This window comes from Malus domestica, chromosome 12 (genome assembly GCF_042453785.1).
Source record: "Malus domestica chromosome 12, GDT2T_hap1".
NCBI classification, from domain to species: Eukaryota; Viridiplantae; Streptophyta; class Magnoliopsida; order Rosales; family Rosaceae; genus Malus; species Malus domestica.
Window position 1 is genome coordinate 15,331,645 of NC_091672.1, and position 72,089 is coordinate 15,403,733.

At 38.3% G+C, this 72,089-nt stretch overlaps 4 protein-coding genes, 1 long non-coding RNA gene and 1 pseudogene across 5 annotated transcripts; 3 read left to right on the top strand and 3 right to left on the bottom strand.

Moving 5' to 3' along the window:
- Positions 1 to 2,695: 2,695 nt before the first annotated feature.
- LOC103423322 (splicing factor Cactin-like) lies at positions 2,696 to 10,453 on the bottom strand (annotated as a pseudogene).
- Positions 10,454 to 10,958: 505 nt separating this feature from the next.
- Positions 10,959 to 15,245, bottom strand: LOC103423310 (polyadenylate-binding protein 7). The gene is made up of 10 exons (XM_008361380.3): positions 14,773 to 15,245; positions 14,253 to 14,371; positions 13,948 to 14,141; positions 13,598 to 13,857; positions 13,393 to 13,499; positions 12,949 to 13,138; positions 12,343 to 12,638; positions 12,129 to 12,269; positions 11,654 to 11,851; positions 10,959 to 11,457 (listed from the first exon to the last, which is right to left on the bottom strand). Exons 1-10 carry the CDS (start codon positions 15,002 to 15,004, stop codon positions 11,260 to 11,262), a joined length of 1,935 nt encoding a protein of 644 aa, XP_008359602.2. The 5' UTR covers positions 15,005 to 15,245; the 3' UTR covers positions 10,959 to 11,259.
- A 1,913-nt stretch (positions 15,246 to 17,158) lies between these two features.
- Positions 17,159 to 22,223, bottom strand: LOC103423309 (aspartic proteinase 36). Its single transcript, XM_008361379.4, has 10 exons — positions 21,758 to 22,223; positions 21,212 to 21,341; positions 20,854 to 21,104; positions 20,137 to 20,364; positions 19,415 to 19,577; positions 18,848 to 18,921; positions 18,605 to 18,701; positions 18,431 to 18,494; positions 17,928 to 17,999; positions 17,159 to 17,839 (listed from the first exon to the last, which is right to left on the bottom strand). Exons 1-10 carry the CDS (start codon positions 21,997 to 21,999, stop codon positions 17,688 to 17,690), a joined length of 1,473 nt encoding a protein of 490 aa, XP_008359601.2. The 5' UTR covers positions 22,000 to 22,223; the 3' UTR covers positions 17,159 to 17,687.
- Positions 22,224 to 40,531: 18,308 nt separating this feature from the next.
- LOC103449968 (DEAD-box ATP-dependent RNA helicase 38) lies at positions 40,532 to 44,747 on the top strand. The gene is made up of 8 exons (XM_008389289.4): positions 40,532 to 41,147; positions 41,326 to 41,619; positions 41,797 to 42,024; positions 42,368 to 42,433; positions 42,901 to 43,305; positions 43,402 to 43,531; positions 44,099 to 44,184; positions 44,426 to 44,747. Exons 1-8 carry the CDS (start codon positions 40,869 to 40,871, stop codon positions 44,480 to 44,482), a joined length of 1,545 nt encoding a protein of 514 aa, XP_008387511.1. The 5' UTR covers positions 40,532 to 40,868; the 3' UTR covers positions 44,483 to 44,747.
- An 11,655-nt stretch (positions 44,748 to 56,402) lies between these two features.
- LOC103449967 (uncharacterized) lies at positions 56,403 to 57,581 on the top strand. Its single transcript, XR_011573645.1, has 2 exons — positions 56,403 to 56,622; positions 57,050 to 57,581. It is a non-coding gene; the product is annotated as an uncharacterized lncRNA (long non-coding RNA).
- Positions 57,582 to 60,795: 3,214 nt separating this feature from the next.
- On the top strand, positions 60,796 to 61,641 carry LOC139189832 (uncharacterized). Its single transcript, XM_070809066.1, has 2 exons — positions 60,796 to 61,191; positions 61,300 to 61,641. The coding sequence occupies exons 1-2, from the start codon at positions 60,796 to 60,798 to the stop codon at positions 61,639 to 61,641; spliced, it is 738 nt and encodes a 245-aa protein (XP_070665167.1).
- Positions 61,642 to 72,089: the final 10,448 nt, after the last annotated feature.

Here is a 72,089-nt window from a genome sequence, read left to right on the forward strand (position 1 = left end):
GAGTAATTAAAGTTGTGGAGTTGGGGTTAATGCAGAACATCATTAAAATGCAGATTGTTAAGTGCTCTTGCTTATTCTAAATCCACCAAACTTAAGTGGAATAGTCACTTGAAAAAAGATTAATTTGAGATTGAAAAATAGGGAAAGATTGTATGAGAGGCTAAATAAATCAAACGAAAACAACAGACAAGATTAAATAGCAGTTTGTGAACGGGTAAAAAAATATTTGTTTATTATTTTCCTTATTTGAACTCAAAATATCTTGCACCAAGGTAATTAAAATAGAAACTAAGCATGCTTAAGACGGATTAATAGTGTTGGCAAGGCAATATTAAAAGGAAACGTTATACTCATGGATGCAATAATAATGTTACAAAAAAATAATGTGATTTCCAATGAGTTTTAACTAGTCAAAAGGGGTCAAGAGTGGGCATGGTTATAAAGATAAAAAGCCACTTTTTAATTGGGATTAGTCAAAAGCACAATCCCATTACATTGGCTTTTATTATAATGCTAAGTAGATTAAATTTGCAAATTAAATAAAGTGTCATCAATAAAAAAATAAACATGTTAATCAACACTTCAGTAATAATCCAATTATCAATATCTATATCATTTAGTTTATAAAATTTGATCTACAAATCTAGTCTGCCTAGTATTATAATAGGGTTGACTACATTTTATACCTTTTAAGTTTTTGGTGATCTTCAAAATGGACCATAAGATTTCAACTTTCCAATATTGCATTGAAATTGTAACAATTTACACCTCTTGTCTCATTGAGCTTCTACATCATCTATTAAATTGATAAGTTTTTTGGTTAATGTGGTGCAAATGAGGTTTACATGATAACCCATATAAGAGTATTAAGCTAAACCGACCATCAGTTTCAACGAATTATCATACATCAATCATACTAATGATACAAATTAATACAATTTCAATAATTGGGATGTAATATGAGAAAGTTGAAACTTCCTATCCTATTTTAAAAATAGTTTCAAATTTAAAAGGTATAAAATGTACTCTAACCCTATGTAATATGAAACACTATTGTTCTCATTTATGCAATGTGATTATTATAGTTCTGGGGATGACATTGAACTAAAATCAATTGTTTTTGTTTTGTTTGCGTAAATATAAAAATCAATACTAAAAAGCACTAAACCGAAGTAGCAGCGCATAATGGGCCATTTGGACATCTCTTTGATGATACACGCCAAATTTTACAGAGCTTCACAAAGTGGAAAATCTCTTTTGGATCACAAGATGCGAATAAGGTGGCTCATCATCTAACCACATTAAGTTTAACTCTTGATCACCCAGTTTTATGGTACGAGAAACTTTCTGATTTAATTTATGATCTTTTGTTGGAGGATAGTATTAGTAGTTAAGTTGTTAGTGCAGGACAATCTTTTACTCTTCAATCGGGCTGATCTCTGACAAAATTTGTATCGCGATCCATTATTAGCATCCTATTTTTCATTTGTACGTATTTCTTTATTCAATGAATATCGTACTTGACCTAATAAAAGAAAAACCACTAACACGAGTACTATTAACAATTTTAGTTTTATGGATTGACAGAGTGAGTGAGATACCATAACAACCCACAACTTCTACAGAAAGAAACGAAACGGCACGCGTGATGCGATTGCCATTTTATGCTCGCATAACCTTTTTTTGCAGTGGAAGGATAAATTGGTAATTAAAAACAACCGCAATAACTTGAGTGGAAGGTGAAAAACAAACACTTCCTTAGCACAAAGGATCATGGATCAGTGGGATAATTTCAGTCCCAATAAAAAACAAACTGGAATCTATGAACTAGCCTTCTCACCACGCTTTCACACGCCTATCAAGGCGTCGGCTTTATTGTTGATCTCTAATCGAACACTAAGCCAAAATTCTTTCTCCCTCACCATCGTTTGTATAAAATAGAACATGGTGTAGACAGACTTCCAGTTCTAAAAATTGCCGTCTAGGGCTTGACTAGGCACTAGGTAACTAGCCACCCTCCCGATTAGTTCCTTGACGTTTGAAAATTAAGAATGTGCAGCTAGACTCGCTTAGGCATCTATCTAAACCACCTAAGCGCCGACCTAAACCCGTCTAAGCACACACCTAAATTGTGACTCTCATTTAAATAGAAAATCGATAACTCTCATTTTGCTTTTTATTTCCTCAATAAAATGTAAAAAACTTGTTAAATACTTGGACAAACACTCATTATATATTTGTGTGTGTGTGTGTTTTTTGTGTTTTTTTATTTTTTTTTTTTTAACAAACAATATTATATACGTTAAGGGGGAGGAGGTGAGCTTAACCTCACAATGGGCTAGCAATAATGTGGTTCAAATTTCTATTTGGCTAGAATTGAACTTAAGACCTTTCACTTACAAGTAAAAATGAATATCACTAGACAGTAATACTAAGTGGTAATTGTGTGTGTCTTTAAGTATAAATAGACAATTATTATACAATATATAATAAATTACTTAAATCCGCCTAAGTCCCACCTAGCCGCCTGGGCAGAGGCTTAACCGCCTAGGCATTAAGCCTCGGCCCACTGCCGGAGTACCGTCCTCCAGAACCTTGCTTCCATGCCGTAGTAAAATGCATTACAGCATGGCTTATTCTCAACTTGGGTTAAACGAGCCGTTGCCCGCATATTGGACATGCACATATGGCAGTATTGAGACAAGAAGCCATTTAAACTCAAAATCTTGTATTACATAGGAAGAAAATTAATCAAGATTAGCTTGTACAAACTCGATGAAACTGTGTCACTTGCATATATGTCAGCTTCAGAAGGAAAAGTAGCAAAACTACCAGCATATCATCTACGATAGCGGAGTCGTTTCAAGTTGAAGTACACGTGCAAAATTCCACGTTCAAACGTGCATTTTAACCCCCTTTTTGTGCGAGTATTCCCATTCTTTGTTTACTATCCAGAACGCCTGCAATGCAAGTAGATGAATGATAAGTAATTTCGTCCTCAACAGGATCATAACCGACAAAGTTCAATTACCAGATCAAGAAAACTTACCATGTCCTCCTGGGGTGGCCCTGCATGGAACCTTGTAATGCATATCTCACTGCTGTCGCCATCCTTCTCTATCATATAATGTGGGGCCTTCGTCTTGTCAACAAGGTCCGGATAGAAGATGTTCAACTTGTATCCTTGCACAATCTTCGGAGGAGGGTTATCATGATCATAGTGAGTCTGATTGTACTTGTTCCATTCATATCCGATGTAAACACGGTTGAAATATTTCGGCTTTCTAGGTCGGTACTTGTCATGCCACCAGTATACCTGCATCCACATTTATTTCATCAAATTCTGCAGAAGACGTGGTAGATACGCCCAACTACAGTTTCATTTTTCCTTGAGTATAACTGAGGGGAAAAAATAAAGTGCAAAAGAAGATAATGGACAAGATGAAGTACCTGTGAGTCAAGGTTCACTTCAGAACCCATGCCAAAAACTGCATCTCCTTCAACCACGTCTCCCATGGACATGGCTACACGCTTCCCTTCCTGTTAAATAGCAAAAGACTCATGCGGTTACACCAATGCACTTGTGCAAAGAAATCTTACCAGTATTAGAAACTGAATATTACCAGTATAGCCTTGTCCTCTTCAGGGTTGATTACTTCCTCATTTTCATCTACATGCAACAGCTCTGGTGAAAACAACCCGGCCTCTTCCTCAGCCACATGAATCTCCTCCTCCATGGAAAATGTTTGAGCATCTATATACAAAAATGTATTAGCAAACATTTTGGTAATAAAATCATAAACCCACAGGTCAAAAGTGCGCATACCTTTGACACCAGGCTCACTCTTCCCCTTTTCGGTTTGTGAATCGTGAACCTCATCCAAGTTCTTTTCACCACCCTCCCGTTTCACAAGCCGTTGCAAATGCTTGTGCAACATTTTAGCATGGATTTCTTTCAAACAAGCCTGTATTGGAAGGAATTAAATAATGAGTCCAAACACTGTAGCTGAGATAAAATGCGAAGACATTAAAGAATGTAAGGATAAAGTACCTTGGCCTTGAATATATGGAGGCGTGTGAGAACAGCCTCCCAATACTCAACAACCTTGGCTGTTCCAGAACACATTTCTGACTCGATTTTGGACTGTAATTCCTCTAATTCCCAGAAAGTCTTTCCTTCCAAGAGGTTCTTGACATCTGCTTCAACGCTAGTATGCAAGCCTCTTTGTTCCGCAAGCAACTCAGAAGGAGGTTCCTCTCCACGAACCTTAGCTCGATCTATTGCATCTTTTTTACGACCTTCCGCTAGCTCCCAATCATAAACCACTAAAAGTGCCTGTCAAACTGTATATTAGGAATTTAGGATACAATCCCAAAACAAATCTAGCTTTTAACATATAATTATTTAGGCAATATCCAGATTTAATTACTAAATTTTAAGGCAATTAAATGAGGTCCAAGTAATAACTATTGTTTGCAGCTGGCAAAGTTGCAACCTCGCATAGATTTGATTCTCTGATTAGCGCGTAGAGTACAGCTCACTCACTCTAGACAACTCAAAGGACAAAATAAATTTTGAATAAAAAGAAAAATAACCAAATAAAGGAGCATCATTACTGCTATATTTGTTTTGTTTTTTTTATTGCAAAGATGATGTATTAAACATCAAAATAAGGTACATAGGATAGCACAAATTATCCAAACCCAAACGTGAATATCAGGAACTATAGTTGCGTTTTATAAAAGACACGCGGTAAGATACAAAACTGCCAAAAGAGAGATACAACAGACTAGGCAATGTACATTATTGATGTGGGCCTCGGTTAAAAACCTTCCCGAAGAAAACCATGTGGGACAAAACTTCGGGATAGGGAAAAAAGAGAGCTGCACATGCCAGAAATATGAGACCACTTGGAAATTATCTCCCAAAAATGTCTATCTAATACAACCCCATCGATAATACAAAAATATTGAAGTAATCAAACCATATAATAAAACAGGAGACACTAACTAATTAGCATGACTTGATTAATTTGAAGCACTCGTATCTGGGGGTAACGTATCCGTGAGAAACATTGTAAGAGGTAGAATGGCACTAAAAGGAAAAGAAAGAAAATAATACCTCCCAGTACTTCACATGTGTTTCTGTTGCCCTGTCCAAATCAAGATGCATTTTGATGTCATCTCGAAGCTCTTCCATTTCCTTTACAGTCAATCCCTGCATTGTACATGTCAAATGCCAGAGTGAATTATGATTCCTAAAACAGTTCAATCTATGTCATTATTATGTTTATTAACGAAACAATACCAAATTATGACATTGAAACATAAGACACACTGGACATTAAATAGAGATAAACATTTGACTTGAAACGGAAACATTAATGCTTATTTCATGTATTCAACTTTATAACATCTGTTTCGAGATGGAGAACCGAAAGTAATAATTTCCTAGATATTGAAAAGATAAAATAAAAATTGATGTTTCAGGCTGATATTGCAAGAACTAAGATTCTTGCTACTTGAGAGATCTAATTAAGAACCAAGTTGATCAACAAGAACAGAAATCACGCCCTTCCAGATAACCCCCCCACACAAGCGCGCGCACACATCTAAAGGCCCTGGAAGGAAACATTCATTGACTCTCTTTCAATCTCCACTCATTGCACAGAACAGGTGCCTAGCAATTTCCATACAAAATAGAAATGAGAAGGAAATAAATTGCCATGAAGAATAAATAAATTTTTGTGAAAGCATGCACAAGTCTCTCAGAAATATTTACCATGAAAACCATAAATGGCTCATCTATCTCAATCTCAAAGTCATCTGAGCCACTGAGATGTTTAGACAGTACATCAATTGGCTTAATACGCCCTTCTCGCAATCTGATCTCTGACCTGACCTTGCATTGATGGAAGTGGAACTGTACTTAGAACATGTAGATTATCAAATTGGCAGGTAAAAGAAAATCTCAACACATTCACATAAGCTAGAGCATTGGAAAAGAAAAATGCAGATTCAACGCGAAAATTGGCAAGAATAGGAATTTATTGATTGAATTTGGCACCACACCTCTTCTTCTTTTTTCTCCCAATCTTGGAACTCAGCCCGAGCACATTCTCTGGCTAGCAGTGCCTGCAGAAAGAAATCAACTTTACTTAACCGAAAAGCAATGTTAGACCAATTAGGAAAAGAAGAAACTATAAAAGTAAAAGTATCATTTCCAATGGGAAAATGCATTCAGAGTATCACTGCCAAGGGGTGTATTTGGAAGTGCTTTTACAATAACTGAAAGCGCTTTTGGAACCAATCCTTAGTAAAAATCCAAGTGAATCCTGGAAAAGCACTTCAAGTGCTTCTTCCAAAATGCACTTCAAGTGCTTTTGGAACCCAAAAACACTTTCACCAAAAGCACTTTAATTTTGAAAGCACTTCCAAACATGCCCAAGATCTTCAATGAAAAAATATAATCCATACCAGGCAATAAACTTACCATTTCCTCCTCATGTTGTGCTTTCTCAAGTGCCCTTTCTTCCCTTCTTTTCTTGACCTTTTCAATCTCCGCCTGAAGGATGAATTTGTATTAAAAACATTAAAATTATAAAGATACAAACTGAACAACTATAAATTACGGAAGCCAAAAATCCCATGTTTTAATCATAGAATCCATTTAGTTTGCAACCACAGGCCGCAAAATGGCACTGAAAAGGATTGGTCTTCTGATATATTAAATAGTTGTAACAAAGCCTAAGTGATATGTTTATTAATTATAGCAAAGCCAAAGTCTTCATTAAAATTATAAGCTATCCTGTTCCTATTTTATCTTACTATTTAACTTACTTCTGCAGCACGTCCCTCATGAAAAAACTTTTCAGCACATGGGTTACTGGATAATGGGATGGTTTCTACACTCTTGTTGTTCTTCATACTAGCTAAGCACGTGCTCCACTAAAAAGTAATTTAGCAGGAGGGTAACTGGATGTAAATGGTTTCCTAGAGTCTTGTTCTTGTTCTTGTTTCTGCTGTCAATGAAGTAGATATGCAGCTACAATGAAACAGAACCTGGTTCGTCCTAACCAAGGCATGGGATTAATCTCTTTGGAATACAATACATAATACATAAACATGAAAGGTTGATACATATATGTTTAAGAATTGAACTGTTGTTTAAAGAGATATATCTAATACCAACCCCCTCTAACAGTCAGGTAAAAATTAATACAGGATGAGTATAACATTGGTGACATGGTATCAAACAACCAGAGGTGCGGATAAGGCTTGTGTGTAGCATAAGGGTTGGCTTTTAGTCCTTTCCCAAAAGAAGTAGACCTTATGGTATGTACCCTTCTTAGCCATTGGTGCATTAAGGTTTAGTTCGCCGACAATGATAGAGTTTCTGTAAAGGGTATTGAATAAAAGCAGAAATTCGGTAAGGTAGTAAACTTGCTCAGTGCCTCATAATATAAGAGAACTTGCCACATGTCTAACTCTCGTTTCCATATTAAATGAGCCATTCACATACATGCAGTACACAGTTACCTAAGAGAAAGAGTAACCTTGAGAAAAGGAAAGAGCCTCACTGCAGGGCTTGTTCCCTTTGTAATCCTAGCAATTTCAAATGCCTCTCTTGCCTCGTAATTATCCTAAAAGGTTTATTGAGATATCAAAATGCTTATGCCCTAGTAAATTCTTTTCTATCTGCATCCAATCCGTAGTGAGTAGGGGTGTGCACTTGGAACCGAAAACCAAAACCGAAACACGCACGAAACTGGACCGCACCAAACAGTTTGATTTTTGCAGTTTTGAAACTGAACTGCAAGCTAAAAAACGGTTTGGTTTTGGTTCTTAACATCTGGAACCAAACCGAAACCACACCACACCTGATAATATAAAAATATATTTAATTTAATAGCCAATTAGATGTTGGGGTGAAATTGAACTTGTATTGCACTCAAAGACACTTCAATTTCCTTGTAATCTTACATTTCTTAGGTATCAAGTAGCATAATATATTAGACTAGGCTTTTTAAAGTTTATAACAACAAATGTACTATATATTGTTTTATGTTTTTGCATTGTGTAAAGTTGGCCAACTTGAATTTAAGCATCACCTCTCTTAGTCTTAATCCACCACCAACAACAAGCTCCAAGGCAACATGCTTCTATTTCTCAAGCTTCTAGTTCACAAGGTTCAATGGTGTATCCATCGGTTTCACTTTCACAGGGTCCAATGAATTCCCAAGTACCGCTTTCTCAAGCTCAAAGGCCTCCTAAACCTTTGCATAGTAAGTGTCCAAAAGGAAAGGGATCGGGACAAGGTTAAACGATTCAAAGTAGTGACTTGAAACACTAAATTTTTTTGTTGAATTGCGTGATCAATTTATTTTTTTTGGGGTTGTACTAATGCCAAAAGGCATTTTGACGTTGAACTTTGTTTGAACTTTAATTTTAGTATGGTAAACTTAACTTTTTCAATTGGATTGTACTAAAGTAATGTCATAAGGTATTTTGATGTTGAACTTTGTTTCAATTTGAATTTAGTATGGTGATCATCCCGAATTTTTGTTCAATTGTGTTGCACTAATGGCATAAAGCATTTAGTTTGCATATGACTCGGTTTTGAACTTTTGAGTTCGTTTGAATGTTTGTATTAATGCCAATTTTTCAACGGGCCTACAATTGAGGCACAAACCGAAACCAAAACTGTTTGAAACTGAACCGAACCAAAATCAAACTGTTTGGTTCCATTTTGGTTCTTACCCCAAAACCACACCAAACCAAACTGAAATAAATTTTGGTTTCGGTTTTATCCTAAAACTGCATAACCGCATGCATAAGCTCACAGTAACCCGTCAATTTGTGATACAACTTGGAATTTTCCTTGGAAGGTATCGGGAAGGAATTGGAATGTAATAATAACTAATTACATAGACCCATTTGTACAGAAACAGGAAAAAGGTTCTCAGTCAGTATTAGACTTCGTACAATGCCAACAAACTTCGGCAGCTAAGCTTGTCATTCCATGTAATCCATCTTATAGTGCTCCAACAACTAATGCTGATTCCAGTAAGTTATGAGATAAAATCGAATTTTTAGGTCATGAATTTCAATCAAATTCTCCAGGGACCTTCCAACAACAGAATAAAATTATTTCCACATCATATGAAATTCTATTCTGAGCATAGTCTCTAACTTATGCATCTGACATTTTAACTGAGTGCAAATTAAAAGTCCAAAACCTATAAACCCTTATTTAAGACTAATACTGCCATAACCACAAGGAATAGAACACAACAATTAACCATAAGCTTTCTATAACCTATTGCTTCACAATGCCAACTAACTTGCAACAGCCAGTCCAAATGTGATCTATAACCAATATAACCAGCGAATAGAGTCTAAATTCCAAAAATTTAATGAACACTTACATCTCATTGAGAGCCCTAGTGGATTGCATACCTTCTTCTGTGCCTTCCTGGCCAAGTAATCCGCGATTTGCTCCTCCGTAACATTCTTCGACGACCTCTTCGTCTTGCGGTCACGGTCCTCGCTCTCATCGCTGTCGTACGACCCGTCGTCGGAGTCCTTACGGGGGCTGCTTTTTCTGCGGTTGCTTCGTTCCCTGCGCTTCCTGGAGCTCCTCGCCGGAGAGGAGTCGCGGATATCGGAATCATCAGACTCGGTATACGATGCGGAATCGGAGTCGTCGGATCTTCTTTTGCAGCGACTCTTGGAGGGCGACGACGGCGGCGCCTCCTTACTGCTGCCACTGCGTCCCTAAGGGTGCGTTTGGTACGTGGGACGGGACGGGACGGAACGGGACGAGGCGTTGGCGTTCCGTCCCGCGTTTGGTGCGCCAAAAATGGGTGGAACGGGCTGTTCCACGGGACAGATTTTGGGTGTTTTTGCGTTCCACCTCCCCCCGGAACGGGTTTGTTCCACGTCTGTGGAACACAATGTTTTACCATTTTAAGACAAATATACCCCATGTCTTTTTCAAAAATTACACCTTCGTTCCGTCCCGTCCCGTCCCGTCTGCGTACCAAACGCACCCTAAGATCCCATGTTTCGCGGTAATAAATTTCCAGAGGTTTATTTGGGTTTGTATCGAAACAAATGGATATACAAATTAAAATTGGACAATGTCGGGTCATATTTCGGAGGCCCAAAAACCGGCCCATATTTATTATCATATGCCTATAAACATAAAAAAAAGCGGGAAAGCTGTGACACGTGTGACAAGTTGCCTCTTTTATTTCAAAGGTCTTGCCGCTTAAATTTTAATTTTTTTTATACGTTAAGAATTAGGTTACGGCACGACACGAAGTGGTTTGGTTCGATTTATATCTTTAAAACGTACACTTAAACAAACATCTATAGTTCCAACATCTATAGTTGGAGTTGATACACAATTAGACGAGACTGTCTTAAATTCCAATGAAATGTGATCCATGAGTTTTGTTACACAAAAGATCTTAGGAAATTGCTTGAAATTACCATTTTATTAATCTTGAGACTAAAATAGGATTTTCTAAATATGCACAGAACATACACACGACATGTACAACAATATGATAAAAATAGAATTTTTCTAAAACTTAAAATGACCAAATTGTCCTCTTATATAAATAAGTTATTGCGAAAACCTAGTCAACATAACCTCTCTCGCGACCCCTGCTCGATGAATGGCCCTAAACTGCCCAAGCATCGCTCTTTTCGATTGGTCTCTCTCTTTCATCTCTTTCTCTTTCTCTCTCTAACTTGATCATCGTCTTCATTTTTGGTTCTAATTCTAATTAATTGTTTTTTGAGTTGGAACCAAACCAATCCATTAGTAACCAGTTTGGTTCTATTGTTTCGTCTCCCTTGACCATCAATGTATCAAAGAGAAGTACGGCTGTGAAAATCCTTCGGGCTCTATCTTTCGTCAATTGATGAGATTATCATGCAACAGAAAATTCAAATCAAAACAGATAATTATGTTTGCCAAAATATTAAAAGCACTTGAATCCAAAACCGCAAAATATTAAGTTCTGAAACTTCATCAAATCTATCATTCCTACTACGATACCAGAGTAATCTATAGCAAGGAAACGCTTAACGTTCTATGAAGGAAGAAAAATACTCCGCTGTGCGAACAAAAGACCAGTAAAAGCAAACACCGTGACGGGCCAAAGACGGAGAAGGTGCCAATCTGGTATAAAAAATTCTCTCTCCCGGAGCTTGAGCTACGGAAAAGCCTCTCACCATCGCCTATTTTCAATTGACTGCAACCTCAGCAGATAGATAACTCGGATGATTGTTATCTTTGTTAGGTACTTTGGTCTTCGACATCCTGAGCACCTGAACTGCTTCTTCCACTTTCGCAGTCAAGGAGTCCGGTGACTCCAATAAATTCAGCAGCTCTGAGTTGTCCATTTCAAGTAGCATCCCAGTTATCTTTGAAGCTAGGTCGGCCTGCACGTAAAAGTGTTGAGTAAATGTTAGTCTCGGTCCTCAAGCAGCCATTGCGTTTGGTTGATGGTGTATTTGGAAATTTTAAAAGGTCATTAAAACAGCATCAAGAAGATTGGAATTTCTGAGGGAGCATTAATACTGCTAGAGATGACAACTATAGAAACTTCTAAACGGGTCAATGTGGCAAAAGCGTCACCTTTTGTTTATGGACAAGTGGATAGAGCTGCTCGCCAAGTATCTGTTTCTGCTGCTCGGGAGAAGCGGCAGCAAGCATGCTACTCAGCATCTCCGGTTGAACGACAACTCCAACAGAATTGGAGGCAGCAGACGAGACTCCTCCTTTATTCATTTCTCGTTGACGCCCATTAGGAACAGACTTAGCCTGCCCTGTCCGCTGCAATGAAAGGCAAGCACGGATTAGAACTTCACGAGTAACAGATGGACACATCAGGCATACTTGAAAGCCGGGGAAACAAATATTCATCTCGGTCCTAAGGACTACTAAACTTTTTGGTTTTTTACTCATTATTATTTTCGAAGAAACCAAACAAGAATAAAAGCAGATCTGGTTTTATAGGTTCGTTAAGTGCTGAAAGGTGTAAATTCTGCAGTTATAGACAAGGCCGACACACACACGAGTAACAAAAGCTTGTTAGGAAAAGAAAACAAACCTGCTGATTGTTTGAATCTTTTGCAGAGTGTAGCAACGGATTGGGCTGTTGTAAATGTGGCATATATGCGCCTCCCTGAGGAATCATATGCCCGTTCATTCTTCCCCTATTTTGCCTATGTTGTCGTGGAGCATTAGGAATCTGCAGATGCGATTTTTAAGTTAGCATAAGCATAATTGCTATGACAACTAGGCATAGGAAAAATGGTACTCACCACAGGACCCAGTGGTGGTTGATAGGCTGGTCCAGATGTAGGTACAAAGCCATTGGGTCTCCATCCTGGCCACAATCCCAAAGGTTGATACATCAATCCCGCTCGAGGAGGCACTTGTGGAGCAACCCCAGAGGGAGCTTGATAGTAGATAGGAGGGTATCCACCAGGGATCACAGTTGGTGAAGGACCTGCAAATCCTGCCAAACGCTGTGCATACTGAAGCTGCAGCTGCGCTTGTCTCTCCTCTTTCCGTTGGGCAATAGCCACATACAATGGCTTCCGATGAAACATATATCCTGTGAAATAACAATGGCAACACGATTAGCAGTGTGAAGAAAACATGACATACAAGGGCATTAGGTAATCCGAGGTTAAAATACTTACCGTGAAACAAAAACCATAAATTGAAACACAAACTTATTTATAAGTCTATGCATAAAAATTATAGCGCAGCAGATATTATAAGATTAAAGAAGAAGAACTTAGAACGTGTGTGTTCGATTGTCATAAAACGTTGTAAAGATAACCACCAAATATTGAAACTGAGGAATGTTACCATATAAATCTAAGGTTAAAAGCAACAGATCCGTGCAATCAACTTATTACCATGAAAAGTATTCACAGCTTTATTGCCCTCCTCAGGGGTAGAGAAGCAGATAAAACCAAACCCCTTGCTTATTCCCTTGTCGTCTCGCATAATTTTTGCAGAAGTAATCGTACCACATTGACTAAAGTGTTCTGCCAGCTCTTCTTCACTGACATCGTCGTCAATGTTCTTCACATACACATTTGATCCCTACATATAAAACAAAGAAACACAAAGATGAGATGCTACTATAACCCTGTTTGATTCGCGGAAATGAATTGGTGGGAAATCAATCCCCATGTCATTTCCCAAGAGATGGGAAGTGGAATGGGATTTAGGGTTTAGGGTCCTAAACCCTAAACCGAATATGCCCACTATTCATTTCCCATGTTTACAATGCCCTTTTCTTGTAAACCTAATGGAGGCAAGAAATCTTTGGGAAAGAAAAGAGAAATCCAAACTACCTTGAATTTTAACATTTGCTCTTTTCGTTTTTCCTCAAACTGCCAACGCAAAAGATGCTCGCGCTCTGCCTTTTTCTGAGCCCTTGCAACATATAGAACCTTGGAGCCTACTCAAAATAAACCGCCGGACCAAATATTAAAGGTCCGTATAAACAAATCCATATTTCCAACCAAATTAATGCCATAAAAAAGATGCGTAATTTACCAAGTTGTGATCCATTCATTCCTTCCATTGCTCGTCTAGCATCATCTGGGTTCTCAAAGTTCACAAAACCGAAACCTCTAGAGTTCCCATGGTCGTCCTTTGCAATCGCAAAGCTAACAATTTTCCCAAACTCAGAGAACTTCTCCTCCACAAGCTCTTCCTTGAGAGTTGGATCCAAATTCTTCATATACAAATTTGTATATTTAATATCAGGATTGGGCAAAACTCGATCGCTCTTTCTAACAAATTTCGCAACATACCTGTTACATGAGTTGTAATTATTGTATGATTAATACCCAGAAGACATCTTTCAACAGAACAGGAAACAATAAATAAAAAACTGCACATACAGCTGCTTGTTTTTGACAGTTGTGCCATTTAGCGCCTCAATAGCGGCAATCGCAGAATCCTCAGACTCGAACTGAACAAAGCCATAGCCTTTACTCTTCCCGTCATCAAACATGGCCACTTTGCAAGACAAAGTACGTCCGAACTTCTTAAACATTTCTTCAAGCTCTACACTATTAATTGATTCGCTCAAGTTCTGCAACAGAAAACCAAAATATTTTTACCATAAATATTCACATCAGAGAAAAACTACACATAATATGGAAGTATGCTCTCCATGACTTAGGGTTAAAGCAACATGACATACCTTGACAAACACGTTCCCAATTCCACTTCTTCTTGCATCGGGATCACGATGAGACCACATGACCCTTATCACTCTTCCATTAAGAATTGAATGGTTCATCACTTCAAGAGCTCGAATTGCTATTAGAGAAAAACCAAACGCGATTAGAATAAAATTAAGACCACATACACAAGAACTTGTGTATGTGCCCACGCGCGCAAACTCATGTGTATGCGCGCGTGAGTGCATGAGAGGAGTTGTCCCTCCTTACAAACCAAACAGATCGGTTAAGAAAGCGCACACAGCCCAACCATCAAACAGATCAAAATTACAAAATCGTAATTCATAGTTTTCTATTTCACAGTGCATATGGATTTCCAAATTCCAACAATAATAACAAAAGAATCTCAACACAAATCATATATTAAAAAGGTAAGTACATAAAAACTCAATTCAAAACTGAAAAATAAAAAATTAAGAAAAATGTATCCTATGTTTCCATTCAGAAAACAAAATCAAATTACTGCAAACAAAAAACGACCTTCTTCAGGTGTGGTGAAGTTGACGTAGCCATAGCAGAGAGAACAGTTGGTGGCGGTGGCGGTGTCCCTGCAGAGCCGAACGGACGTGACACCCTTGAAGCCTTTGAAAGCCTCCTCCAGCTGAACTTCGGTCATGTACGGATGGAGGTCTCCGACGTACAGCGACGCCGCAGGAACACCCCCCGCCGTCGGCCCAGCCCCCACCACCGTCTGGGAATTATTAACGGCCATGATCGCAGGCAGAAATTTCAAAAACAACCAAAAAAAACAATGCCCGGCCGGCGTTCTCTTGGGTTCTTTAATGTACAGTAATTGCTCCACCAACTCTTAGAGAGAGAGAGGGAGAGAGTGGTTCTGATGAGTGAGAAAGTAGGGAGGGGAACGGATGGGAATTTTCTCTTTTATGGCTATTTTTTTGGATTTTTTCTGGAGAATTTTGGAGAGGTTAGAGAGAGACCCAACCTGTGAAGATGAAAGTTTTTTTATTTTATTTTATTTTATATATTTTCATTTGCATGGATGTTGTTGGGGTCCTTTTCCACAAGGATTCATTCCCATGAGAGGAGTGTGGACGCGCGATTCGGCGCGTGTTGGTACGCGCCATGAAACGACGTGGCGTTCCTTGAATCGGAAGCCCCGTTTACGGAAATTCCCAATTTTTAAGGACATTTGTTGGTTTTGTTTGGAGGACTTTTGGAATTTACACAATTTTAAGGAATTTTTCGCAATTTAAAGGAAATTTGGTATTTTTGGTAATAAAAGTTTCAAGGAATGTTATCTATTTTCTAAATAATCCATCATTATTACTTTGCCTAAAAACTAATTATTGACGTTGAATTATGTATGAAAAAGTAATAGTTACCAATGAATACTACGAGAGCATGATATGTACTATTGTGATTTAAGTATTATTCTTCACACATTCGTAATATAAGAGCGCGTAAATTATACTACTTTGATTGAGTTCTATTTCTTCACACACTTATCATAATATAAGAAGGGACGTGAATGCCGTTTCTCAAATTCAAGAACACTTAAATGATAATTTTTTGTATAGTGATTAACGGTTTATTATTACTGACATTATCTACACTCTTTCAAAGTATGCTTAAATTCACGAGTGTATAAAATCGAGATTAAACAAGAAGTCCTCATAGAACTAAAGCCTTATATTTTTTTATACAAAAGAAATTCAATTTTGAGTTGGATATGAACTAAAACTAATACAAAAGAAATTCAATTTTGCGTTGGATATGAACTAAAACTAACTGAAATTAAAATTAAAAATTAAAAAAAATAAAGAATAAAAGGATTGTGATCTCCCAAGTCCTAATCGGACCAAGACCAGAAGAAGCATGAAAATAGGTCCCACATGTGGAACGAGAATGCCACGTATAAACGAGAGAGTGGGGAACGGGATAAATAAGCGGGGCCCAAGAGCGTAAGACTACTTCAACTGTTCACACAACCATTTCTTCGTAGGGATTATCGGCATTTTTCACAACCAGGATTTTAACTCAAACATTGCCCTCTTTCACGCTCACAATCCCTTTCCCTCACTGATTTTCTCCTTTTTTTATTTTTTTTTTATTTTCATTTTTTTTATATAAAATTTATAAAAAGAAGAAAATTTGTAGTTCGCACATGTAGCTTTTGATCTAAGTCACACAATGAGTGACTATAATAATTTGGTATTGATTTTGTCAATTTTTTTTTAACAAACGATATCAACTATACTAAGGGGCGGGAGTGGGCTTTGCCTCACAATAAGCTAGCAATAATGTGATTCAAATTCGCATTTGGTGAGAATCGAATCTAAGACCTCTCACTTACAAATGAAGAGGAATATTATTAGACCGTAGTACTAAATGCCTTGAATTTGTCAATTAAAACTCTTACTTATAAAGAAGAAAAATATTACTAAATCGTAATGGTAAGTGATTGATTGAACGATAAATAAGATAGGTTAGTTTAAAAAAGAAAGTTTCCATGCTTGCATCATAATTCCAATTCATGATTTACAAGTTGGTAACAGTTAGCAATAGTAGGAAAATATCTCATGAGTTTATATTTCCCGATGTCTCTCTTTTCACGTAACAAGAAATCCTGATACATCAAGTTGTTCTCTCTCCAACTCTCTCCTTGCCTGATAGAGAGGATGGGGATGCGCCTATTGTATGGAAATCGCTAAGAAGTTGTCGCATTAACACAAGTAGTGCCGAATGTTGAGAGGCTTGCGAGCGAGAGTTTCATTGACACGGGACGCCATATTTCGATGTATACGTGTCGTATGACACAAGTGCATTGACCAGATTATGTAGAATGGTGCTGCTATGTTGAACAGTTGTGGGGGCTTCATATGACTACAATAATGGTACCCAAAAATACAATTCCAACTGAATTAATTCAACTGAATCATCAAACTACAACACTTTTGAGTTCTCTGCAACATTTCCAGACAACAACAATGGACTATTTTCCAAGTTTCTTGGAGGACAAAACACGTGTCAACATCGAGAAACTGTTAAGAGTTTCAGTCATGTACAAGGCTTGGAATCATCAAGTAAACAAAAATGATATCGACTCAGACTGACGTACAGAATCTCTATATGCCTAAGCTAAGTCAAGCAATAGCTACAATAAATTTGCTCTGCTTCCACTCGAATATTAACTTCATTAAACTTGTGGAAAGATGGATTACCATTCCGGCAATGCTGAAGATGGAGAGCGCTTGAAGACACTCCCATTCACGAGTCAGAAGTAGAGCAGAACGATATACACTGGGAACCAGGTGCTTGGCAATACAACAAACAATAGCAGAAGGCTCCGCTGATCACGATAAATAAAAGATCAGCCACTTTCAACAGAGAATGGAACTTAGAATCTTATGTTTATATTACAGCAAGGGAACTCGTTAGCTCCACAGTATGTGGATTAAGAAAACCAGAGTTCCTGTTGTTAGATGCTTGAAAAGCATGTCTCCTGATGAGCTGCTATGATGCAGCTGTCCTGCATTAATATATTCGTCTTTGCTAGAAGTTACAGAGACGTTTACTGACATTGAGCCTGTAAAGGAGAAACTCAAAAAATATGACATAGGTATTGGTAACTGGCCCAAAGTTGTAAAGGAAGTGAAACTCGTTATTCAACTTACAATCGTAGTTAGCCCACCCAATCCTTTGGCGAGCCAAGTCATACACAAATATCTTGTCTTTTAGAACAAGATCTGCAATTGAAGAAACGAAAGGTCATCAGATGGCACATTGATGATTAGCATACATGTTTAAGTACTATTCGTAAACACAAATTATGATAATCAATTTCTATCGGATGCTATAGAAAGAAACTGCAGATTGCTCAGAAGCCATTGCAGATTCTTTCGAACTGTTGAAAGCTCCAGCCTGCACAATATGCCATGCAAGCTGCACTTGAAATTTATCATTTACCAACTCAAACCTAAACTGCAGAGCCTTAACCCTTGCTCCGGTTTTTTAAATTTGCCTCTAAACTTTATTCATTTATTAGAAAGCAGCCTAGTTTGAGTTTATAAATCAAATTCAACAGAATAACAAAATGCTCCGTATGTTCTGCACACACAATATGACTGCCAACTTTCGGCTGTAAAGTTAATCAACCAGCCTAAATTTGGGGCCTAACCTCCTAAAATCGTCACCCCTCCCTGAACCTTCTGAAAGCCAATGCACCACATAGCAGCACCTTCCTGTTACAATAGAAATAACCCATTAGATTTACGCCATGTAATTTGCAGTCATGATGTCTAAAGAAACTATTTTAAATAAGAGAGTTTAAAGGAAGCCAGAGAATACTTACAATGATACCTGTACGCATAAGGTACTCCTCTGGTTTCAACACCATCGATGCACCTCCGGCAAAGTTTAGACTAACCGAAGGAAATACATCAGCCAAACTGAAAAATAAAATAGATGTCATTCATATTTATTTATTTTTTAAAACATAAACAGAAAGAAACAAATTGCCACAATTATGCGCACCCTCCATGGTCCACCATTGTTCTTATGGAAAACTTCAAAGATATTTAGACATAGAACCAACCTGGTGGAAACTAAATAACACTGGTTTCCTTTTGAAATGGTGGGAGTCACGGTTTGTGAAGCAGCCGAAGTTATCTACAGATACAATCATAAAATCAGTTCTAAGTACGGAGATGAAATCATTTTGTTTCCATGCAATATTATATCTGATGTCAAATAGAAAGGAAGGAGCAGATATTTCACAACCACATCAAAGTCAAGTTGGCCCCATAAGAAACTAAACCGAGATATGAAATGAATCAAATGACGAAGAAAGAAAGAAAGAATTACAATAGGAACGAAGCTTAACTGTGCCTTAATTAATGTAGCTTCTGCCCATGAAATTACATCATAGATCAAGCAACACAGTTAAAGAAGACTCAAACACCATCAAATTGACCATTTTTTAAAGTGACTCATCTAAAATATATGTAATATATATATATATATATATATATATATATATATATATATATATATATATATATATATATTATTTTCCTCTAACAAAATGACTTTTTTCATCCCAATGCTAATGATGAAAATTATTTAAGTGAATTAGCGTATCAAATCAAGTGAACAAACTTACGGCACTAACGAAAGGATCAAACGCTTCTTCCACAAGGTATGACAACGTTGTTCCCGAGTCAACAATAGTTCCTCGACCGTTTGATGTTGTAAAGGCTGCTGGATCGATTGGCAAGGTTTGCCCATTGACAGCGATGCTCTGCAGATTTAAATTGTAATGTGGCCTGAAAATAACAAAAAACAAAACTACATTACCGAAAAAAGTACAGATGAAAGGACAAAAAATAATAACTGTTATAAATCGTTGCAATTAAAAGAACAATATTAAAAGTAACGGTGAGGTTGACAGAGTATAAATTTTTATGTTTGATGTTTCTGCACAGAGAGAAAACTTCCAGACTTCCTTAGTGAAACAACAATCTTATTCTTATCAGATAATGTTAAAAACAAATCACTAGCACAATGGGGATGAATGATGCTGAATCCTATCCAGACATATCAAATAGCCAAGCACTAAAAGTTTAAAAAGCCAAAAGTGATATGACTCAATGTTATCCTTGGTACATAAAATATATTCGGAGTCAAGGTCCATTGCTGACCAAATAAATTGTGTGTTTAAATGAAATACGACAGATATAGAAACACAAAAACACGAACAATGATTTAAATCTGTAGTAGAAATTAATTTCCACTTCATAGACTGGGTTATACTTATATCTTAAAACTTTTAACCTAAATCAAACATCACAACCATAAATAAATTCCAACAGGGTAGAGACATACTGTGACGGGACAAGGGGACTATATACAATGCTTGGCTCCAAAATCTCGCCAAGAACAAGTATACCTCCTCCATTTCCATCTCCCTTCAAGCAATGTGAAAACACTCTGGGAGTCATCCCTCGAGATGACAATTGTGATATAACAGAGAGAGACCCTTGGCCGAACCCAAATATCCCATCCACTGCTTTATCTGTCTTAGTCAAATCACCAGACTGATACGTACTACACCTGCATGACCATCCAAAGCAATAAGCTTCAATAAAAAGAAACATGAAAAATGATGTAAGCATCCAAAGAGAATGAAGAGAAATTACAATATAAGATATCCCATTACTCTTGTTTTAGTCAGATATAACAAGTATTGAACAGGTATTAAACCCCGACCCCCTCCCACACCCACACAACAACAAATCAGAGAAATTCAGCACAATCAATTACGGTTCTTCTGGCACACATCATGCTTATTGTTATTTATAAGCAGAGTCACTATTACTGCTAAATGATGGGACTGGTCAGCCATACCATTTTAAAATTTCCCGTAAATACGGATAAATTATGTACACCTTAAATAAAACATGAATTATTTATTAATAAAACCTGATCAATCTTCATACTAAGTTATTTATTATATTTTGCCTGTATCATTTGTTTGTCAATGATTTCTTTATATGCCTCATTTGTTGTGCACACCATTTCAGTATAAGTTGAAACACTCACCCGAAAACAACAAATGCTGATGAGTTAGCGATATAAGACTGCCCCAGAATCATGTCAAAGTATAGTGCATCCAATACATAATAACCAGTCGTCCCACTTCCATCACCATATTGGAAAGTATAACTGCACTGATTACTCTGAGTTAAACATTCAGTTGACGAAGTATGAAATGAGGAAGTGCACATTGGGTCTGTACAGGGGATCAGCCCTGCAGTTGAAGAGCTAGCAGAATCATAGAGATTGAGCTGAATCTGCAAAAAAGGGGCAGAAATTCGAGAGTTTGTTACGCTTTAACTTGCCTCTTTACTCCACAAACTTCTTAGAGTGACAGCAAGCAACAAAACGAAACAGAACTTACACCGAGTCCGCTAGATTGGGGGCAATCACTGCACGAATTGCAGGTAATCCACAGGATGTCACTTCCGGTATCAATCTGCACATTGAATTCTTTCGGTGGAGAGCCCAATTTCACTTTGGTAAAATAGAGCCTAGATAAACCAAAGATGAAACGAAAAATCATTAATCTTAGTTGCATAATAAAAACAGAAGAAAACTGAATTGAAACAAGAAAAAAAATCCAGAAGAACACTAAAAAAAGTCCAGAGAAAGCATTGAAGAACTCATTAGCAGAGGAACTGAAAACAGCAAGAATTAGCAAGCTTTGAGCTTTTTGTAATTTTTTCCTTTCTTATTTGCATTTTCTCAGCAACCAAACAGAGCTAGAAATAGAAAATACAAACCCGCAGAGACAATAAATGCTTACCCAATTAAGAACCCACAAAGATTATCAAACACCCAGAAGAAAACTCAACTGACCCACCAAAATCTACCCAAATTTCAGACAAACCCATTAATCCAAATGCATTAAAAGCTTCATTTAAGAGAACCCAGATGATAAAATTACCCGACTAGGTAGGGATCGGAGGTGCCTTCGACTGAGAAGTCGACAACACCGCCCACCACGTTCTGCAAGAGCCGGGCGTGCCTGACTCGGTCCCGGGCTAGGAGCTGGTCGAGCTCCACTCGGTGGCTCGGGGGAAAAGCACGCTCTAAAGAAAGAAAGGCGGCCGGGAAGCTGCAGTAGACGACGGAGAGAGAGAGCAGCGCAGCGAGGGAGGCCAAGATCGGAACTTTGGAGACCCGCATTTCGGCGAAACGGATAGTTTTTTGAGTTGGGTGAGAGGGAAATTCAGTGGCAAAGATGGAGGAGGTGGTGGTGGTGGTGGTGTTGCTTCTTGCTTTTGTTCATTGACAGAGAGAGACTGTCAGAGGCAGAGAGACAGAGGAAGGAAGGCTTTTGCGGCTCAAAACGGAAAGTTGTAAAATTAGAAACCAGTTTTATGATGAGAAATGATTTGGGCACTCACGGTGTTCAAATAGAGACTACAACGACTATTATACCCTTCAATGCTGACCGAAGCATTGACGTTGAAACGAGCACCTTTTAGGCAGTTGGATTACTATCATAAAATACCTCACTTTCTTGAAAGCTAATGAAATGACACGTTTAGGCGAAAGAATTAAAAATGGAAAGTTGCAAATCGCTCGACTCTCGAATGATGTTAATCCAAGCTGATGATGTTGCCGGCGGTTAACACAGTATTGTTTATTCAAATTGAAGATATGTTAACAAAATTGTTAGAATAATTAATATTTTTCTTAGGGATATGAGAAGGGTTTCGCGTAGAGCGAGATTTTTCGCGTTAAGTGTTTTAAGTTTTTGTTGAGTTGAAGGGGCCTCTCATGTTGCATAACCACTTCTATGTATAGGATGGATTTCATGATAACCAGGTTTCCCGAGATAGAGTTTTGATAGGACTATGTCTACTCGGCACTCACCTAGATATTCATGCAGTGGATTTTGCCTAGGCACAAGGGGACGAATTTCTAGATTAAATGTGACTCTTCTTTAGTAGTACTTTTTCTCTCTTCTCGTTATGATAGGATGCCAAGGCTTCTACGTATTCGTTGGATAAATTGTCTTACTCTTTTTTTTCGCATACATATTCGTGTCACCTGAATTTGTTCGATAGGGAAATTAAGTTGCTTGTAATTAATTGGCTAGTTTCCGCGTGGGTGCGCTGCAATGGCTTAAGCTCACGACCTTTCTTCTCGACCTAATTACATAATTTTCTAGTTTGGTTGCTTTTTGGTTTCCTTTTATTGAGAGTAGGCTTGTCTTTTTCCTCTATATTGTTCACTTAGCATCATTTTTCCATGAAGGCTACGTTCATGCCCTTTCGCTCTTTGTTTGTACTTTTTTTATTTAATAATTTGAAATGGAAGGATGGCCTGTGGGCTATCATGACACACCTTGATCCTAGAATCAAGGCGTGATGGCCGTCACGTGAGTGTGACGTAACTAAAAGTACGACGCGGAAGCAATAGGTAAGAGAAATACAAAGAAATAAAAACCAAATATTAGCAATAATATCCAACTGGCATGCTAGAGTGAGTTTAAGTGTGAAACACACATATTCAGAGCATAAGTACTAGGTGTAGTCAAGTAGGACCATAACTAAATTACAACACCCGAATGTGAGTCCTACATTTATGTAGTCTGTCAGTACGCCGTGGGAATCCTCGTGGGCCACCAACGTTGCTAACTAAAACCTGGAGGGGCGCAAAACAAAATTGAGTGGGTCAGTAAAACAAAGCTTTTTGAAAACATTTCAATTAATAACATTTCTAACCCCTTGCTGTAAAACCTGTATACTTTCCCAGAAAATAACATAATATGCATATAATCTTCATATATCTCAAATCACAATTCTTTATCAAAAATCAGAAAGTATGTCATGCGATAAATGTCAATAACAAAATAAGGATGCATCAATATAACATGTGAAATAATGAATCAACCGGAGACCCTGCAATTGGTCCTGTACGGTTAATTCATTATTTCACCTGTTATATTGATGCATCCTTATTCTGTTATTGACATTTATCGCATGGCATACTTTCTGATTTTTGATAAAGAATTGTGATTTAAGATATATGAAGATTATATGCATATTATGTTATTTTCTGGGAAAGTATACAGGTTTTACAGCGAGGGTTAGAAATGTTATTAATTGAAATGTTTTCAAAAAGTTTTGTTTTACCGACTCACTCAATTTTGTTTTGCACCCCTCTAGGTTCTAGTTAGTAGCGTTGGTGGCCCACGAGGATTCCCACGGCGTACTGACAGACTACATAAATGTAGGACTCACCTTCGGGTGTTGTAATTTAGTTATGGTCCTACTTGACTGCAACTAGTACTTATGCTCTGAATATGTGTGTTTCACACTTAAACTCACTCTAGCATGCCAGTTGGATATTATTGCTAATATTTGGTTTTTATTTCTTCGTATTTCTCTTACCTATTGCTTCCGCGTCGCATTTTTAGTTACGTTACACTCACATAACGACCAGCACGCCTTGATTCTAGGATCAGGATGTGTCATATCAGATTGTGCAGGACCCTTTGATTTGGGTGAGGGTGGACATTTTTCACGCCCTACAACATCATACTCCGAGAAGCTAACATCGCCTAAATTTATATTTTAATTATTTAAAAAATATTTTTTATTAAGTTAGACGAAGACTAACATTTTGTATTTGGATGTAGTCTTTTTTAGCTAGCCGTTTCATTTTCATTTTTCTAAAAAGCAATATTATTCAATTGAAATTTTGAATGGTGCATGTTGTGGTGTTAACTTTTTTCAACCATGATATGTATACGCCGAAATGTAGAACTCTTGTTTAAAAGTTAAAAATCATATGATCTCACTGTTTAAGAAATGATGACTTTAAAGTACGACTTGAATCATTTCTTTAAAGTGTTATTTGCCCCCACTCGAATGAGTTTGCTAAAGGATTCTTGGCAAATCGCTTCCAGAATACAACAAAATATGGAATATTCGATTAGCAAAACCAAATTGTATTCCCTTAGAAATAACTAGAAATAAATTATATGAATGTGAAGAAGAGAGAAAAGAGAGCAAAGAAATTACGTAGACAACAAATTTCTGAATTGTATTTCTCTTCTACCAATTTACCAATATATAAGGGAGATTGCACCTGTTAGACATATCATTTGGTTTTGGATATGCCATCTCACCATAGGATACAACTGAATTAATATTATAGCAATATGCCAATTCGCATGTCTGATGCAAAGCATCAATTACCAAAGGTTGTGTCTGTTAGTAAACTATGCACTAGTCAGACATGGATCATGTCTTTAAGTAAAGTTTGAAAAGTCGCATTGCTTTAATCTGATGAAGAGCAACTGTTGGGTAAATACCCAACTTCTTCCATTCGAATATATTAATATATTATTAAAATAATCAACACTCACCGCACCATAGTATTAAGTGGTGTTGTCATGTTAATTATAATGTGAATTTGGAAGCAAAGCCCACGAAATTTTGAAGAAGATGCGGTAAGATTGTATTTTCTTCTGCTTTATGTATGTGGGAGCAAATGTGGAAGTTTAATATATGGAGGAAAAAGTAACAATCCTATCCAGCTCAAGTGCCACGTTAAAAGAAACGAGTTGGATCATGTAGTAGCTTTAAATGGAGGGGGTTAGATGAAAGAGAGAGGTACGTACGACTTGTCAAGTGGGACGTGGATTCTTTCTGAATTCTTTTTGTGGGAATTTCAAGAACAACTTTAGTACGTTTATCTTATATTTTACGATCAGTTTTCATCATTTATTATTTATGTTCAATTTTAAATAAAAAAATTTAAAATAATTGTTAACCACAAAAGAGAATCCTAATAGAATCATATTTCTGTCAAGTATTGTTCAGAAACCAAATGCATCATTCTTTGTGAAGTTGCTTTCCCACACTCAAACCCCAATTATAATGTTTATATATTGACATGTCATGTCATTTAATCCGTAATAGTAGTTAACTTCAAGTTGCCACTCAACGCAACAAACATCCTCCTTCAAAAGTACGCCTCCATGATCAACCCCTCATGTAATCCCACACCAAAAAAAAAAAAAAAAAAAAAAAAAAGAAGCTGCATAAAATCCTATACTCATCCATAATTTACGTTAATATTTTGAAGTCGAGTCAGTAGTACATAATAATTATATGAATATTGTCTTAACTTAATCATATGCATAGTTTGAGAGATGTTGAATTTTATCATAAAAACATTGTTAGGTACTATTTGTGTTTAATTTTAAATAAAAAAATTGAAAATGATTTATGATGATATGATGTACAATAAACGGATATGATGTAAGAATCCCTAGGATTTTCACAAAGAGAATCCGGATGAGTTCCAAATCTATATATCTTGTCAAGTTTCTAACATGAGATTGCATTGTTTAACAATATATTTAATCAAATTTAGATAGCCATTTTTCCTGCGATCGAGTTGTTCTGCAAATTTCAGCAACCAAATTCTTTAAGAAATAAATTTGAGGAAGAAACATGGAAACTTTAATTAATAGAGTATGATTTGCTTTTCTTGTTAACATACCCTTTTCTTTTGTATTTGGAAATTGACGTGTGTCTTTGTTTAAAATTAATTAAATAGCTCAAAGGTCGATTCCATGCATGGACCAATACATTAGCAATAATACAAGGGACTTTGATCCAGGATATAAGTAAATTATTATCATCAACCATTCAATCTTAATCCAATTGTAGATAATTGATCCGTCAATTAGAGCAACCTAAAATAGATTAATTTTGATCATGTTTATCCGTAAGTGCACGGTTCGTAATAGTACAGAAGTGCAAGTATAGAGTCAAATCACACAAGGAATTGTGATTTAATTCGATGACTACCCACTTAACGCACAAGTGAAAATGAAAATATTATTGAGCAAAGGAGATATTGGTTGTGAAGATTAATACTAAAGATAAAATTGCTAAAAGTTTAAGAAAATAAATAAACCAATAACAGTAAAACTTAAGAACAAACAAGACGTTAAGGGCTAAGGCATCCAATTTCACCAATAACAATCCTATTCCGATTCTTAGCTATCAACTATCCATTTAACAACTCCTATGTTGATGATTAAGTTTCCCAACTCTATAATCCGATCATGATGTATGCATCAAATTATATTCTTTTAAGAAGCAACCTAGCATGGTGTATGCCTAGATTTCACAACTTGAAGTTCCCAAAGTACAATGGAAACTTTTATACAACCACACAAAACCTAGAACATGGTGTATGCTTCTAGTAAATTGTGATCTCAAATTCATGATTCGAACAAGAACATAACATGGATGTATGCCTATGAACCTACAACAAGCACTTATTAACAAACACTTATTAATTCATACAAGTGATGGCCAATCGTCAAGAACGAAAGAACAAGTGAATTAAGCCCAAAATTTGAGATTCAACGTAACGAAAATCGTCTTGGATAATCAAATAGCTAAAAACACAAAATATTTTTGTTATGGCTACATTGTAGCCTTAGCAAAAGAGTTTAGAAATACATAGTGATGGAAAACATAACTAAAGATAAGAAAAGCATGAGAAACCATTGAACCGAAGGAGAATTTTGCACTCCTCAAGCTGCCGAACTCTTGTGTGCCTTCCTCTCCCTCTTCTGCGTTTTTTTCTTTTCTTTTTCTTTTCTCCTCTTCAAGTCTGCAGCCGTTCTTCCCTTTATTCCCCTACTCTGTAGCAACACCCACTTCCGTTCAATCCCCCCAATTTTATTTTATTTTAATTTAATTTAATTTTTATTTTTTTTGCTTTTCATCTCCACCCCTCCACTTGTATTTTGGTGAGGATTAAGTACATTATTGGGCGTAAAAACGCAGCTCATATTTCTCTATCAAACTGGTATACTAGTTTACTTGTTGGGCTTTAAATCTCCAACTTAAATGAACTGCACAGATTTGGCCCAAATCACTTGAAATGCAAAGCTAACAAAATCTGGAAATCTGAACAGCAGTCATTAAGATGATCATAACTCATTACAGGAATATCAGATTGACATGATTCCAACTCCATTTGAAAGAAGACTTCCATATCTTTTCATCCATATATGGTATGCAACGAGGTTCCTCTGGATGAATAAATGGCAGCCCATCAAATTCGCTGGACAGAAACTCCCATATCCCAGATTTTCCAAATTGTGTCACCTCCATGTCTTGGGCATCGCTTTGATATCCTGTGATCTTCCTTTGAATGTTTACGGACCATTTTTGGGCTCTCAAAACTCCTCTTTTTAGCCTCAAAATCCCTTTCTTTGCAATTAATCCTACAAAATAAGAAAACCACAAGTAAACTACTACTAAGGGATGAAAACTATACATAATCCAAGTACTAAGGTGATAAAAACTTGTATAAATATGATTGTATCAATGATTTTGTAACTTTTTATTGTACTTTCTGCTTTATTATTCAATTAAGATCGAACAATGAGTGACTACGATTTTTTTTAGACTCTGGTTTACAATAGAAGGGGACTTAGGTGATGATGACAATCGCATCCTTCCACGTTAAACTTAAATCATGCATGCCCAGAATAATTTTAATTTTATATGTAAAACTTGAACTTGTTTTGGTTGAAATTAATACTTGCTCTGTGCTTTATGGCTAATTAAGTTAATAGCAAACTTTTAGCTTTAATAAAACATAATGGTAATCTTATCACATATTTGTACAATCATTCGTACTATCTCTCTAATAGAGACGAGATCCACATATATTGTGGGCTCTACCTCTATTAGAAAGATGATACGAATAATAATATGAATATGTGATAAGTGTAACATAACTCTTGATAAAAAGAGCTTTAGGAATGGGCAATAGGATGACTCTTGTCCTGTGACTAAATTTTGCTATTGCACTATATAGACGCGTATATATGCCTTTGGATCAAGGGGATCCCCAGTTTTTTGGTAAAATTGGGGACCATTTGTAGGGCACACTCTACGTTGAATTTCAACGATTCGAACCGTCTATTTTGTAAGTCTCGGTTCATAAAATCATCCTTATAGATTCAATTTAATCTAAAACTATTTGCCTATTTGTTGGAAAATATTAGTATTTAGGTTTACTTTAATGTTTGGTTTTCTGGGCTTAGCCCGTTAGCATTAGGGTTTAGGGTTAGTTTATTATAAATAGAGTGTTTTGTTATTCATTAGAAATCAAGTCATTCACAATGTAGTCTCTTAGGGTTTTGTAGCCGTTTCGGCATTCTCGTTTGATATCAATAATATTTCTTTTACTTTGTTAGTATTGTTTGTTACGCACTCTGATATTCAACTTGGTATCAGAGCAGGTTTGATCCTTTGGGATTTAATCTGTTCTTGATTAGTGTCAATTTGTTTGTATCAGTTTTGTTTGTCAGTTTACTGGGTATTAGTTTCGTCCGTCGTCTTCCGCTCATCCGTAGTCGAAGCCGTTCTTGTCACCACCACCGCACTGCAATATGTCCAGATAACCCGCACCACCATCTCCGCTGCTACCACCTGTTCACGGTACCCGCACCGACTCCTACCAGTCGGATCTGTCACAACCCAATGAAGTCCCCTTCTGCAAGTTGACTTTGCACTAGAAGTTTTGAAGCTTGCTGCAATTGGTTTTGCAAGCCTTGTTTGCTGCAATCGGTTTCGCCCAGAAGAAAAGAGAAGAAAGAAAGAAATATGGTATATTTGGTTGAATTTTTTGTTTGTTTGTTCGGCATCAGAATCGGCATTGGCATTAGCACTGGAATTTGTTGAATTGCATCCACCCGCTTCTTCAACGTTTGAAGAAGATGCCCGCGAGGATTGGAGTTGGTAGTATGGAAATTGCTTACTCGTTTGTTCGTTCGTTTGTTTGCTCGTTTGTTCGTTCGTTTGTTTGCTCGCTTGTTCGCTTTGTCTTGTCTTGTCCGCCTAATGGAGCTTGCATCCACATCTGCTTGTTTGCAAACTCATGTTGTATACCGCCATGAGTTTGACGGGGGGTGTTGGAAAATATTAGTATTTAGGTTTACTTTAATGTTTGGTTTTCTGGGCTTAGCCCGTTAGCATTAGGGTTTAGGGTTAGTTTATTATAAATAGAGTGTTTTGTTATTCATTAGAAATCAAGTCATTCACAATGTAGTCTCTTAGGGTTTTGTAGCCGTTTCGGCATTCTCGTTTGATATCAATAATATTTCTTTTACTTTGTTAGTATTGTTTGTTACGCACTCTGATATTCAACTTATTTAATTATCACGTTGAAATTTCATTGTTTCTTAGAGAACAAAGTGTTCTTAAATTTCTTTAACTCAATTAAATGCCTAAAATATTTTCGATTTGACTAATATTTTGTAAGGATGATCTATGAAGTGCAACTTAAAAAATAGATAATTCAGAATGTTAAAGTTCAATGTGGTGTGCGCCTAACAACTAATCCCAATATATATATTAGGCCCCTTAACAAGAGGATCCCCATTTTTCAAAAAAAAAGAAAAGACATTCTCTTGACTGTTGAATTGACTTTAATGAAATTGTGTGGTTGAGATTAAATCACAGGCCACACAATCTCAATCACATAATTTCATTAAAGTCAAATCTAACAGTCAAGAGAGAGTTTCCATTTAATAAAAAGAAAAATGAAGATCCTCTTGTTAAAGGATTCATATATATATATATATATTCCACGACAAGAAAGTACCAAAAGATTGTGCCACCTTTTTTTTTTATTTTTTTTGGCAAACAAAGATTGTGCCACTCTTTTTTTACTGCTTTTAAGCTTATTTTTCTTATGCATAGTTTCGTACACACGGATTTATCAAATGCAAAAGAAAAATGATTTTTACACCCACGGTTTGTACACTTCTCTTACACGTATTATTCTTTATTTTTTATATTTAAATAGAAGAATAATAATAAAATAATTGCAATTAAAAAGAATGTGCACATAGCACAAAAGGTGTGTCAAAATCATGTCCGTAAATCACGTGTCAATCTTCTAAGTCTTCTTTTAACTCTCTCTTGCTGTTTCCTTTTCTATAGTTATAAAGAAAAGAGAGCAACGAGACAAGAGTTATGACAATTTTTATTAAATGTCAAATTTGCCCTTAATTTTAATAGCAAACTGGATGAAAATTGAGAAACTTAACGGCAATGTTCAAATTGGCCGCTTTTATATAGTTTAGGTGATAAGTACTATAAACAAATTTGTGTGTGAGTACTTGATCCATTTCCGTAAATCACTTCCGAAAACACTTGTCACTCTTTTAAACTACCTATTAATAAAATCTTCTTTGGTAATTAAAAGAGGGTGAAAAGAGCAAGTGACCCTTTACCATAGTGGAGGAAATGAGTTGAGCCCTTACATGACAACGTGGGTTCGAACCCGTTGATGACTAATCTAACACCTAATCTAACAAAATTTATCGTTTGACCAAAAAAAAAAAACAAAGAAAAAAAAAGAGCGTGCAAAGATACTTAAGTCTTATATCACAAAATAAGATTATGGGCAATAATAAAATTTCGCACAAATCAAATGTTGCTTTATTTATTTATTATTCACTCACATGTTATCATATCATATCTCTAAAATTAAAGTGTACCTTCGGATCATATAACACATCTCCAAGAATCATTTGATATGCTCCAAAAGTACAACATGAAGCAGAACCCAGTGTACCTTCGGAGTATCATTGGGAAAGTTCTTGGGTAATATGGTTACTAAGCGTGGAATTGAGGCCAACCCAGATCAGATCAAAGCCATCATATAAATGAGATAGCCCAGAACCAAAAAAGAAATACAAAGCCTTACAGGACGAGCGACAACCCTCAGCAATTTCCTATCACGATCCACAGACAAGTGCAAACCATTCTTCACAATGATAGAAAATAGCAACTACTCTGGATGGATGAATGTGAAGAGGCATTCTCTAAACTCAAGGAATTCCTTTCCAAACCCCTAATGCTATATAAACCGATGAACGGAAAAAACTTGTATTTGTACTTCACTGTATCCAACTGTGCGGTAAGTGCATCTCTGATTCGAGAAGGCTCAGGGGAGCATAAACTGGCATACGACATATCAAAAGCTCTTCTTGAACCAGAGATGAGGTATCAAAAAATGGATAAACTCATCCTGGCACTAGCAACGACAACTAGAAAACTCCGACCGTATTTCCAATCATTCAGAGTAATCTACATGGTAGAGTACCCGCTGAGATCTATCTTGCATAGCCTCAACGCCTCATCCAGAGTCACCAAATGGGCAATTGAACTAGGAGAACATGAAATAATCTACCGAACCAGGACATCAATCAAGGCCAAGTATCGGCGAACTTTGTAGCCGAATTCACGCCTACAGCCTAATGTACCACAGACGTAGCAAGTCCCTAAGGCCCTCCAGAAAATCCATGCATTTGGAAGCTTTACGTAGACTGGTCGTCTAATATATACATTGTTGGCGCAGGGATGGTGCTGCAAATATCAGACGATCCATACTTGAACAGGCTTTAAAACTTGGGTTTAAAGCAAGCAACAATAGAGCATAGTACGAAGCCCTCCTGGCAGGGCTTAGAGTTGTAGAAAAACTCTAGGTAAAAAAATGCTAATTCATTGTGACTCGATCTCATAGTTAATCAGGTCACAGAGGACTACATCGCCCACCATCTTATTATGGGGCTTAACTTGGACAAAGTTAAAATGCTACTCGAGAAGTTAAAAAAAATATGAAATCACACATATCCCCAGATGATAGAAGAGCCACACCGACGCACTTGCCGAGGTAGCTTTAAACATAGATTACTTTTTTTAACGAACGATCCCCTTCGAATATCTAGAAGCCTATAATATCCATGAGATGAAGCCTGAGGTAGTCGCTGTTATCGACGCTTGAGAAAATTGGATGGATGAAACAATGACTACATACGAGACAAAAAACTACCAGGGACCACAACCTGACCAGAAAGTTAATCCAGAAAGCGTCAAGATACACAATCATTCAAGGAAAGCTCTATCGACGTTCATACTCCGAACTTCATACCTTGTGCGTCATACCAATGATTGGCCTACAAATTCTAATTGACAACTCCGAGGTCTGCGACAATCATGCTGGAGGAAGGTCGTTGGCCCAGAAACCAATAAGTGTGGGTTACTATTAGGCCAGAGTTGCGACAAATGTCAAAAGTACTTCTCTATGAATCATCAACACGCGGAAGAACTCAATACTCTGATAGGTTCATGGCCTTTCAGACAATGGGGCATCGAGGTCACCGAAGTCCAAAAGGATGACGAAGCTACGGATCAAGAAATGATGTCCAAATCAATGCGCCAGCAGATGAGATGGGATGGAAACCCAAAGAAAACACTGAACACATCATTCTTGATCCCTAGTAGCCGGAGAAGACTGTTAGAATCGGCTCACGACTACTAGAATCGTTCTCCTCGAGCAGGCTAACACAGATGCGCTGCAGCTTATCCACTTCTTTTTTTTAGACTTTTGTTGATCTTCAATGCACCTTGAAGTTCCAACACTTGGGGTTCAAGCCTATTGACGATTTTCCAGAAGTGGATCACTTAATTATAAGCAACATCTACTAGGGGTGGGTTCGGTTTAAATCGGTTCGGTTTTTTGCCAAAACCGAAACCAAATCGAAATTTCGGTTCGGTTCGGTTTGGTTCATTTTTTTTTCGGTTCGGTTTCGGTTTTTTGTTTTGTTTTTTTTCAAAAAATGAAAAATATTGAAATTTTAAATTTTAACATATCCAACACAATCATAACATAAGCATTCTAACTAGAATCAAAGACAATGAAAATAAACATTTAAAGTTGAACTAAAATCATCAATCAAGTCTTCCAAAGTCCAAACTAACAACCTCACAATACAAAAATCGTACAAATGACTTAGAAAAGTTAAATTGTATGATGTTGTTCAAAGATCAGGGTTGTTTGCTTGTAACTACATGTTGACAACTTGATTAGTAAAAGTAATACGTGGGTGGATTTATTTAGTGTGTGTTGGATTCTTTTCCATCACAAATTACCCAAGTAATCTACCCAAAATAAATGTTTATGGATTGTGTTACATATTATATGAGAGTAGATTTGGAAAAGAAAGTTGGGGCAGAAGTAGACAGTGCTATGGAGATGGATGTAGGTACTTCAGGATGAGGTTTGGTTTCGGAACCTTATATGGGGGAGAAATAATAGGTTAGGGTTTAGAGTTTTTATAGGCCTTTTTAAAATATTTTAAGCTTAAAGTTTGGCAACACATTGGGTTTAGCACATTTTAACTTACAAATTGGGTTTAGAAAATACTACCCAAAACAAATAATTAAATAAAAAAATTAATTTAATTAATTCGATTCGGTTCGATTTTTTCAATTCGGTTCGGTTTTTTCGTTCGGTTCAGTTTTTTCGGTTTCGGTTTGGTTTGGTTTTCGATTTTTTTCGGTTTTCAGTTTTTTGAACCCACCCCTAACATCTACTCTTCATCCTTTATGTAAGCAGTATAACAAAGCTAAAAAATGTCACGCTTAATGATCTTCTAGTGAGCGGTCTCAAGCTGTAGAGAAATGGGGGTAGAGATATTGGACCCCTTTAAAGCGACAAGCTCAGACTCCAATGTTTTTATCTTCTCAGCGGAAAAACCTCAGTTTCCATAGTCATTGCCACCTCCTTGGCAACCTTGGTCAAGGAGTATAGACTTAGCAGCCAGAATCGCCGTTTTCTACATCATGGCAAGCAGAGCAGTCCTCATATACTGGGATGTATGCTTCGCAAATGAACTTGAGCAAACAACCTTTTTGACGCAATTAACAAGTTTGACATACTCGTCTATATCTTCAAGTAGATCAGGCTACAAAAGCGCACAGATCTCAATAGACTCTCCAGAAACAGGCTTGGTGGATTTCTCGCAACTGCTCATGCAAGCAGTCTCTTCTTTCTCAGTAGGTGAATCAGTTTCAGCAGCAAGATGAGCAGGCCTTGGTGCCATTTAGCAACAGACTCCACCTTATCGCTCTTTATAAAGGAAGCCTATCCAAAGGTGAACCAGACTTAGCTTGTAACGGAAGTCTTGGTACAACTTTCGACATTGGGGGCACGACGGAACCTCTACACTAAGCAATCCTATCAACAATCGTACTAACTATCTTCGGCATAGCATGCGTCACAGGCTCAGATCTAGCAGCCTCATCTTTTTTTTCATTTAGAAGAAGTCAAGTTAATCATAAGCCTCTTGGCAAGAAGCAGACCCTCACGAGCAACGAAGAAAGTCTTCGGCTTTTTCTCAACTGGCGTCTCTTGAGCAGGAGGGGAAGATTTTTTTTTCCACCTTCATTTACAGCAAGCTCATTGACATCGATCAGATGAGCCAATACATCCACCTTGATCCGCTTTATCTCCTCTCTATGGGGCAGCCCATTTTTTTCTCGATGAAGAGAACTAAGCACGCCATTCACGGTGCTCATCAGGGATACCTAAAGCAACGTGCACCGTCTTTATATTTGGAGAAGTCTTGGGAGTTGAGCCAAATTCCGAAACTACAAGACAGAAGATAATAGTCAACAAATCAGAAAACAGTTTAGCAAAAGCACAAGGCAGCCTATAGACTAAGTAGTCTACTTACTGGTGATAAAAATTGTCGGAACACTTAGCTCAAGGGAAGAATCAGACTCCCACTCTCCACTTATCTCTAAAGTTTCCTTCGCCCAGTCATGATCTCCCTTGCTCGAATGATCGAAGAGCCTATGACGGGATCGTAACTGCCCAATTCCATCAATATGGCACATGTCAAAGAAGTACCAGAATTCATTGACGGTCAGATCCAAGTCAAAGAATTGGCTTAGATTGAGGAATCTCACCATCACACAGACCACATTTAGAGAACATTGAGGGAGGCATACTTCATAGAGCAAAGCACTTTTTGGAAGAAACGCGACATGAGAAAAGTAAATCCCAACACGAAGTAGTAGGGGTGAAACTTAATAGCTCTCTGAGCCCCACAACATGGCTCACGGTTGCTACCTTCCATGACACATTTCACACACATCCCATACAGAATGACTTGCCTATATGCTTCAAGGAAATCTCTAAACGAGTTATCGAAATTAATTTTGAAGTGAGCAGCCTTGAAGTTGCCCACTTTACTCAAAGACATGCCTTGACGATACAATTGCGGCACACCATTATCACTCTTGTGGCTTGAAGAAGACATGCTCAAAAAAATTGTACAAAGATGCAAGGAAGAATTGTTTGACGGCTGCCCAAAAAAAAAAAAAAGATGCATCAGGCCCCATGGCCCAAGGACAGCAGCCAAGGGAGCCCAGCTTGTGTTAGCTCATATCTCTCTCTTTTGGCCCAGTCCAATTGGAAGGGGGCTGACGCCCTTTCACCTCATTTTCTCTCATCTCTCTCACAGTAACCAAGTCTAGCAGCCCACAAACCAAGCTAAGGAAGGAAGCCTGTGCCTCCATTCCTTTCTCCAACATGGGCCCAAGCACAGCAGCCCAAACCTAAGTGCCCCAATGCCCTGGCCCATGCCAGCCACGCGCCAAGCCCCAGGTTCACGTCGCCAGCCCTCGGCCCAAGCTAAGCAGTCGTTGCACCGAGCTGATGAAGCAGCCCCATGGCAGCAGCCATGTCGTGGCTCCCCAACCATTTTTTGACACATCCTCGACCCCTGTCAAGCTAAATTTCAAGCTCCGACGCTCCCAAAAAATTTTAAGAAGACAAGGAAAATTAATTTTTTCTTACTTTGGTGCGGCGTGAAGACAAAGAAAGTAACGAAAAATGGTCATTTGCACGTGCAAGTGAAAAAGATTGCTAGGGGAGAAGGAACAAATATCCTCTAGCTTTCTCTCACTTGTAGTGCAGAATAAATTATTCTCTGAAGTTGATTTAATCATCTAGACTTAAATAAACTTTGGAAGTGATTTATTTCCCTTTCATAGAAGGATCTAATTTCCAATTAAGTGGGAATCTACATCAAATAGGAAACAATCTTGTGTTTCCTAAAGTAATGGAAGATCTCTACACCTGCTGTCCTTTCCTGTGAACAGCCCAACATGTGTGTGGGCATTTGTGGAGCCAAAATTAATTAAGAAAATTATGGAGGTGACACATGGAGTTTGGGTAAAAAGGAAAAAAAATTACCCTCAAGGCACACATGGACTTTTGACTAGCTCATTTGACTAGTCTACTGTGCAAAGTTAATTTTTATTTGCAGGATATTCCACATTGTACCAAATTTTAGATACCATGAAGAAAGTTGGGTTCGACCATAAAACCAATTAGCAATATGAGGAGTAGCTCAAGCCTCAACCTCTTATAAGCACATGTAAGGTCCATCTTCTCATCAATGTCAGATTCATTCTCAACACTATTAGTTGGTCGTGCGTTTCAACTTCCTAGGTCATGATTGCATCCTCTACGCTTTGAGGATGGGTACATCATTATTTGAATTTTTAAAACCATACAAACCTTCATGAATAGTATTTTTAAGGGAGTTCAAAATAAATAAATTTATAATCATTAATGTACAAGTTTGAGAAATGTGAAAGCATATATAAACGCTTGTGATTGCATCTTCTATGCTTAGATGATGGTTATATGGTCGTTTAGATTTTTAAAACCCTCCAAATCTCATGAATAGTGTTTTTTTTATTTGAGTGCAAAATTAATAAAATTAATAATAATTATTGTAGGAGTGTGAAAAATGTAAAAAAATAAAATAAAATACAATCACTTGTAATGACAAGTTTTACAACTTTTGTGAAGCGGTCATTCCGAAATTCGACACCATAATCCATAAACTTTAGGTTTAAATTTTACCGTCAATTTCATTTACGCTTTATTCTACTCACCAAATTTCATTTTTATAGATTTTCATTATCTATTGATATAACATATATATTTTCTTTAACGGGTAACAGGTCAGGTCATATTACTCGATAATATTAACGGGTCGGGTCATATTACCCGTGTAATTTAACAGGTGTTACACGACACGACTCGTTAAGATATCAAGTATGTCATGAAAACTACACGGACACGAAAAACGTGATATGAATGCAGGTCTAGAAAGAAACCACCACCCAATGATTCCAAGGATATAATTCTACAGGGAGGTACGGCTTGAAATTTATATTCAATGAAATAAACCTTTCAAAATAGTAACAGCATGACATTTATCACATGGTCCAAATTTGTATTTTGAAATACCCAATAAAAAATTCCAACAACCCCCCACATGTTTCAAAGTGAAAATTGAATCACCAACAGGGAATTTGTGAAACACAAGTTTAATGGGGACAAGGAAGTACCAAAGGAAAATGAGAATCCAACGCATCATAGCTCGTCTCTTTTGGACTATAAACTAGCCTTAGGATGAGTTAGCCTTAACTCACAGACATTTGGTGAAAATTAAATTTTCTGTGAACCAAGATTTCTTTATGTGAATCATAGGACTAACCACCCACATTGAATTCTCGGAATCGAGCTTGTTCGAGTATGTTGGCGTGAATAGGTCATGTGCCCACCTGGATGTTCATGAGTGCTTTAGAGAACCTGCGAACCTACCTAAACTTTCATAGGCAGAGGCCCCACTCCCACTGTCACATCCCGGCCCGGGCCCCCACCACATCCCGGGCTCAACTCCACCATAACACGATATTGTCCGTTTTGGGCCCAGGCCACGCCCTCACGGTTTTGTTTCTGGGAACTCACGAGAGCGGAACTTCCTAGTGGGTCACCCATCCTGGGAATGCCCTGGCCCCTTTCTTGCTTAACTTCAGAGTTTCTACATAACCTGAAGCTAGTGAGCTCCCAAAAGGCCTCATGCTAGGTAGAGATGAGAATATACATATAAGGCTTAAAGGATCCACTCCCCTAGGCGATGTGAGATGTTACAATCCACCCCCCTTTGGGGCCCGACGTCCTCGTCGACACACTTTCGGCCATGGATTAGCTTTGATACCAAATTGTCACATCCCGGCCTGGGCCCCCACCACATCCGGGGCTTAACTCCACCGTAGCACGATATTGTCCTCTTTGGGCTTCGGCCACGCCCTCACGGTTTTATTTCTGGGAACTTACATGAGTAGAACTTCCTAATGGGTCACCATCTTGGGAATGCTCTGGCCCATTTCTCGCTTAACTTCGGAGTTCCTACGGAACCCGAAGCCAGTGAGCTCCCAAAAAGCCTCGTGTTAGGTAGAGATGAGAATATACATATAAGGCTTAGAGGATCCACTCCCCTGGGTGATGTGGGATGTTACCCACACTCATATAGGTGAATCCATCAAGTGTGCATTACAATCAAACACACCACCCAAATGTCGGGCTATGGAATTCATTAGAACATAAGTTTAACCTTGCACACTGCAGTAATTGCACTATCTACACCATAGGGATATACTATAAATAATAAAAAAAATATGATAGTGCATGCCTGAATAGCAAGTGACTTGTTCTTATGAATATGAACCTACTACCTAGGATCTCCATTCACATAGGTTGGGTTACCATCACTCTTGATCGTTGTAATAAGCATAAGTCTCATCCCCCTCGATGTAATAATCATCACTAGCATTTACTTTAGTGGATTTGTCAGAGGATTAGTTAGATCTAATTCTGACCTCAAAATATTATATCATATGCATATATGCAAGATAAATGTATGTTTAGCTCAAGCTCTCATAGCTGGGCTATCACCACATGTAAACACAGATAAACTGGTCTCTTCCACAATAGTGGGATAACTCAAGAACAGATATAGTAAGAACTAGTCTCTTCCATATAGGATTTTAAAACATTTGTCATCCAATGTTAGTCCTCTTTAATACTACCAACTGGTATTTCATGATGGACCTATATCTAATTAGGTTAGCTCTAGACATCGCATCTCAACATATTAAGGTAAGTGTCACAGTAGAAATAATATTATTATCATACATGAAAAGTAGAACTTACCATACGTTATCCATTAATAAAGAGTACCTCTCGTATATTTGTACGCGAAATATATGACTAAGACTTTTGAATGTACTCCGATTAAGTGATTCATCACATATGAATTCACAACTACATATTGTAGTTGTCTAATTGGGTTGTTATTGGGTCACACGATAAGAACCAACGGGTCCTCAACAGGTTTACATGAGAATGACACGCTGGTAACCCGTTTCGACACATTAAATTTAAGTTTTATTTATTTATTTTTATAGTATACTATATGCAAAGAATGAGATTAAAAAAATTATAAAACACATTAAAAATAAAAATATCCAGTAATTTAAAAATATCAAACACATTAAAAAAAAATGCAAGGTTCCTCAACTTTAAACGCAACTCCCTTCATTTTGCATATCCTTGAACATTTGGTATTTTGTAGTAATGTACTAAGGTTTTTCATTAGGCTCTTATTTTGGAGTATGTAATACTTGAAAGACAAATGTATTTTTTAAATTTTGGTAATGTTTTGAAGTAATATTTATATGACAATGTGGTATCATATACTAATTTAGTATTATATACATATATATATATTTTTTTTCTTTTTGGGTCAAGCTATATTCTTAATTTTAATTATTTATTGATTTAGAATATATTTTATTTGACATGTAACGGATCGATCATATTACCTAATAATATTAACGGATCCTCGTTGCCAAGTGTGATTTCTCCTACCCCAAATGCGTTTAATCCAGGACAACATTCTAAACGCTGATCAAGTATTCCACTTCCCAAGTGTTAGAAATAATTTACTAATTAGTGCAAAGGGTCTCTTCTTGCTACTCCACTCTTTAAGTTGGTCCCTGCATGGGTGCCCGTGGTTGCCCTTTATCTAAACAATTTCCTTCATACGATTCAGGCTTTCTCAAATTTATTTTCCTTTTTACTAGATAAAATAATACATAAATTTCATGCTTGTATTTTGGCGGCAACTTTGCTTTATTTTATTTTATTTTTTTAGCTACAGAATCGAGTAGAAATTTGTAGAAATCCCAAACCCCCCACCCATATAAACCTCGCGGAGTGACGCAAAAACCCTCCAATTCTCGACCGATCCATAAGATCTCTCTCTGTTGTCGCACGACATGGCTGAGAGCGACGCCCCCGCCCCCGCCACAGCGACCGCAGAACCGTCGGCGCCGTCAGAAAAGTCGTCTCCCGAGGCGTCTACCACCGCTCCTCCGCCGGCGCAGAAGCCTGAAACAAAACGGTGGGCCGACGAAGAGGACGACCCTCCAGAGGAGCCCGAGAAGAAAGACGACGCGCCTGCGCCCTCTACTTCCGAGCCGGAGGTCAACCTTGCCGAATTGAAGATTACGGAGAACAAGTTCCTCGACGACCCCGAAGACTCTAATATCAGTGCCGTACGATCCCTCTCTTTCTCTCCCTCTCTTTCTCTCTGAAATCTTCAATTCTTAGTTTAAATTAGGGTTTTGTAGCAAATTCAGCAGGGCTAAGATTGTTTGTTGATTTTATTCACAAATTTTGTGGAATGAATTGTTTTTACTTATTCGTAAATTTTGGGGACTGAATTTGATTTAGGTTACTGACGGAGACACGCCGTACACATCCGCGAGTAGTTTCGAGGATCTGAAACTGTCGCCGGAGGTACTGAAGGGTTTGTATGTAGAGATGCAATTCAAGAAGCCGAGCAAAATCCAGGCGATCACTTTGCCAATGATTTTGACCCCTCCCTATAAAGATCTTATTGCTCAGGCGCATAATGGTTCGGGCAAAACCACTTGTTTCGTGCTCGGGATGCTCAGCCGTGTCGATCCCAACCTCAAAGCTCCTCAGGCGCTCTGCATTTGCCCCACCAGAGAGTTGGCCATTCAGGTCAAATTGCGTTCTTTGCTTGGATTCCTGCTCCAATTTCTTCTTTTGTTTAGTCTCAAATAGAAAATATGAAAGTTTACTTTGAAGAAAGAAGTGAATATGGCGTTTTGTGTGGAAATTGAATAAAGCTAAGCTTTTTAGAGCAGGAGATTTGATGTTATTAAGTGAATGTGGCAGAATATGGAAGTTCTTCAGAAGATGGGGAAGTACACAGGGATAACTGCAGAGTGTGCTGTCCCTACAGATAGGACGAGTTCTACCTCGACGCAATCCAGGCCACCAGTGTCGGCACAAATTGTGATTGGAACTCCTGGTACAATTAAGAGATTAATGTCGACGAAAAAACTCGGTGTGAGCAAGGTCAAGGTTCTTGTTTTCGACGAGGCTGATCACATGCTTGCCGAGGTAATCAAATTCTTGTGCTTGCATATTTGTTGAACTTTAAAAGTTCTCACCTTGTCTTCTTTGTTGTTGTTCTTCATGTATGGATTGTATGTTTTTCTAAGTGTAGTGCTTATGATGAAACAATGTAAACTCAATGTAGCCTTAGGACATTATAGATCAAAGGTCATTTTTTTTATTGGGCTGAGGTGATATGAACAAATTCTGGGTTTTTTAGGGTCTAAATTGGTTGATGTGATCAAGGGTTGTTCTTTGAGCATCCTCACTGTGGTCTTTTTGAGCGTTAATTGCTGTTGCAGAATCTAGTGCATTATTGGTACTAAGTGGAAAAGTTTTTTTTGTGCAGGATGGCTTTAAGGATGATTCTTTGAGGATAATGAAGGACATAGAGAGGTTTAGCTCTCACTGCCAGGTTAGTTTTGTCAGGTTATGATTGAATTTTATTGCACTACAATTTCGCCTATGTCTGGTCATTGTTTCTGTACATTTGAGGTTTAATGAAACAAGTTTTGGAATTTGTTCTCTTTTAATTCAACTACCAGCAGTGGGGGGTTGACCATAAATAAAAGTTCAGCGCAAATGCTTAAAACATATCCCATGTTATTTGTGTCAGTAGACTCAGTACTGTTTTCTCGAAGACTGTCTAGGACTCTAGGACTGTTAATGCTGTGGTCGGATCTCTTTAGTATTGATGATAAACATTATTGGTTATGGAAATGAAAGAGTGGTTATACAGGCTGAATCTACCACTATTTGAACGATGAATGTTTGGTGATTAAATTATTGGTTTATGTATGCACTCTGCGGAGTATTTCCTTAAATTATAAATATTTGTATGGAGTGGGGATTGACTGCCTTCTTATGTTACATTTGCTTCAGGTGCTTTTATTTTCTGCTACATTTAATGAAAAAGTCACAAACTTTGTTTCAAAAGTGATCAAAGGTGGTGGTAATCAACTCTTTGTAAAGAAAGAAGAGCTATCTTTGGAGGCTGTGAAGCAGTACAAGGTGTACTGCCCTGATGAATTGGCAAAGATCGACGTCATCAAAAGTAAAATATTTGAACTGGGAGAGAAATTGGGGCAGAGAATTATATTTGTACGGACAAAAAATAGCGCAAGAATGTTGCATCAGCAACTTGTTCAAGATGGTTATGCAGTTACTACTATTCAAGGTGCCCTCAATGCTGAAGATAGAGACAAAATAGTCAAAGAGTTCAAAGATGGCTTAACCCAAGTTCTTATATCAACTGACCTACTCGCTCGAGGCTTTGATCAACAGCAGGTGCCTTTCACTTTCCCTCTATTCTTAACCACAACCCCCAGCCCCCCTCAAAATGCCTTACGAGAGTTACATGGTGACTTGATACCTTTTTTGTAGGTTAATTGTGTTGTCAATTATGATCTTCCAATCAAATATAGAGAGGGCCCCAGGACACGTGATCCTCCCGAACCTGATTATGAGGTCTACTTGCATAGAATTGGAAGGGCAGGACGTTTTGGTCGCAAGGGTAAGTTCTCATTCTGAAATTTGTATTTTGGTGTATTTTTTCCCTTATACATATTGGAGCTCTTTCCATGTACTAATGTAGCTGTCAGCTTTTAAACCTGTTACTATATTAACAAAACGTGTACCTTTTATTTTTAACTGAGAGAACAATCATGTAGGTTTAACTAGCAAACACATTTTTTCAAGTGCATTTTCCCTTGAAATGTGCTGGGATCATGTATGCTATACATCCTCACATATAATCATATTCGTGATGGCAATTTTTTTGGCTCGGTTTGATTTATGTGCTATTTGGGCCAGGTTTGGCTGTTTAGAGTTATGATACCGGTACAGATAGGTATTTTCAATCCTACGCTTAACATTACATTACTATATTGGTTTTAAAAAGCCTTATGCAACACTTATTCTAAACACCGTAGTTAATAAACATAGCTATTAGGTGTTCCCCATTGTTTTGGATCTCTATATATCATTTAAGCTAGTATACAGATATTACAGTGCTACGACAGTTTGGAGTTGATAAACATATGAAAATGTTGTCTGAGCGTGTGCATATGTTCTTGTGCAGGGGCTGTGTTTAACTTGATTTGCGGTGATTGGGATGAATTGACCATGTCAAAGATTGAGCAGTATTTTAACACCCCAGTAACAGAGGTAATAATCTTGCACCTCATCCTACTTTAGCTTTTGATTCGAAGATGCGAGCATCTCATCCTACTTGAAAAGCTCATGGAAATTGAGTCCTGGTGCTCGATGAAAGTTCAAGTCTTTCTGGTCTGTTCTTTCGTACAGAACTTTGACGTTCTGGTCGCAATATCTTATTGGAGATAAACTATTAGATCAATGTGATAATTTTGGCATTACCTTATTGATTCTCTTTTCCCTTCGATTACAGGTTCAAAACACCGAAGAAGCTTTTGAAGGCGCTCTTAAAGCTGCCGGTTTACTGTAATGTAATGGTCTATGCGGCATTAGAACAACCAGTTTTGCGAAAAGGAAACAGGCGAAAGTGTTGTATGCTCAGCCCAGCGGAGGGCATACCTTACGAAGAATTTTGTTATTTATTTGTTTGTCTTTATGGACCGTCGGAGATGCTTGATGGGTTCGTTTTCTAGTGTCTGTAAATGTCACTATTATTTCATGACAAATATTCACTCATTCTAGTTAGTTTGTGCCATGTAAGGTTAAATCATTTAGTGATTTTGGTAGTTGATCCATTTTGTTTGCTAGCTTTCGAGTGGATTTTCGTCGTCGATAAACCACTGAAATTATCGATTGATCTACACATATCAATGAAAGCTCATGTGTTATAAAACCATGTCATCTAGATTAGGCAATGGAAACCTCAAAAGTGCTTCTAATTGTTTTTTTTTTCTATTCAAGTATCTGAATGAACGTTAAATCTCCAAAATGTCACGCTTCGGATTTAACAACAATTTTTTTTTTGAACAATCGATATTATCTATATTAAGGGGAGGGGGTGGCCTCACAGTGGGCTAGCAATAATTTGGTTCAAATTCGTATTTGACGAGAATTAAACCTAAGATCTCTCATTTATCAGTGAAGAGGAATACCACTAGACGGTAGAACTAAGTGGCAAACAACAATTCAAAATCCTCAAAATTTCAAGCAATGTGCTTCAGAAATTAACAAGACTACTGCCTTGTGCTTAATTTCTAGCCCTAAATACCAATCCAAAACTACAGTATTTGATTTTTCAGTCGCATCAATTTGAGCATGATACAGAGACAATGGCTCATATAGTTTTTACTAGAGATTCAGAGAAGGCAAAATGGAACAATGGGAAGGTGATTGCCAGTCTGATTGCGATTGTCTGCGATTCCCGTTGCATTGCTTGCAATTCCAGTGCGATACTCGGCAATATATTCCAATGGCGTAAGCTGCCTACAAGCCAATTTTAGCTCAGATTTCTTAGATATAGGCTGTGGCAGACTTAGGAATTTTAAATGATGGGGTTAAAAAATAACTTTTGAAAATCGATCATACCTTCATTTTTTAGATTTGTCCACGACCTGTTCTCATATTTTGGAAACTTCATATTATAATGTTATTATCAATAGAATCTATACATATTTTCCAATGTATACAACCAAGCTATCATTCAACCCATACTATAACGATGTAGACTTGTCACAATATTCATCACCAAAAAAGCTCTTTCATCAGAAACAATTAACATGTAAAATCAATGCTAATTTGACAAGCAACTACACTAAAGGATAGTCCATCCCTTTGTCTCCACCAACTTTTGTACAAGACAAATAGTTCCTTTCAATCTAGAAAATTCATTATGCAAACGCATGGCATAAATATAATTCGTTATACTCTTTCAAATGACGTATATGCAAATTGATGGTTTCGAGGTTGAAACGATTCCTTTTGTAAATAAGCTCGTTTTGTTATAAACTTTCCTAGTTTAAGTGTGATTGTGTAAATCCTAGATTAGATTTGATTTTGGTTATTCTTTCCTATATGGACTTGCATTCCTTGGGAATGAAAGATTTCTTCTCCCTCTTATTACTATAAATAAAGGCACTACGTAGGAGGGAATAACACACACATTCCTCCATACAATTCTACAAATATATATCTCTCTTTTCTCTCTTTGCCGCCGGCCCCCTTCCCCTTGTCAAATAAAATAGGCTACAACACGTTATTAGCACGCTCCTACCTATGCGCCTAGGAATCTAACATGGAGGCTTTTTCTGCATCAAACCAGTTCATTCATATCATTACACAATCAGGTTCTTCCAAAACAACGATTTTCATGTCGATATTTTTGCAGCCCTGATAGCATGAACATTCACCATAATGCATGACCCAACTTTACGTTTTTCGAATTTTAGATTCTACATAAATTGTATATGCATTATATCCATAATTGTTGAATTATGTGAATTTGATATTGCCATGAATTGCATCAAATATATGTTCATTCAAATTATATATGCATTGAATTGAATTGAATTGAATGAAAAAAAAGATAGAAATCAGAAAACGCTAGGGTTCTTCGAACCCATGACCTTGAGCTGCTCGCCCAGGCTTGCAGCCTATATGGCTGAGCTGTGCCAAGCCGTGATACCCCAAGCCAGAGCCAAGGGCTCCAGGTTTGAAAACCCAAAAACCTCGACGTCTTCCATAGCGTCTCCACCGTTGCAGGTTGGCCTGCAGTCAATCCTCGCCCACGGGTCAACGTTTTTGACGGCCTGCAGTTCGTCCCCGACAACGATTGACCAAGATTCCTTCGAATCTCATCTGAACTTTTGAAAATCTGATTCAATTTTTTTTCTTCTAGGGTTTGGTTGTTAGAACGTTGAGATTTCTCTATCTTTGTTCATATTTGTGATCCCCATTGATCCACGAACTCGCCCCAAGCATTGTTGTCCCAAAATAGTGCCGCTTGAAGCAGTGACGCCGGTTTTCTTCCTCGATAAGTGCACCCAGCTACTGCTGGGGTGTCTTTGGTCTCAACTCGAGCTTAATTGGGCTTTGTTTTCCTTGGCCTATTTCTTTTTCTTCTTTGGGCTCGCCTGCAGCGGCCTAAACTATTAGTTAGGCCTGAATGATGAAAAAATGGAGATTTTCTTAACTGGGCTCACCTGAAGCAGCCCGGTCCATAACATGACACCAGCCTAGGTTTTATGGTGTCCCCAATGCACTGGATATGTGCCCTTTCATGGGCTCTCCCTTGGATCCGGCCTTTTTTTTTTCCTTTTTGCCTTGGGCCTGCAGCCCACCCGAGACAATTCTAGCCCAATTTGGGCCAGGACCTCACGGTAGAGATTTGCTTAGCCCACTTGTGGGTTGTGGCCTATTATTTTGGGCCTCAAGTTTAATTGCCTAATTATTTTTAGGCCCAATGGGTTTTATAATTTTTCACCCACATTTTAAATTTGGCCCAAAGTCCAAATAATTAATTCAATTATAATTATACACCTCAAGTTCTATAAGCCACTGCCATGATCTTCATCTGAAGACATATTCATGACGCTTTGCAAACTGAGTACCTTGCTGAGGAGGATCCACGAGCACTATGGGTCGCTTTGGCTGATCGTTTTGATCACCAAAATGACATCTTCTTGCCTAAAGCAAGACATGACTGGTAGTATTTGCGCTTCCAAGACTTTAAGTTTGTGAATGAATAGAATTATGAAGTTTGTCGAATCCGATCACTTTTTCAAGTTTTGTAACAAAACTTTGACTGAAGAAGATCTCCTCGAGAAGACCTATTTGACCTTCTCTGCTACTAATATTATCCTACAACAACAATATAGAGCTCAGAAGTTCACTAAGTTTTCGGATTTGATTTCTGTTTTACTTTTCGCTGAAAAATAGAATCAGCTGTTGATGAAGAATCATCAAGCTCGACTTACTAGGGTGACTACTGTGCCTGAAGCACATTATAACATGAACCAACGCCCAAAATGCCAAAAGAGGTGTGGTTAGGGCGGCCAGAAGCCACCCCATCGAGGTTAACAGAGCCAAGGCCCATCTAAGGGAGAAAAAGGGCAGCTAACCTCGCTCCCAAGGCCCCAAACTTCAAGAATAAGGGCGGCTATCATTGTGGTTCAAAGGACCATTGGTCCCGTGTTTGCCGAGCTTCCCAGAAGGTTGTATCTGAATATAATTCTCGTCGTAAGAAGTTTGAATCAAACTTTGTGCAAGTAGACGAACCAGAGAGTACCAAGATGGAGGTTTCTGACTTTCAAGAGGATACCACCCCTATGGAAGATTAGAATCTTAGACATAAACTAAATTTTAGTTGAAATAAGACATAGGGGTCGAATTCCACAGTAGTGGCCGAACCCCTCCTTGTTTTTTGGTTAATTTGAACATTGTTCCTTCATGTTTGGATTAATTGTTGGTGATTTTTTTTGTGGATATTAAGGTTTTAATTAATTACTGTCCTTGAATACTTAAAAATTATTTTGAATGGATATTTGTTTGAAGAACTTTTATGCATGTGATCGATTCAAATTAATTTTTCATTCTAGATATGACTAGTAGGGAAGTTAGTTGTCTGGCAGATAGTGCAACCACGCACACCGTTTTGTGTGAATGCATCTATTTCACTAACTTCATACCTAAGAATGCACCTCTGACAACCCTCTCAGGCCTATCCAACCTGATTGAAGGATACGGTAAGGCATGTATAATGTTGTTCAGTGGTACAATTTTGACCATTGATGATGCACTTTATTCTTCGCGTTCTAGAAGGATGTTGTTGAGTTTTAAGGACATTAGAGATAACAATTACCATGCTAAAACCCACGTAGAAAACATAGTTGAATTTCTGTGCATAACTTCCTACGAATATGGCCAAAGCGTATTCTAGAGAAGATGAAGCGTATCTCGAGTGGTCTGTATACTACGACTATATGCCCCATAGAAAGCCACTATGTGGCCTGCCCTACCTTTGGGATCACGCACGAAATTACACTTTGGCATGATCGTTTGGGACATCCTGGACAAATAGCGATGCGTCGTATCCTTAAATTATCACACGGGCATCCACTAACCCGAAGTTTAGGTTCGATTCAAGGAATCGCATGTCAAACATGTTCTATGGGAAAGCTTATTACTAAGCCTTCTTATGACAAGATTCGTTCAAATCCTCTTATTTTTTCTACAAAGGATTCAGGGGAACATTTGTGGATCGATTCACCCTCTATGCAGACCATTTAGATATTTTATGGTTTTGGTTGACGCCTCCACACGTTGGTTGCACATGTGCTTGTTGTCCACAAGGAATGATGCATTCTCTAAACTGTTGGCTTAGGTTATCAAGCTTATGGCTCACCACCCTGACTATCCGATCAAATTTATTCGATTGGATAATGCTGGAGAATTCACATCTAAAACTTTTGATGACTATTGCATGTCGGTTGAGGTTGAAGTTGAACATCCAGTACCCCATGTTCACACCTAGAATGGCCTGGCAGAGGCATTCATTAAGCGCTTACAAATGATTGCTCGATTATTAGTCATACGTACCAAGCTCCTGATCGTTGCTTGGGGCCATGCAATATTGCACGCAACCATGTTGGTTTGCCTGAGGCTTGTTGCGACCCAACAATATAGTGCATTTCAGTTGGTTACGATATACGAACTCGACATATTGCATCTGCGTGTTTTTGGTTGTGCTGTTTATGTGCCGATTTCGTCGCCCTTATGTACAAAAATGGGGCCTCAGTTAAGGATGAGAATCTATGTCGGATATGATTCTCCTTCAATCATTCGTTACTTAGACCCTTTGACAGGCGATTTTTTTACCGCTCGTTTCATGGATTGTCACTTCTATGAGACAGTCTTCCCGTCGTTAAGGGGAGATAAAAGCGTCAACGTTCCTGAAGAACGACGTGAATTATCGTGGACGACTCCCACTTTGTTTCATTTAGATCCCAGCACAGCTCAGTTTGAAACTGAAGTGCAACGTATATTAGATCTCCATAGTATAGCTCAGAGCATGCTAGATGCTTTCACCGATCTAGCGTGAGTGACAAAATCACATATTCCATCTGCGAATGTGCCTACAAAGATGGATGTACCAAATGTACGACGAACTTTCCTCCTGGAGGCTCGAGATGCCAACTTTGGTGATCCATGTCCATTAGCAGCTAGCCAATCATTTGCCCCTACACAAAAGCATGGCAACCTTCTTGGTTCAAAGGATTCACACCCCCGGAAGAGGAAACCCATGACATAAGCACCTGAAGAGCCTACCTTGAATTTGACTGTCGCTTACTCATTTTATCCAACTTATGAGGAAATTTTAGATTACGGTAGCGTCCTTGAAGAGACGAATCCACCTCTCGAGAATCGTGAGATTTCAGTCTATTATGCTAGCTTAGATGATGTGTGGTGTAGAAATGAGATGATCATAGACGATGCATTAGCATATGCAGTAGCTACTGAGATCATGTTGAGCGATGACATTGAACCCCGTTCCATTGATGAATGTCGATGTAGAACCGATTGGTTAAACTGGAAACAAACAATCAAAGTTAAACTTGATTCACTTACGAAACATACAGTGTTTGGACCCGTAGCTCCTACTCTTCCACATGTGAAGCTCGTTGGTAACAAGTGGGCTTTTGTTCGGACACATAATGAGAAGAATGAAATTGTGCGTTAAAAGCTCGTCTTATTGCGAAAGGCTTCTCACAACGCCCCATGATTGACTATGACGAAACTTATTCACCTGTTATGGATGTGATTACTTTTCGATACCTTATCATTTTTGTAATTTCCAAAAAACTGAGTATGCAGCTGATGGACGTAGTAACTGCATATCTCTATGGGGATCTTGATACGGAAATTTATAGGAAAGTTCTTGAAGGACTTACATTGACTAGATCAAATATTTCTAAACCCCGGAACACGCTCTCAATTCGGCTAAGGCGTTCACTCTACGTTTTGAAGCAATCCGGAAGAATGTGGTATAACCGTCTGAGTGAGTATTTGACTAGTCAGGGATATGTAAACAACAAACTATACCTTTGTGTATTCATTAAGAAATCACATTCTGGTTTTGCGATAGTTACAGTATATGTCGATAACATGAACCTTATCGGAACTCTTGAAGAGCTTGCGAGAATTGCCGCACACATGAAGTCGGAATTTGAGATGAAAGATCTAGGAAATACTCGATACTGTCTCGGTTTCGAGATAGAGCATTGTTTGGATGGAATCTTAGTACATCAAACAAACTATACCTAGAAGGTGTTGCGCCACTTTAACGAGGATAAAGCGAAGCTTTCGAGTACTCCTATGGTCGTTCGATAACTAAATGCAAAACGAGATCCCTTCCGTCCGAATGAGGATGATGAAGGAGCCTGAAGTTCCTTATCTTAGTGCGATAGACGCTTTATTGTACTTTGCTTAATGCAATAGACCCAATATCTCATTCGCTGTTAATCTTTTGGCAAGATACAGTAATGCACCAACACGCATACATTAGACTGGTGTTAAAGACATCTTCCACTACCTTAAGGGTACTACAGATTTGGGCTTGTTCTATCCCTATGGATCCTTGAGTCATACCGCACCCCCTTATCTCAAGTCGATTCTCGCCTTATTGGTTATGCTGATGCATGATACTTATCTGAACCGCACAAGGCGCGCTCTCAAACGGGTTATATCTTTACCGTTTGAGGCACCACAATCTCTTAGAGGTCAACTAAACAGACCTTAGTTGCCACTCCGTATAACCATGCTGAAATTCTCGCCTTACATGAAGCAACTCGGGAATGCTTTTGGTTGAGAGTAGTTGTGGGCCATATTCAAAGCTCCTGCAATCTTTACCTCGTCATTGATGTCTCGACAACAATTGATGAAGACAACGCAGCATGCATCGAACAGCTCAAGAAAGGTTACATCAAAGGAGACAACACCAAGAACATTGCGCTGAAGTTCTTTTGCTCACATCAACAACAAGAGCATCAGAAGATTGAAGTCACATAAATCCGTTCACAAGACAATCTGGCTGACGTCTTCACCAAATCACTATCGAATGTGACGTTTTAGAAGCTTGTTCATGGAATTGGTATGCGTAAACTTTCTGAGTTGTAACATTGCTAGTTCTCTTTGGAATTATGTCAAACTCAGGGGGAGTATCCTGAAGTATACCTGCTTGATCTTAATGTACTCTTTTTCCCTACGATTAGGAGCATTTTTCCCACTGGGTTTTTACTACCTAACTAGGTTTTAACGAGGCACCCAGCTTAGGTTGATCATATCCCTGATGATGTCCTGTAGATGTTTCATTTGACTTTGCATTACTCATGCATTTTTCCTTAGACTATGGATTTTGTCCCTACTCAGGTTTTTGCCATAGCCATAGGATTTTTTGTGAGACTTACTTCCTTATGCAAGTTCATACCTTATTTGAGAATAGCCTGTTCCCATAATCAGTGTCGACAAGTCGACTTCCTCAACTTCTACATGATGCCGAATCTTCCTTGAGTATTTAAACATTCGAGGGGGAGTGTTATAAACTTTCCTAGTTTAAGTGTGATTGTGTAAATCCTATATTAGATTTGATTCTAGTTATTCTTTCCTATATGAACTTGAATTCCTTGGGGATGAAGGATTTCTTCTCCCTCATATTACTATAAATAAAGGCACTACATAGGAGGGAATAGCACACACATTTCTCCATACAATTCTACAAACACATCTCTCTCTTTTCTCTCCTTGCCGCCGGCCCCCTTCCCTTTGTCAGATAAAATGGGCCACAACACTTTCAGACTTGATCTCTTGTATTTGGATCATATTTTGATATCTGAAGTGGAGGAGTATATTCCGTTAATTTTCTCTTAAATTACCTCCCCATAACTGTTTCAAAAAATACAAGGGAAAAAGAGTCAACATAATACAATTTTTATCAAATTAACCACTGACTCAACCAAAACTAGAAGGAATTAAAAAGAACTTAATTCCACACTCCAGTCTTCATTTCATTATCATAATATAAAGCCAAATATTCAAACCATCTAAACGAATGATTAGAAATTAACCATATATTGCCAATTCCTAATTACCGCATATAAATTCAATTCAAAAGTTCCAGTGAAGAGTCAAACTAAATTAATTGATGAAATTGAATGAAACCTAAAAATCCAAATAAATCTAAGATGAGAAAAAAAAAAAAAAAAACAAACCGATGATTGGGAATTCAGGATTCCCTAATGGTACATGTCATGACCTGTCCCTGAAATTAGAGTATTTTAACCTTCAAAGGTGGGAAATGGCCAAATTGCCCATAGAGGAGAAAATATTGACTTTTGTTGACTATTGGGCTCATGACACGTATGACCTATTCTCTTTAGCACACTCTCGTAGTGCTCATTGATACTAATGCGTGAGCACAAGAAGAGCGAAAATTGAAGTTAGAATGAAGATTGTACGAAACACAAACGTTAAGAGTATTTTAGTAATTTTAAGAGTAAAGAGTAAAGAGCAAGAATAATAATAAGGCTACATTTTTATTTTATTTTATTTTTTTGTGTGGTCTCTATGATGAGATTCTAATTTTGATCCAACCTCTATGGTGAAAAGTAGTTAATCATAACCATGTGGTCAGGTTCATTAGAGAAACTCCAGCGTAGGAAGGTCCCCCAGGGCAACTGCCTATTGAATCCCCTCCAGTGAACAGTAACTGCCTTTAATGAACAGTAATTACCTTTTGCATCTCCACCTCTAACTGAATGGCCATGACAATAGGCAATAAAATATTAGTATTTTTTATTTTATAAAATAATACAAAATAATTTTATTTGTAATTTCGGATAAGATTTTTAATTGTTCTCGTTGCGCCACGTGTTATTATCCGAAAAGACAATTTTTGGTGATAGATTGCGATAAGATTTTTATCCAATGTCGTCGCGCCACGTGTCGTTACCTTTTCAGAATCATTGAGGATAGATTTCTGATAAGATTTTTAACCAATCACGTCGTGCCATATGTCACAATCTGTTTACAATCTTTAAGGATATATTTCGGATCATGAGTAACTTCAACCTAGCTAGAACACAACGTAACATCTTCAATAAGCGTCCAATTCGTACCTGCATCATTAGCCATTTTGTTGGAAACAAAAGTACATAGAAACTTTGAGAAAAAGATTGGAATGTGGTTGAAAGTATTTTAGAAAATATGAAATTGTGGTGTAAGGTAGAAGATAATGAGAAGGTATTTATAGAAAAGTAAAATCAAAATTTTGTTTTCAGATTTTTTTATTAATTTTTAACATTTTTATTAACTTAATTTCCAACTCTCCATATTGTGCCACGTGGCACAACGATAATATTTCTTATTTTTTTTCCTTTTTTTCTTTTAATTTTTTTAATTTTTAAAGCCGAATAACGTAGACCGTTGATCTGGAATCCAATGGCTGATATTGTGCCACGTCATCTAGCTGTTTGGGGGAGAAGATGCCACGTGCCCCCAGGAAACGGTAACATTTCATAAATCAAACCACGGGCCCCACCAACTGAAAAGCTGTTGGTGACGCGCCCCCACGCGCACTTGTGCGACACGCGCCTGAAGCAAATTTTTTTAGAACGTGGTTGACATCACCCTAACGTTAGCCTTGCATCATCCGGCCTCAGGCGCTCAGGCCTGCGATTCGAGCCCTCCTTCTCACTTGGGCCCCTCCTTAGCCCAATCGCCCGCATGGGCTGGAGCAAGGAAGGGAGGCAATTGGATTGAAAAAGTCTTGTGTCCACCAGGCTACTACAAACACTAGAGTTGCTCATAGCAATGTCAATCCAATTAGCAATTTTCATGATTATTCTATTACATCTCCACTAAAATGCAAGGACAAAAATGTCCTTCAATCCAATTGGTTGTCTCAACCAATTATATATTGCCACATGGACAAGTAAATTTTTTTAAATTTATTTTTCAGAACTGAAGGAAAATAATATCCAAAATTCCTTGTTATTGTAGGATAATTAATATGCACTAGGTGCTGTAGGCCTAGGTTTACTTGCACTCCAAGTCATTTGACTTGTATATATTTGTAATGTTGCGAATCAATGAAATCAAGGAATTATATTTCCTTGTCCCGTCAACTGGTTCTCAAGGAAGGAATTAGAATGACAGTCATGGAAGGTGTTCTTCGAAATCAACCTACCTTGCCCCAACAACCACTGTAACCCATAGCGATGTAGACAGCATGTGTTGCCATGCACGAAGTCATTTCCTGAAACGGAGATGGAAGACAATGCCAAGAGAGAGCAATTGATCATTTATTGTTGAAGAGGGGGATGTTAGCGGGGTTAGATACAGAAGGAGCTGGTGCGTGCCTGGGGAAATAGAGATGGAGAGGGTGCCGATGAGAGTCATGGATCCGTGGGAGGGGTGGTGGGCAATCGGAGCGGCGGTGTCAAAAGAATTAGCCTCCCTGCAATGGGGAATGCATATTTGTTGGAATATGATTATGATAACATGGTTTTCACAATATGTGTAATCATATGTGAAGGTATACCATAACATTGGTATACTAATATACATATGATTGTAGTGAAATAAGTTAATTAATTAATAAAGAAAATAATATAATTAATTAATTAATTAATTAAAGGATATGAACAGTTATATTCCAACCTGAGAAGTTATAACTTCTCCTGAAGAACACAACTTCTCCAGAAAGGTTACTTGCATATCTATATATTTGTAAATCCCTTTCTGTCAGAATACACATTTGATTCTATATTCACTCTGTTCATATCCTTCACACTATATTGTGATCGATAGTCCAACGACATCCGTTTCCCGATCCTGTTAATATACAATTTCCATCAATATTAACATCTTAATGTTAAGTACAATTCATAGTATCACCAAAACAGCTAGAGAAGCGCAAATACGTGAGCAGCATTGCTTCATATTCTTCATATGACAACTGACTGCGTCAACCCTAATTTCCTCCTGCGTCAGTTGTTGGAATTAATGCTATGTTGATTAGGTTCAAGTTTGTGTATGTTCGTAGCTTTTGATAATCATATATCACTGAATTGTGTATTTAAGAGAATGTATAAATTCAAAAACCGTAATTTGAATTTATTCAGAAATCATATTCAGATCCTTTTATTTATTTTTTTTTTATTTTATAACTAAGCAGGTTTTTCTTGAATAATTATAAAGATTGTTCAAAATGTTAGGTGCTGACCTTGATAAATTAATAATTCATTTATACATTAAAAAACTAGAACATATATATACATAATTTGACATTCTACATTTCCAAATGGAATGCACGTCTAAGTAGTGCTCTTCCACCCATTTGGTTTTCCTATATATATTTGCCTCCTGCTTAATCTAGAGAGAGAGAGAGAGAGAGAGAGAGAGAGAGAGAGAGAGAGATCAGGAGAAAGATGAGAACCATGGTGGTGCTGATATTTGCAGTGGTGCTGATTGCAATGGGTTGCAGCAGCATCCACACAGCTGAAGCTTCTAATTATGAAGAACCCAAAATCAAAACCATACATGTAGGTGGCAAGGTACTATGCCAAGATTGCACCCAAGGTTGGAACGAATGGGTTCACGGTGCCAGACCCATCAAGGGTATATATTTTTTTAATTATATACGTGTCATCACTTAACTGTAGACATGTCATATAAGAAACATTTCTTTTTTAATTATCATCACCTGAAGGTTATCTTTAGAAAAATTTGTTCAAATTTCATACCATTTAGTTATCTATTTGAATCAAAAGAAATTGTAGGTTCATCACTTGTCACCATAATCATGATTAACACATAGTTAAACGGTGTCATGTTGGTGAGAAAAGAGGAACTCCTTCATGAAAATGAGGGTTATGGTCCTTTTTCTTGGTCATAAATGAAGGTATATATAAATGAGTTGGGCTAGTCACAGTTATGAATGCGTAGTTTAGTGTTAATCGTTCATGCATTGTAAAATATATGTGTAATAATGGGTAACAATCACGGATAGTGAAGATTATGAATTTAATTAAAAGTATTGGTGCAGGTGGGAAGGTGTCAGTAACATGCATGGATGACAGAAGCAGGGTTGCTTTCTACGGAAGCGATTTGACGGACGAGAAAGGCCAATTCGACCTGATCGTGAACAAGTACACGATCAACGACAAAGAAGTGAAAGCCAGTCGTTGCTCAGTGAGGTTGGTATCTTGCCCAGATGCCACGTGTAACGTTCCGACTAATTTCGGCAGAGGCCGGTCAGGGATGAAGTTGAACCGGCCGAGTTTTGTGTACAGAGATTTGGTGAAGTACACTCTTGGTCCATTCTATTACACCAGTCCTATGTGTGAAAAATTTGACACTACTCATCCTGATCAGTCTAATAAAGGTTGAGGAAATGGGCGCAACTATTAATTAATATCTTAAATACGTTTGTTTTTTTACTACTGTTTTTTTTCTACTGTTTTTTTTCTTTTTTCTTATGCAACTTTTCCCAATGGTTTTGTTTCAACAATTGTAATTGGATGAAATCAAATATTTCTTAAGAGGGAAATGATTTTTAGACATTATTTTTTACTTTATTTACATTCGTGTTAATTTTTTGTCACTTTGATTCCGTGTTGATATACTACATTTAGAACCCATAGATAAACTAGAGAAAATACATTGTGACAATCATTTTCCTTCTTGAGCATTTGGTCAACCTGATAACTAATTGAGCCTAACCACATTAACTCGAATTCATTTTAAGTTGGATTGTGGGACTATTTCAAAATTCCCCTCCATCTCTATAACCTTTCCTCCCATATGCCTTCTGGAAAAAAGAAACCCTCCTAGCTACCGCTCCTTGCTTTGGCTTGGGGTTGGCGGCAGCCTGACTCCTATCTTTTTCTAGCCATCTTTCCCTTTTTCCCTTTCTTCCCCACCCTTTGCATCTTCCATCTTTCCCCATCTTTCCCCCATCCTTTCCCAATCCTTCCCACCTATTTCTAGCCCTCCTTCCCTTTTTCCCATCCATCTCCACCCTCTGTAATCTTCCCTCTTCCCCTTTCATTCCACTCAAAAAGTTGTTTAATTTCTAAACTTTTTCTCTTTTGGTCATTGTTTTGGCTTCCCTTGAGCTTTGTCTCAATTCCCATGAGCTAGTCTCAGATATGGACCTTCATGGACCTCTCCTGCTTATGTGCTACTTTACGTCACGCATCCTCAACCACCAGCCTTTGCTACTCGGCTCGTGTGCTTCTCCTCAGGTGTTGGGTGGCTGTTAAAGTGATTTTAGCACTATCTGGTTGGATTATGGGTGCGCTCACTGCGTGGGTGATTCGCTCACTCCCATTTTCTGTTGATCCAATTGTTTCGTTGGTTCATTCTCTTGGTGGTGGTGGTGACCTTGTGATGGAGGCATATCTGGTGGCTGCTGGTTTCCATTCCAGTCTTAGGATTTTTGTTGTTGTTGTTGTTTAGCTGGTCACTTTTTGGCCTATCCAATCTATTTTCTTATTTGATGTTAGGCTTGTATTTAGGTTGCTCTTTTCCTTGTACTTATCTTTTTATTTAATGGAAGTAATTTAGTTTGACAAAAAAAAAAAGTTGGATTACGTTTAAACCTTGGTGATCCAAACCAAATTGTAAAAAGATGGATTAGAATTGAAATATGCTCAATTCGTCGAAGTTGCATAAGAATTTACATAAAATGAATTCACTGTTATCAAGCGCTTTAATCTAATAACTCTTTAATATATATAAAATTTTCTTTCACATAACAATACATCAATCGATTGGACACTACAGTTGTAGGATAGTCATTGTGGATTGTCTGCCCTTCCATTTCCATACTCTTCCCATCCCTTTATGTTTGTGTGGTCACAGTTAAGCCACGTCAACATTTTATATTGATTTTTTTTTATAAAAATAATAAAACAAAAAGTAATAAGAATATAAAATGTTGACGTTGCTTAACCGTGACCACACAAAACAGAAGGGAATGGAAAAAGTATGAAAATAAGAGGGCAGACAATACACCTCCTTCCATATAAGTCACTTTCGAGTTGCACGAGTCCGCAAACCCCCATCAACTCTCTCATACGTTGGCCACCGTATGTGTGAACCGCGCTAGGTCTTAAAAAGAACCCTACTCTAGTCTTACTCTACTCCGCGTAGGTCACGGACACTAGACTTCCTGCCAAAATTAATATTAATACCAAAACCTCACGCAACATCGCTATCCAGAATGGCGGCAAACCAAAACGACGATAGATCAGTACCACTGCCGTCTACTGTTGGACTGGCACTCAACATTGCCGACCTGAACATCAATAGAGAAAACATGTTCCTCGACGATCCCGAGGACTTATACATCAATGCCGTACGACCTCTCTCTCTCTCTAAAATCTAATTAGGGTTTTCATACAAATAAGGCTGACATTTTTAGGGTTTTTCTAATTGGGGTTTGAATTCGATTTAGGTGGCCAACAACACGCTGTACGCGTCGGCGATTACATTCGAGGAGCTGAATCTGTTGCCGGAGGTGATACGGGGGTTGTATAGAGAGATGGGCTTCAAGAGGCCCAGTAAAATTCAGGCAATCACTTTGCCAATGATTTCGTCCCCTTCGTACAAAGACCTCATTGCTCAGGCGCACAATGGCACGGGGAAAACCATTTGTTTCGGGCTCGGGATGTTGTGGCGGGTTGACCCGAACCTCCGAGCACGTCAGGCGCTGCATTTGCCCCACAAGGCCTTGAAGGTATTCCAATTTTGGTTTTTTTTTTCTTATTTGGGAAAATTATATGCACAAATGTATTTTACAAACTTTTGGAGCATTGCCCTTAAACTACGGTCGAATTAGAGCTTTGCTCCTTGAAATTCTTTTTTAAGTGTTGATTCTTCAACTTGTCACAATGTGAAGCAATGGTTCTTTTAGGCAACTCCGTTTTGTGTCCGAGTTGGATGGAAGTCGGTGTTACAATGCTTACAAGAAGTTTACGGATCAATACTCACTAATTTTTAGTTAACAAACCAATACTTGTGAAATTTTAGTTTACAGACCAATACCTCACGAATTTCTACTTTCTCTAAACAAATAGAATTTTTTTTCTCGGAAAGGGACGTGGAACATTACGATAAAGGAACAAGCTTTATGATGAATAATGTGAAAATTTGAAGTTTTGTTTATATTTATAGAAAGGGGATTTATTGAAACCAGTTTGTATGGATGGGTTGTATGTATGAGTTATCATCCTCACTTTAGCTAAGTCATAGGCTAAAGTCACTTTCCATAGCTTGTCATTCACCTTACATCAACCTCACTTTCCATAGCTTGTCATTCACCTTACATCAACCTTTCCATAGCTTGTCATTCACCTTACATCAACCTTTCTTAGTTGCTTGTAAAAGCTTCTTTACTTGTAATTTGGTTTTTGCTTTCCCACTTGTTAGGGTAGATTTTAGGGATTGTGTTTGTGTAGTTATCCTACAATCTATTTTAGCTTTCTTTTGGCCCTCTATAAGAGTTGCCTTCACTCTCTTGTAACATTCATAATGAAATATACAACAAATATTGAAACCAAAACTCAACATGGTATCAGAGTAGGAACCATAGGGTCCTGACTTTGTTCTTTTTTTTACTTTTTCATTTGCTCATCATCGATAGAGATGGCAACAGAAAATGTGTCTAGTGTCGACAGTGCCTCATCCTCCTCCCCAAACTTAACCTAAGGGGTTGAGAACAATCCAAATCAATGACTCTGCTCGGGGCTACTGAACGAGTTCAAGTACCTTCATTGGTCAAGAGCTATGTCACTTGCTCTAAGAGGAAGATCGAAGCTAGGGTTTATCAATGGCAGATCTGAGCCCCCAGAATCCACTTCACTAACTTACGATGCATGGCATACTACTGATCAGCTGGTCATGTCCTGGTTACTTAACTCCATGGAGCAAAAACTGTCTGAGATTTTCAGCTACTCAGAGTTTTCCCTTCTCCTATGGGAGTTTGTCAAAGACATGTATGGCATCCAAAACAACTCAGTTCGAATCTTTCAACTGAAGAAGAGTGTGGCTAGTTTAAAGCGAGGTGATCACTCATTTGTTCAACACCTTGGAATTATGAAATCCATGTGGAATGAACTCGATATGTATCGTCCACACACGACTGATTCCGCTGTGCTACTGAAGAGGGCTGATGAAGACAAGGTTTTTCAACTCTTAGCAAGCTTGGGAACAAAGTATGAAGACTTACGTAGTCACTTGTTAATGACTTAAGAGCTGTCTTCCTTTACCACTGTGTGTCATGCAGTCCAGAGAGAAGAAACTCGACGAAGAGTGATGAACGTTGAGCCCAAATCCAACTCTGAAGCTAGGGTTTTCACGACAAATCACAAAGCAACTGGTGATAGGGTGCTTGGCAAGAAAGCAGATTGGAAATGTTCTTATTGCAACATGAAGGGACATTTGAGAGAAAAATGTTGGATTCTTCATCCGGAGTTAAAGCCTAAGTTCGATAGGGAAGGCAGGATGATCAAAGATGGGAAGGGTGGAGTCACTCTAAAAGCATTTCATTCAGCTTGTTCCTCAACTGATGGGATGGCCAATTTCTTAACAAATCATGTGTCCTTGATCAAAGAGTTTACTGCTTTTCTTTAAAAGAAGCAAGGAAGCACTGAACCTGATGAAATGACACCTGAAAACCATATTGCAATGCTAGGGAAATTTGCTGGATTCTTGGCTGACTCGGAGAACACATCGAAAGGCAATATTCCAGGTATTATCAGTGCCATTTCCACTGCTCTTAATGCAAATGTTACACATGATTTTTGGATTATTGACTTTGGTGCCACTGATCATATAACTAATAAACCCTCTAGTCTCGATTTTCAAATAACTATTGATCCAATTCATATATCTGTTGCAAATGGGAAAGGGGAACCTATTCTAGGGAAATGAAAGATTAGATTGCTAAGTGAGCATACTGATTCCACTGCTCTCTATGTACTTTATTTTCCTTTTTAGCTCTTGTCAATGGGAAAAATCACAAAAACCTTAGACTGTCTTGCCATATTTTCCCCACACAATGTTGTGTTTCAAGACCGAGTTACTTAGAAGAAGATTGGTGAAGGGTTCTTCTTGAATGGACTCCACTATCTCTCAAAGGAGTCCAATTTTGTCAAAAAGCTCAGTGTCAACTTAAGTCAAGTTCAGGAACACCAACTCTGGCATCAACGCCTTGCCTATCCCTTAGAACATGTGATGACCAAGTTGTTTCCCTTTTTTTGTAAAAACACACTGGAGTGTGAAACTTGTCAAATGTCAAAAGCCACTAGACTTTTTGAGCTTGTTCTAGAACTAGTAAACTTTTTGAGCTTGTTCACTCTGATATTTGGGGTCCTTCTCGTGTAGAATCCTTTGATGGGTATAGATATTATGTTACATTTATTGATGACTATTCTAGAGTAACCTGGTTGTATCTTTTAAAACTTAAAAGTGATTTGTTTGATGCTTTTAAGGACTTTCACAACCTAATCACCAATCAATTTTCATCTAAGTTATATATGTTAAGATCAGATAATGGTACCGAGTACACTTCCAATAACATGAGTAATTACTTGAGCAATCATGGCATTTTGCTTCAAACTAGCTGTGTTGGTACACCACAACAAAATGGTGTGGCAGAGAGAAAGAATCGAGACTTATTGGAGAAGACTCGATCACTTATGATCCAAACGAATGTTCCTAAGAAATTTTGGTCTCAAGCTCTACTCACTGCCACGTACATCATTAATAGACTGCCAACTCGGGTGTTGAATACTAAATTTCCTTTTGAAGTCATGAAGGGCAGGCCTATAAGCTTGTCTCACTTCAGAACCTTTGGTTGTACTTGTTATGTGCATATTCAAGCTCTCCATCGTGACAAACTCGACCTTCGAGCTATCAAATGTGTGTTTATGGGATACACCAGTTCTAAAAAGGGTTACAAAGTGTATAACCCTAACACGGGAAAGCTGGCAGTCTCTAGAGATGTGCGATTTGATGAATATTCACCTTATTTCCACAAAGGGTTGGAGACTAATGTTAATATGGAAGATCTTATGGACCTATTTCCACTACCTATTCTAGCATAAATTCACGAAGTCACTCCTGCTCATATCAGCACTGATAATTCTCAACTCACTGAAAGTGTAACTGATGCAGTGCCAAGCTCCTCTGAACCATCAGAAGCTCAACCAAATCAGCAAGCTATAAGTGCACCAAGAAGAAATCCTACACGAGATAGACATCCACCAGTGAGGTTACAAGAGTATGTTACTTACACTGCAAGGCATTCTATCTCTGCAGCCATTTCTTATCACAGATTCTCATCTTCTCATACTTCTTTCCTTAACAAAGTGTCCCACACTTTCGAACCAAGGAATTTTCATGAAGCCACATGCATGCCTGAGTGGCAAGATGCTATGACTAAAGAGCTTCAAGCTCTGAATGACAACCAGACATGGAGTGTGGTGGATTTTCCAAATGGAAAGAAGGTCGAGGGAAGTAGGTGGATATATAAGACCAAATTCAACTCCAATGGAAGCATTAAAATACACAAGGCACGGTTAGTAGCTCAAGGCTTTACTCAAACCTATGGCATTAACTATAAGGAGACCTTTGCTCCCGTTGCCAAAATCAACACAGTGAGGGTATTGTTGTCTGTGGCAGTCAATAATGCATGGCCCTTATTCCAAATGGATGTGAAGAATGCATTTCTTCATGGGGATCTTGAAGAAGAAGTGTACATGAAGTTGCCTCCTGGTCATCCAAGAGAAAATGAGCCCAACAAGGTCTGCAGACTTCACAAAGCCATATATGGTCTCAAACAGTCCCCTCGAGCTAGGTATTCGAAGCTTAGTTCAGTCCTTGAAGCTGTAGGGTTCAAAAGGAGTCATGCTGACTCTTTTTTGTTTGTTCGAAGTAGTATTGCTGGCAAATTGGTTGTGCTTATATATGTTGACGACCTAATTATTATAGGTGACAATATAAGTGAAATCAAGACACTTAAGCAGTCACTTCACAAAAAATTTGCCATTAAAGACTTGGGGCCCTTGAAATATTTTCTTGGAATTGAGGTGGCTACCTCTTTAAAGGGATTGTTCTTGAATCAAAGAAAGTATGTTCTCGATCTTCTAGATGAAGCTAACATGATGGAATGTAAACCAGCTCGGACACTCTTAGCTAGCAAACTTCAGTGGCATGAAAAAGGTGAACCTCTCTTGGACCCTAGTGTTTATCAGCGAATGGTTGGGAAACTTATTTATCTCACCATTACTAGGCCTGAAATCTCATATTCAGTTAGCCTAGCTAGTCAGTTTATGCACTCTCCTACTCTAGTTCACTGGGAAATCGTCAAGAGAATACTTCGATATCTTAAGGGCTCAGTAGAAAGAGGGATAATTATGAAAAACAATGGATTAAATCACATCTTGGCCTACACAGATGCTGACCGGGCTGGAAATGCCCTTGATCGAAAATCCATAACAGGTTTTTGCACATTTGTTGGAGGGAACCTTGTCACTTGGAAGAGCCAGAAACAAACTGTTATCGCTCGATCTAGTGTTATCGCTCGATCTAGTGCTGAAGCTGAGTATAGTGCTATGGCAGCAACAGCCTGTGAACTCATATGGTTGAAAGGTTTTCTTTCCGAGCTCGGATTCACAAATATGGCACCTATGTCCTTGTATTGTGATAACCAAGCTGCCATGCACATTGCCTCCAATCCAGTATTCCATGAAATGACCAAACATATTGAAGTTGACTGCCATTATATTCGTGCTCAAGTTCAATCCAAGGTGATAGACACCATGTTCACACGTAGCCACGATCAACTTGCTGATTTATTCACAAAAGCACTAGACTCTACTCAGTTTTAGCGTTTGTTGTGCAAGCTTGGATAAATCAATCCCCTTAATCCAGCTTGAGGGGGTGTATTGAAACCAGTTTGTATGGATGGGTTGTATGTATGAGTTGTCATCCTCACTTTAGCTAAGTCATAGGCTAAAGTCACTTTCCATAGCTTGTCATTCACCTTACATCAACATTTCTTATTTGCTTGTAAAAGCTTCTTTACTTGTAATTTGGTTTTTGCTTTTCCACTTGTTAGGGCAGATTTTAGGGATTGTGTTTGTGGAGTTATTCTACAATCTATTGTAGCTTTCTTTTGGCTCTCTATAAGAGTTGCTTTCACTTTCTTGGAGGACTGGAAACATTTATTACCAGGACAGGAGCCAAAAATACAGGGAGGCCTACCAAGAGGCGACAACCAAGGAAAACATACATAAAGTAGTGAAGAAGGGAACAGAGGCTAAAGACGCTGCACCAAATGTAAAAACGTCAACCCCTTCACTACCAAAACACAATTACAGAGGACACGGGAGCCCATCCTTGTTCGAAACATGCACCAACGAAGATGGGGGATGGTTAACCCATGTAGAGCTACACATCTCCGTATTAGTTCTTGACGCCAAACGGTCAGCCGCCATGTTGGCCAATCTCGAAACCCAAGACCAGCAGCACGTCTGAAAGGTATCCCGAAGCCATAAAATTCTAGTCAACGTTGGATAAGCCTCCTAGCTACCAAAGGATAAATCATTACCCAAACATGATATGTTCTCTTTTGAGTTCGACTCAACAATAATCCTCTGCAAACTTAATGAACTAGCAAACTCACACCCATACATTAAGGCAAGAGCCTCTGCCACAACAACAAAGGGAGCAGAAATCATCAGCTTCCTCGCCCCCATGAACCTACTCGCATAATTTCTGGCAACAATCCTAACAAAGCCCTCGGCTGTAGTAGCATCCCAGCTCTCGTCTACACTAAGTTTGGTAAACAGGGAGCATGTGAAAAGACCAACGGGGAAAACACGAAGGGGTGGCCTTCCTAGAACGAGAGATCACCAAAGGTGTGCGTGAAGCCTCCAAGAAAGCTGCAATCGAGGAAGAGATAAACATAATGACTTGTTGTGGGTTGATAGCCATCTGGTTATAGAGATAGTTACACCTAGCCTTCCAAATGTGCCAGCAAGTGAAGGTTGCATAAGACAAGAGCCAATTAGCTTCTTCCTTAGACCCCATATTAGAACTTAAGAGAGAAGATAACCGGTTTGTCAAAGTTGAGATGCCAGCCCTATCCACCTTATAATTTAGAGACTCACTAAACCATATAACTACAACCCCACAGACACAGAAAAAGCAAGTTCTCAACAGACTCCACATCAACATGACAAATAGGGTAGAGAGGAGTTGGGGAACATCTACGTCTATACAGGTCCTCCAATGTAGCCAACGCTGGATTCAACGCCTGCTATAGAAAGCAACGGATCTTCGTGGGGGGGGGAGGTTTCACCTTCCAAACTTGGGAAGGAATCGTATATGAAGAGGAAGTAATCTGAGTCATCACTGGCACCGCACGGGAATGCACTCAGTGATATCCCGATCTCATGATGTAGACCTCATTCCTAGTTTCCGGCCACACTAGTCTATCCCGCCGCATTTGATCACCAATACTTATGTTAGAGATCGCCTAATACTCATCATTAGAAATAAAGGGCTTGAGAAAGTCAATATCCCAAGTTCTTAAAGGCCCACATATTAAAAAGCTCACATATAAGTTCTTGGACACTTGCACATCACCTTGAGGAATAGGGTGACCGAGAGGAAGGGAAGGAATCCATTTGTCAAGCCAAACTCGAACACCAGCCCCATTCATAATTTGCCAGTGGGCACCTAGGAGTAGAGTGTCACGGCCCACCATTAAACTTGACCATCATCAAGAAGCTCGTCCCCCACGTTTAGCCTAAAAAAACGAGCAGTTTCGGAAATATTGAGCTTTAAGAACTATAGCTCATAACGAGTTTGGTTCTTGCACCAGTCTCCAACATTGTTTAGCAAGGAGGGCATCATTAAAATCACCAAAATTCTGAAAGCCCATACCCCCTTCATGCTTCGGCAATTCCAAAAATTCCCGGGACACCCAATGTATCCTCTTATCCTCTCCTTGTTGCCCTCACCAGAAATCAGCAATCAATGAGTCCAGCTCCGAGCATAGAGTAGTGGGAAATTTAATGATGTTCATTGGGTATGCAGGAATTGCTTGTAACATAGCCTTGATCATTACCTTTTTCCTAGCTTGTGAGAGAATGCATTGTTTCCAACCTTGAATTTTTTCGAGGATCCTACCTTTGATATAGGCAAGGCCTTGCTTTTTTAAGCGGCTCCAAAGTGAAGGCGAACCTAAGTAAGTCCCCGGGTCATCCACCGTGGGCATGCCAAGAACTTGACTGAGTTCGGCAGATAGACCTCCCGGGATGTTAGCACTAAAGAAAACACTGGACTTGTAAAGATTCACCTTCTGTCCTGAAGCCATACAATAATCATCAATGATTTTGACAAGGTTGCTGATGTGAAATATTCTAACACACAAATTAAACCCTATTAAGATAGTTGTAGTATATGAAAGTAGGGATCTTTCTAGGCCGGGGATTAACTATGGCTGTTAATCTACACAAATATGACTCAAAAACACAAAACTATACTTAAAAACACTTAACTAGACTCAAAGAACTCAAAACAATCTAAAAAGACTCAACCTAGACACTAGAGGGTGAATCGGACGAAAATTGATTTTAACTTGACTCAAAATACTTAAAAACACTTAAAACAAACATTGGACAAATTCTAACTAACTTGACTCAACAAAGGAAAGGGGATTTGGTTTTTGACAAATTTAAAGTAAAACTAAACAGAATTAAAGACTCTAAATACTTTGGACGAAATTGGTGAATTAAATGGGTGAATGGCTAGTTAGAGGGTCATTCTCCACACATGACATATGCAAACAAACCAATTTCCAATTATTATTCATTTAAACTATGAATGACAACACCCCAAGTTAACTGTGACAGCACAAATTAACCATCAGATTTTCCTTATTTCATTGAATTGGACGGGATACGCATCACAACCAAATTATCCTTATCAAGTTCCCTAACTATGAAAAGCATGATAGAAAACATATCAAAGCTCATTAAGTTCTTTGAAAACCATAAGCATTGACGAGGCATTCATAACTATGAAAAGCATGGTACTCCTGCTAAGTATTTACTTAACTCAATCATGACTAGTGATTTGTACTACTTGTGAATATAAGTTCATAACGATTAGGTGAAATTCCCTTATATTCTAGCATCAAGTTTATGCAAGCAAATTAAGTATGCATCCTCAATCAACATACATAAACAAGTTTTGATAACGTAGATAAGGAAATCACATTCAAGACTCAAGAAACAGTAACTGGATGTAATCAATTCATATAAAACATATAATCATGGCTTCGAATTCACCTCCAACTAAAAAGGAATTAGTTCCACATGTTCGCAATTAAACGAAGACAATTAAATTTAAACATTGAAAACAAAGATAGAATACACCTAGAAATGCTCCAACAATCCAACGTCTTGAATGGCAAGCACGGCTCCAGGTGGCTCCATCTTCTCCTTTCTTGCACAGCTGCGGCATAATAGGGATTTTCCGATTTAAGGCTCTTGTGTGTGGACGAATTTGTGGTGAATGGTTGTGTGAATTGTGGTAGAGGGTGGTGGTGAATTATGGTCAGAAAATATGTATTTATAGGCTAGGGTTTTGGCACAAAGTAGTGGAGGAAAATGATTACACAATCCTAGCGAAAAAGGACTAGGAAATTCGGCCAAATTTCTAGGGGGAAAAAGGATCAGGTTATTTGCATTATTTCAGGGCTTCTAGAATCAGATATTAGGTATTCTAATGTGATAAGGAGTCCCCCTTGTAGCTAGAAGTAAGGTAGGATAGGATTAGGATAGGATAAGATAGGATAAGGTTACTTTGGATAAGATAAGGTTGGATAATGTTTTAGATAATGTCATTCCTTTTAGCTAATTCCTTATCTTCTTTGTCTTGGATTTACTTCTTCACTCTTTTCAGCATATTCCTAGCCTCTTGAACTTCAAATTCGTCCATCCATCTTGCTCCACTCATAAGCTATCCATTTGGTGCCCAAAACTGCTCCAAAATGCTCCAAATTGCACTTTCTTGCCAACTTTGTCATTTGGACCTACAAACACACGAAAATAGCTTAAAACACTATAATAAATAGAGACTAGCTATGAAAATGCAAGAAAACAAGCTAACTAAGTTGCATAAATATGCTCTTATTAGTTGCAACATTTTTTACGATTCACCCTGGGGAAAAGCAAAGTATCATCTGCGAAAAAAATGTGCGAGATAACCAGACCACCAGAGTTCATATAAATGCCCATAAGCTCCCTCTTATCGATCGCCACTTGAATTAGCCTAGATAGGACCTCACTAACAAGGAGGAAAAGATATAGGGATAACAGGTCTCCTTGACGAATACCCATTGACGGGACAAACTTCCTACCTGGTTGCCTATTCAAAATCACCGCAAAATCCACAGATTTCACACACCCAATAACGAGATTTCTCCACCTCGTGCAAAATCTCATCTTCTCCATCACCACTTCTAGAAAGTCCCACTCCACACGATCATAGGCCTTATGCATATCAAGCTCAATGGCCATCTCAAATTTACGTTTCGTTTTTCGGAGCTTCAGAAAATGCAACAACTCATGCACTATTCCAATATTATCCTGTATTTGTCTCCCTGCCACAAAAGCATTTTGCATGGGAGAAATAATATCCAGAATGATAGCTTTGAGATAGTTTACCAACACCTTAGACAGAATCTTATATGAATAGTTGTACAAACTTATAGGCCGGAATTGCCCTACTGATTCTGGAGTTTTAACCTTTAGGACTAACACAATATGGGTATAATTAAGTATTGAGGAGAACTGACCCTATTCACAATGTCCTACACCACCGCATTGGCCTCCGTGTCTAGCGCCTCCTAGAAAGAGTGATAGAACAACCCTTGGAAACCATTCGGTCTCGGGGCCTTCATTCCCCCCATTTGGTGAGCAGCATGTTTGATTTCCGCCTCCATAATCAGACCCGCCAATGCCTCATTCATCTCCTCAGTCACCGAGCAAAAAATACAATCCAACACCTGCTGCCAATCTCGATGCCTAGAAGATGTAAATAAAGTCGTAAAGTGCTCTTCCACCAGATTTCGAATCTCCCCCTGGTTGTCAACCCACACATCATTCCCATCCTTAATCTTCACCACATTATTTCTTCTACGTCTTTGTAGCGTGGATTGATGAAATAAAGCCGTATTTGCATCCCTTTCTCGGAGCCACCTGACCCTGGATCGCTGTTGCCAGTAACTCTCCTTCAACTCTCATAGCTTGTCAAGTCTCTCTGACATCACTTTGATTTCCTCCCAATTTGTCTTCCAATCAAATTGGAGCTCTCCAAGCTTATGCACAAGGCTTTCAATCTCCCGTCCTCTAGCTTTAAATTCTTTTTTACTCCAACTTATTAGTTGTGAGTGGCAAACATTCATCTTTTTCTACCACCGTGCAATCCCATCACCACCATATGGACACCCCTAACAACGGTCAACAATCTCCCTGCAACGATTCTCTTTGGCCTAAAACGCTTCGAAACGGAATAACTTCTTCGTCTTTTGATCCCTTGATTGCCACTGAATGATTAGTGGGCAGTACTCAGATCCAATAACTGTACCATGAGTGACTGATGTGTTGGGCCACTTGTCCAACTAGAGCTTGTTGGATAAACCTCTATCTAATATCTCCTCCACCAACTGCCTATTCCTAGTACCACGTTAAGTGAATCTAGGCCCATTAAAATCTAAATCCACCAACTTTGCAATATTCATGAAGTCCTCTAAGTATCGTGGTCTGTTGTACAACACTTCCGCTCCCACTGCCTTCTTGTGGTCCTAAAGAAACTCATTAAAGTCACCTCCACAAAGCCAAGGGAGATTTGAAGGGCTAAACCAATTTTTTATCCAACCCTAAAAAGCAGTATTCTCAACCCGATAGGCACTTCCATAAGCCCATGTGACCCGACCTCAACACTCCTCACCCATCACTCTAATTCGAGCATTAATAATATTCTTAGAAGAAAATCCAGTCTCCACCTTCAACGAGTCATCCCACCAAACGCTTAGACCCCCAACACGCCCAATTGGTGCAACATGAAAACCATATGGATACCCTATATGATGTCTAACCCTATCAATTCTATGATCCTTCATTTTAGTTTCAAACAGAAAGATCATAAAGGGTCCATATTTCCGAATTAGCCCATGAAAGGCTTGAACTACCGTGTTCGACCCAAGACCACGACAGTTCCAAAGTAAGTATATCATCCTTCCCTTTCTCCACCCTCCTAAGATTCTGCAATTCAGACATTGCTTCCAAATTCTCCCATAGTTCCTTTTATTCTATAGGAAGCTCCATCAAATCCTCTTTAGCATATAGAGCTTTCCCAACCTCCAACCAGTTCTCACTCATCGTCATGTTTCGAAGACGAATCAATGCCTATTTTTTCCTTTCAAAACTACATTCTTCCACCTTTTTCTTCTTATGGGAAAATTGCTCTAGCTGCTGGACTTCCCTCTTTGAACCCCGCCGTATGGTACTATCTTCACTTCTCCATTGTAGGGAGATGTCAAGATGCTGCATTGACCCAAAGAATGGAGAACTAGCTTGAGGAAAAACGACATTCATCATCATCCTAGTTTGATTATAGGCTGTAACATTCTTTATATGTTGGGTAATTAGTTGTTCTAGGTTACTCTCAACCCCCGAGCCCACAAAAGCTTGTTCGCCTTCCTCTATTATCTTATGGATCCTTATGCTTTGATTCAAAACTCTTGGGCTTTGAAAGTCAAAGATTGGGTTGGGCTGATTGCCCATTTGCTCAAAACCCATGACCACGTGATGAGTCACACGGGGACCTTGTTCCGCTGAAATCCACTGATCTGTGTCCCTCTCCTGATCATTCGATCTATTCCGAGCCCTACGTTATGTCCTGCATCCACTTCTTAAATTGTGTGCCTCTTCCTGGTGTGGAGGGACCCACAAACCACAAATTGAACGTCCACTTACCAACTCCTTCGTGTCCCACACGCG

Bases quoted from the DNA above. Each gene is read 5' to 3' on its own strand.
- LOC103423310 (XM_008361380.3), bottom strand. From the start codon at position 15,004: ATGGCCGTTAATAATTCCCAGACGGTGGTGGGGGCTGGGCCGACGGCG. The intron at 14,142-14,252 runs GTATGTCATGTT...TTTCTGTTGCAG, and splicing joins TTGGGAACGTGTTTGTCAAG to AACTTGAGCGAATCAATTAA. The intron at 11,458-11,653 runs GTGACGCTTTTG...TTTTACGTGCAG, and splicing joins CACTTGTCCATAAACAAAAG to GCCGACCTAGCTTCAAAGAT.
- LOC139189832 (XM_070809066.1), top strand. From the start codon at position 60,796: ATGTCACTTGCTCTAAGAGGAAGATCGAAGCTAGGGTTTATCAATGGC. The intron at 61,192-61,299 runs GTTTTTCAACTC...CATGCAGTCCAG, and splicing joins AGAGGGCTGATGAAGACAAG to AGAGAAGAAACTCGACGAAG.
- LOC103423309 (XM_008361379.4), bottom strand. From the start codon at position 21,999: ATGCGGGTCTCCAAAGTTCCGATCTTGGCCTCCCTCGCTGCGCTGCTC. The intron at 20,365-20,853 runs GTGAGTGTTTCA...ATGGTCATGCAG, and splicing joins TCAGCATTTGTTGTTTTCGG to GTGTAGTACGTATCAGTCTG. The intron at 18,495-18,604 runs GTAAGTATTCTC...CTATTGTAACAG, and splicing joins TTATGCGTACAGGTATCATT to GAAGGTGCTGCTATGTGGTG.
- LOC103449968 (XM_008389289.4), top strand. From the start codon at position 40,869: ATGGCTGAGAGCGACGCCCCCGCCCCCGCCACAGCGACCGCAGAACCG. The intron at 42,025-42,367 runs GTAATCAAATTC...TTTTTTGTGCAG, and splicing joins CTGATCACATGCTTGCCGAG to GATGGCTTTAAGGATGATTC. The intron at 44,185-44,425 runs GTAATAATCTTG...CTTCGATTACAG, and splicing joins TTAACACCCCAGTAACAGAG to GTTCAAAACACCGAAGAAGC.